This window comes from Molothrus ater, chromosome 6, assembly GCF_012460135.2.
Source record: "Molothrus ater isolate BHLD 08-10-18 breed brown headed cowbird chromosome 6, BPBGC_Mater_1.1, whole genome shotgun sequence".
NCBI classification, from domain to species: Eukaryota; Metazoa; Chordata; class Aves; order Passeriformes; family Icteridae; genus Molothrus; species Molothrus ater.
Window position 1 is genome coordinate 50,393,117 of NC_050483.2, and position 52,017 is coordinate 50,445,133.

The following is a 52,017-nucleotide window of genomic DNA, read 5'->3' on the forward strand; positions in this document are numbered from 1 at the left end:
CACATTCATCGCTGTTCTTTTCAATGTGCAGAGCTGGACAAAGGTTGGGTCGAGGTGTGCACTCAGCGTTGATGGCTGACTATCTTGATTGATGCAGTCGGCAAGGTGATAATCGCTTTTAGGTGGTTCCCAACAACTCGAGATACCGGTGATCATTGCCCTGGAAGCTTCTATTCTTACGTTATAGCATCAATCGTTATCTTAGCTTGTGTCCAGGAATTCGTTGTAATCTGAATAGACAGCTGCTCTTGGGCCGAGGTGGTCAGAGACATATGTTTGGATTTTTACAAATCTTTTATACCATACATTAATACATGAATTATCCCTATACCCTACCATATATGACATTTTCATTTACCATTTTCATTTCTTCTCGCAATACAGATCAGCGCTGCTGGGCAAAGTGCTGCGGATCGATGTGAACAACAACGACCGCGGGCCCCTGTACCGAATTCCCCCCGACAACCCCTTCGTCAGCGACCCCGCGGCGCGCCCCGAGGTCTACGCCTACGGCGTGAGGAACATGTGGCGCTGCTCCTTCGACAGGGGGGACCCTCACACCAAGGAAGGGAAGGGGAGGCTTTTCTGTGGAGATGTGGGGCAGAATAAATATGAAGAAGTTGACATCGTGGAGAAAGGGAAAAATTACGGCTGGAGGGCGAGGGAAGGGTTCAGCTGTTACGATAAGAAACTTTGCACCAATTCTTCCTTGGGTAAATAGATGCGCTCTCGTTTTTGCGGTATTCACATTCTCTGAACAGAGAGAGGCATAATTCTCTCTCCCAGGATTTTTCCCGGGGAAAGCAGTGAGAAGCACAGAGAGAGAAGAGAAAACAATTCTTATCTCTGCTTGCTGCTCCTGTTGTTTGGCACGTGTACAATGTGTTATGGAGATTGTTTAGCGAGAGGGATTTGTTAATTGGACACCAGTGATGGTTGTTTTTGATTGGCCAATTGAGTCAAAGCTGTGTTGTGACTGTCTGGAGACAGTCATGGGTTTTTCTTTAATATCTCTTTTGTATAGTTATAATATAGTATTAGTGCAATACAATATAGCTTAATAAAGCATTTGTTCAGCCTTCTGAAATCATAGAGTCAGAGCACATTATATACATTGGAGTCACCCTGAATCAATACATTTTTTAATTCCTGCCTTCAAAGCATGGCTGCTTGGTGGCAAGCACACCTTTTTGAGGTGTAAACCTCTGCTGTCCCTCTAGAAGGGAACTGGTTTGGGCATAAATACTGAAAGTACAAATGTTGCTGTTTCTGAGTTAGGAGGAAAGTGAAACATGCTAGCTGTTGTTTTTCTAGGTGATTGGTGTTGTTAGTGAAATTACTTTGTGATTCTGTGGTTTAGAAGGACAATTTCATCTTTGCCACATAAAATAAGCTTTTGTGCAGAAGCAAGAAAAATTTGGAGGAATTGTATTTTTCTCCATAACTCACCCTTATTTAAAAAAACAGAGAAAAACATTGACTGATCAACCCTTATGCATACTGCCTACTCTGCAGGTAACTGAATATATGGTGTATTTTCATTTCTTTTAGCTGTGCCACAAAGGAAAACCTCATTTTATTTTAATTTCTTTAAACTGTTCAAAACTGGATTGAGGGTGTTTGCTGGCTGGCTAAATTCCAGTGAACATGTGAAGTCAGAACATATTGAATTGCAAGGGCTTATGTGGACCATGTCTTGTGCTGGAACCTCTTCTCAGAGATCCAGGGGGGAGGTGGAGTGGGCTGACACTGATTTACATTAGCTGAGATTCTGATTCCTTTCTCTTCCAAGTGCTGTGTGTTGTTGTTTAATTCCTAATATTAACTCAGTTTAAATTCCTTCCTTTTATTAGCTTTGATATAAGTACAAGTGATTAACTATTTTTTTATAAAAATGTCAAGAGCAGGGAGCAGATTTTTTGCACTCCCTTTGCTGAAGCAGTTGTCAGAGAGCTCATTTATTGCTCTCCTGTGTGACAATACCCACATGAGCATTCAAGGCAGACACTTTACTGAGGTCCCCAGGGATTCAGAGCAATTTTTGATGACTTTAGAGACCCTTTGTTAGAACAGTGAAATGTCAGAGCCCCTTTAGAATGATAAGTACAGCGAAGTGTGGAAAACACCTGCTTTAGAGGAAATTCCCCTGGTGCAAATTCCTTGCTGGCAGAGCTGCTGGGTTTGCTACCTGCAGCATCTGCTACATGGGCAGGGAGAAAGGCCATGAGGATGAGGAGGAAAGGGTACCATGAGATACCTGTGAGTCAGGAGTTTCAAAGGAAAGGGGAGGAAGTATCTAATGAAGACCCTCAAAATCAGGACATCTGATTTTACTCCATTTTACATTTGTCTTATGTTTTAACTTACATTTCCCAGTGAATATGCCAGTACTACATCATTCATGCCTCTGCCATCCCATAAATATTTGATGGCCCTTTCAAGTTGCTTCTCCATCTCAGAGGAGCAGAAGCTATTTGTGCTGACATCTGACATATCTTTTCATCAGTGCCTGCAGTCTGGAGTCACCCATCTCTTTTTTTCCTTTCACCACTTAGACAAAGCTGCATTGGGCAAACATTTCCTGCATGGGTGCAGTGGCTCTAGGAGTGACCTGTGAATTTGCAGCTAAACCAGACAAGCTCTGTAGAAATGTGCCAGAAGCAGCACTAACAGAGATGGATTGTAGTGGGAGGAGAAGGGCTCAGGAGAATGCTGAAGTGTCTTGGTGAGGGGCAGGGCAATCAAATGTGATTCTGAAAAGGTGAAAATCAAACTAAATACAACTCCATTGGCAATTCATTTAAATAGAAGATGCACCAGGGAACCTGATTGTACTCTGCCAGTCTCACAACAATCTAGATAAAGAGCTATTCTGCAGCATGTGCAAAATAAGTCACAGATCTTTTCTGCCTTACAGATGATGTGCTTCCAATTTATGCATATCCACACAAAATGGGGAAGTCTGTTACAGGAGGCTACGTCTATCGAGGTTGTGAGTCTCCAAACCTGAATGGCCTATACATATTTGGTGATTTTATGAGTGGGTAAGTAAACACTTAGGGCACTCACAAAGTTGTACCCCCAGCCAAAATACCCCCCAAAATGGCCTGATAGTCCCTCAGCCCTCCCCTCTTGTTTTTTCATGAGCTTGTGCTGCCCTTGAAGGCAAGGGCTTGCAGTGTGTATCATACATTTGGGTTAATATTAAACAATCTTTCACTCAGAGAAACTGCAGTTCCTATTGCAGCTAGTGTGGGTAGGAAGAATTAAATATCCATTCAGGTGTCCATGCTAGCATTCATAAATCATCTGGGTCAGGCTGTAGAAGTGTTCTTTTGCCTTGCAGACGCCTGATGTCTTTGAAGGAGGATCATGCTACCGGAGAGTGGCAGTACAGTGAAATCTGCATGGGGACAGGACAAACGTGCATGTTCCCTGGGCTTATCAATAACTACTACCAATACATCATCTCCTTTGCTGAAGATGAAGCAGGTAATCTTTTAACTTTGTGTCACACTGAATGGCATGTTTCAGAACAAAACACCAGAGAAGGGATCAGAGAGGGCAGCAGGTTGTGGAGAGGCACAGCACAAATCTTTAAAGTGCCAATTCCCAGCACCTCCCAAATACCAAACCAAAGTTACAATGCTAATTTTGAGGTCTGAGTGCCATGCAGTGCCTGCAGTGGGAGATGGAGAGTCAGTTGCCTTGGGACTGAGTCTGGTGTGCTGGACATGCTGCTGCCCTTCCCTCTGGAGAATAGGGAGCAGAGGGGGGCAAGGAGAATAAAACAAACTTGGAAAAGAAACCTCATTCATCACAGTGCCATGCCAAGGGGAATGCAGGCCTGGGAGCCTGAGAAGCTGAGACCCAAGGGAGAGCAAGTCTATCCTCTTGTCTAGTCAAGAAGGCTGTGGGCATTATTAATGGGTACAGGGAAGCAGATGTCAAGAACAGCAATTATTTATCTGCTCACCTGGGCTGGGGTATTTGTACCTCTCAAGATGAAGCAGAACAAAAGTCTGTGTTATGCCTTGCATGAGGCATCAGCAAAAGAGTCTTTAAGTCTATATTTTATTAGTGCCAGCTGGGATTTTGCTTTGCATAGGACTGAAGGATCTCAGTAGAGCTTTGCTGTGTTTTCATGACTGCAGACATTTTGATTTCTGGAAGGGAGCTGCTGCTGTGATTTGAAGAGGAGGAAATAAAGAGTCCTGGGGTGCAAGCTGGTGGTGTCTGTACACTGTTTGTACAAGCACTGCAGAATGTGCAGCTCATGCAGCCCCTGGCTGGGGGCAGGCAGAGGATGAGCCCCACAATGTGTGCTTCATGTGTGAGCCAGCAGTGCAGGAGTTGTGCTCTGCCCTGCTCCAGGGAGGTCTTGGCTCGTGGTCACAAGCACCTGCTTCCAGAATGCCCCAGCTTTTGAACATCTGTTTTTTTCCTGCAGATTATGTCAAGTTTGGATGTTGCTCAAATCATATAAATGCAAATTTTTTCTTGTGAATGCAAATCCTCCAAGTTAAGTATTAGCTTGAAAGTTTGACTCTTTTTTTAGAGTTAAATTCAGTTTTCTTTAATGGTTAATATTCATAGAATTTACAGCTATTTCACAGTGCTGTAGTGAGAAGGATATCTTAACCTACAATCAAATAACTTAGTTCAAATCAGCTTTGTGCCAAGTGCAATATCAAGCTGTTGATTGCAACCCTTGCTCATGCACATGAGGATGACCTCCCTCATCCTGTGCTTGTCCACAGAGTCTGGACATAGCAGGGGTGAAATGCTGCCACCATTTTGCCCTACACTGTGCCTTGCATAAGCATGGTAGAGCTGAGTGGAGATTTGGGCTGCAGTCTTTTTTCAGAGGCAGTTAATTGCCTTGTGTTTGCTTTATAGTAATGGAAAGAAATCTGTTGATAACAGTGTGGTGAGGTTGCTTTATCTGCCGTGAACAGTCTTCTCTTGTACCTTTTTTGTGTACTAGGAATCTCATGTTTTACAAGTTTGCCACACAGTTTATTTTAGCAGGGTTTTCTTCACAGAAGCACTGAAGTTTTGGAGTTGTTGCTCTGATGGATGTTAATCTACCTGCTGCAGTGGGTGTGCAAATGTTGTGGGGAGATCTCTATTTATGGCTCATTGCAATTATAAAGCCATCAGCTCCATCCCTGGCCAGCAGAACCTGTCAGAGACACCCCAGGCACTCTGTCTGTGGGTCACATGTGTGTAGCCTGTGTGCTTCATGGCCTGAGCATCCAAACTCCTGCTGGTAACTTCCAGGAAAGAGGGGCAGGATGTAAAACACACATCCCCACAAAACTCAGTGCCAGCTGTTTCCCATCCCCATTTGGACCAAGGTTTCCTCTGGCCTGTCATTAATGAAGCTGACCAGAAAAATTAAGCCACCAGCCAGGAGTAGCCAAGGGTTTCTGCCCTGGGATGATCCAGGAGCTCAGCCCAGGGCAGCACAGGAGAGCAGGAAGGAGGATGGAGACTCAGCCTCAGCTGCCACCAACTGCCTACACATTCCTTTGCTCACACTGATCTCTCTGTTCCTTCCCCTCTTTCCTCTGGATTACCCATAGAACACCCAAAAAAATCTCCCTTACTCACTAAGCAAGTCCACAGAGCCTCTTTTTCTATTTTCTCTCATTTTTTAAATATTGCAAGTATATTTTTTCTCTCTGATCCTTTTTGTTGCACTTCTCAAGCACTTGAGCTCTCAAAATAGTGCCAGAAAGACTGTTTGTCCCAGTCTCCCCTGCACAACAGGAGAAGGATAGAAATGCAGTTAAGAGAAAATAAGTCAAATAAAGGGTTATGGACATTGTTTGGTTGAAGGTTGAGCCCTGCACATGTGACCTGACAGAGCTGTGATGAATCAAATGCCTTTTGTCTGATATGTCTCACCCTGTGAGTGTGCTAAAGAAAGCAAAAGCAAAATCTTGTTCTCCTGTAATTCACCCCAAACGAGCACTTCATCCAAATGAGCACAAGACAGTGAACTTTCTTAATTTCCTTTCCTTTCATTTCAACAAAAGTAATTCAGGGTTTACCTGTTTTACATTAGAGAAGTCAAAGGACACAGATCATAATGAGATGACAAGGAAGGTCTGGGCAGGTGAACCTGCAGCAGAAATTTGTCCAAATAGTAATTCATGACACTTTGTAAAAGCTGCCACTCACTAGGAGTATTCTATGCCAATGGACTGCAGATAAGCTCTCAGACCTGTGATGCAGAGTTAATGCCTTTGTGCTGTAAAGGACAGAAACTCCATGGACAGTTTTCATGGGTGTGTCTGGTTTTTTTATCTTTATCAGGGGAATTGTACTTCCTATCTACTGGTGTACCAAGTGCCACAGCTCCCAATGGAGTGGTGTACAAAGTGGTGGACACCTCCAGGTATGAGATGTTCTTGTTGCAAGGCCTGGTGATGGTGCAGTGAGTCCTGGCATGGATGGTGTGGATGTGATGGTGTGATGTGATGAATCATGTTGGCTGACTAATTAACTCTTCTCCCATGCTGGGCTCTTCTGGGGAATTCAGTCAAGGAACATCTGGAGCAACCCTTTGCAGGTCTGCTTTGCCTCTGCAGTCGTGGGGGTCTACATGCCTGGTGCCAAACTTTCATGGGGCTTGTTGGTGATATGTAGGTTTGGAGATTTCCTGAATGCTAAAGAAGTATTTTATGGGTGGCTTGTCTTTCTTTGGCAAAGTTTCTCTAGATTTCTGCCCAAAAGAAGGCACTTCTTCTCAAGGTGTTTTTTCTGAGTTCCTCTCCATCCTTTTTTCATCTCCCACAAGAGCCCTGTTCCCGCAGACCATGATAGCCAAAGCTGAATCAGCATGACCTGCAGTGCTTTCTTGGGCAAACCAGACATGAAAATCAAAAAGTACATTCTTCTTAATGTTTCAAAGGGCTATATGGATTGAACAGGAAAAAAGGACCATCATTACACCTCCTGGATTCCATCTGCCTGTATCTGAGACTGGGCAAGGCAGGGAAGAGCTGTGTTTTATGGGAAGACTTACAGCTGTTTTTTCCATCTTCCTGTTTTTAAAGTGTTACTATTATTGGCTGAACACCAAGCTACTTTCAGCCAGAGACGGAGAGTGAAATTTTTTATAGCTTTTCTTTTTAATGGATTAAATTTACAGCTTTAGCTAACTGAGGATTTTGAACCAAGCCACTTGTCTAGTTTTATGTTTTATGAAACCAGTCCCCAAAATTAAAAAGCCCCCAGATCTGTAATGTGTTTCCTCCAACTCTCCTCTGTCAGGAGCATTTTCCATTATCTAATGCAGCAGAAGAGTTCCTGTAAACTGTGTATGAAGGAGCTGCTATTACGCAACCTGTGCAGAAATAGAGAAAGCAGGAGTCAAACACCAGCTGTGAGTTTAACTTTTAAAAAAAGCTTCATTCATGTTCAGAGTACCAAAAAAAGTAATTGGAAAGTTCATAAAAGTAGGGAACATCCTTGTATAGACAGTGGAGAGAGAAGCTCTCTGCCTTCCACAGAAATGCAAATGCAAACAATCCCAATTGCCCAGGAGTTGTACTCTCCAAATGCAAACATCATGCATTTTAGAACCAATTAAAAAACCTCTGAAGAAGTCTGAGGATTACCAAGATGGCTGTCATAGGAAAAAGTGGTGATGAGCTGGATGTGGCTTCCCAGAAGTGAGATACATCTCTGTGGCAAACAAATTGTGTCAAGATAAAGCACTGTACTAAGACAAAGCCTCTGAGGAGACACTCAGAGTTCTTTTCTGAAACTAATGCATTTTTGGCACGACACTTGTTTGGGCTTTCTGTATGAATAATAGTGTGTTATTTTGCTTCCGTGAAAACAGTCTGAAATCTTGCATACACATGACCTTTGTGTCAGATGTTCAACATATACTATCTAGTTTTGTAATTTTTATTTTCATTTTGATTAATCTCTTTCTGTCGTGCTTGAACCTGCCAATGTTTTATTTCCTTAATGGCTTCAATAGTGTCAACTGAAAACACAGACAGAGGACTCCACTGCCTTGTGAATATTTGGACTTTCATCAATGGTGATCTGTGATTCTTTGGTTATGCTTTCTATTGTAAGAGATTAGTTGCATCATTTAAACAGACTTTTTTTTTCCCCCAATAAGAATTATGTTCTTAGAAAAACAATGGGAAGCAAAGTGAGCAAAGTGTTGCAATGCCAGAGGAAAGGAATTAATTGTGCAGTGTATGTGTCCCTTTCTTTCAAGGACAGCACCACCAGGAAAATGCCGAGTTGAGCCATCGCCAGTGAAAGTCAAAAGCAAGCGCATCCCATTTGTGCCAAAGGAGAGTGAGTGCAACTCTTGCTGTTTATTATTGGTTCAAGTTAGCTGGCAGTAGATACAAACTCCAGACCTGCACTATCTGTCCACATATGTGGAAACTACCCAGAACTTCACTCTTCAGGGTATCCTCAAAATTAAATCTTTCCAGGTGTTTTGGATCTGAGGAGTTGGTTCAAATAAGTAAGCCATACAGTATTTCCCCTTTCCTGGCCATGTGAAATTTCCTTTGTAGTTTCTGACCCTGTTCATTTTCCCTTTTTCATGCTACATTTTACACGTTTCATTACCACCAGCTTGGTTTCCCTGTAACTGTGCCTGTCCAGAGACCCTCTGCTCAATGGTGCTTTTCAGTGACAAGTGATTTTTTGCAGTAGCTTCATGTAGTGGAGAGGATATGATGGGTAAAGGGTTGAGAAGCAGCTCATAGAGCAAGATGAGAGCTGAGTCATTGTTAGTTGAAAGTGAGAAAATATGGGATGAGAAAATGCTCCCAAAAGAATCAGTGATCACACACTGAGGTGAACTTTTGGCTTACCCAAACCCTCCAGGACCTTTTGGTGCTTCATGCTGCATGAAGTATTGTACTGCTAAAGCTGGAATAGTCAGCAGAGCTGAATCTGCAGCAAGCCAAGTACTCTTTATGTGAGGTACAAAAACCTAAACACAATATTAGGATCTCAAAAGTAGACTAGGCAGTATCACTGTTCTTTTCCCCTGTGCTTTTAATTTACACATGTAGGTACCTAGGCAGCACCCCAACAAATTCCCTTCCAACTCAGCGTAGTCCATGAATTTTCATAGTCCATGAACAAAGCTAATGGTACTGCAGGAACTACAAAGTCAGGGTACTTTTATTTAATTTTTAATTACATTAATCACGTTACATTGCTTTTGAGTCACTAACAGTTCCTACAGCTTTGGCTTCAGGGAATAATGAGGGCACTCAGCACCTTGCAACACTGAGTCTTTAAGGTGGAACAAACTCTAAGGCTAATTATTGACTGCTGACATGCCTGAGCACTCAGTATCTTCAGAGATGTTCCCCTTTTTTAGCTGTGCAGGCAGCTTCCAAATATTTGTAACTTGATTCATGTTCAACCATTTTTGTCTGTTTCTGCTTATGCGTTATTCTCTACGCAAGTCCAAAGTTCAGGTATTTAAACTATACATATAACTAAATCTTTTGGGCTTGTTTACAAGGTAGCTTTTGTCATAAATTAAAACTTAGAAATGGTGGGAGAGATTCTACCTAGTGTGTCAAGAGCTACACTCTCTTTCTGGTGAAAAATAATCATGGCCATTTTGCTTCAGAAGCATGCAAACAAGGATGTGTAGCTGTAAATATTTATTGTTTTGGTTAGTATTTAGTCTGTTATTTAGTTTTTTATTTTGGTTAGTATTTAGTCTGAATGCAACAGAATCACCAGGGCATGTGCCTTGTATTAGCTATGAGTGCATTTTTTGGAAGTGTATTTAATAAAGAGTTTAATAGAGAGTATTATATAATGACAATTTGATCCAGTGAGGTGAAAAGCACTCCCAGGTGACCATTAGCTGTCATGCAGTCCTACACAGTATTCAATCAGTCCCAGAGGTTTCAAGTGCTTTGCCAGACCAGGCTCCAGCAAATGAGCTGTGCACAGGTAAGGCCTTCAAATCTGTTTCTTGCCTTGAGAACCGCAGCTTTCAAAGGAAGGAAATATTTTCATGTCATGAACACATTTCCTTTTTAAAGACCTTATTTGGAAAAACATGGACCCCTGTGAGGGTTTGTCTTTTGGGGACAATAGATACTAAGCACAAATAAGACAGTGATATTTTTCCTCCTCTCTGTACTACCAAGAAATGTTGAATGAGGATGCATAAATCTGGGATATAATTCAAAGTCATTATGTCTTTGCAAATGTCTGTGACACTGTTCCAGCTCTGTTGAATGTTATTCCATGAAATTCTGAATTGCTTCCTTCTGGCAAACTAAAACTTATTTTTAAGCTAAAAATGAAACACATGTGAATAAGTAAATCCAGTAACACCTGGAAACTGTGACAGCAAAGAATTTTCATCTCTTCAGAGTTCAAGGCTCTTTTATTTTTTTTTCTTTTTTTTCATAAGGAAGAACAAACCCAACCCCAAATCCTGTTTTATATGTTGTCCTGGCAACTCTGTTCCTCTTGCACATTCCAGTTGCCAGAGAGAATTGATTTTGAATGTTCCTGATTTCAGCTCCTCTGAATAAAGCATCTGGCCCAGTGGGGAGGCCACGCTCTCCTCTGGTAACGATCCAACCCCCAGTAATGAAGAGAAGAGCAGAAACAGAGCCTGTCTGTAAAATGCTTTCGGTGGCTCTTCACCGGGATGTGGTGTAGAGCTCCTCTCCTGACTGTGAAGCTCCAGCACCGACCCTTTAAGGGCCAGCCTGACATTTGCCAGGAAACCTCTTGGAGCTTCCTTTTTGGGAGAGACTCGGTTGGCATTGAGTCCTGCAGTCCTCTCTGCTAGCTAACACCAGCCGACATTTTCACTGAGGAAATATCGGGTCCCTAAGGGTGTCGTTGCTTCCCAACAGGACCAAGTAGACAAATTCCAAGAAATTAGTTGTACAAGTCAAAAGGAGTTTGGTATAGTTGGTTTCAAGCATTGCCCAGAGAGTGACAGACACGGTTCTCTGCCTTTTCCCCCGACAGAGTTTATTATGAAAACACCGCCACCACATCCCCGCCTGCAGACCACCACCGAGGCTCCGTGGGGAGGCGCCCCAGAGCCGCGGACCCCAGCGCCGCCACGGACCCGACCCGGGCTGGGCAGCCCAGCATCTCCCAGCGGCAGAGCCCCCGGGCCGGGGAAGGGGCCGGAGGAGGAGAAGGGGCAGCGCAGGAAGAAGAAGAAGAAGAAGCAGCGCCCCGGCAATGGCGCGGTGCGGCTGATGCGGCAGGGCCGGCGCGGGCGCGGCCGGGGCAGGCTGGAGGTGTTCATCGACGGCGAGTGGGGCACGGTGTGCGACGATGGCTGGAGCCTGCCCGCCGCCGCCGTGGTGTGCCGCCAGCTCGGCTTCCCCCACGCCGTGCGGGCCGCCAAGAAGGCGGAGTTCGGGGAAGGGAGCTCGCTCCGCATCCTCCTGGATGATGTGCAGTGCTCCGGGCAGGAGAGGACGCTGCTGGAGTGCTCCCACGCCGGGGTGGGCACGCACAACTGCAAGCACGAGGAGGATGCTGGCGTGGTGTGCAGCCGGGAGGAGGTGACAGACTGGTGACAACAGCCAGCTGAGGGACTTGGAGACATCCCTCCCTTGCCCAACCCTCTAAACCAGCTGCAGTATTGAGGAGGGTATGCCCTGCCATGGGGATGCTGTATCTGTTCTAAGTAATTTTACGTTTTCTTCGTGTTCGTCCCCACGCATTTGCCTCAGAGGAAAAAAAAAAAAGAAAAATGAAGCACTGAATTATGTTGGGGGCAGGGGCTGCATTTCTTTGAGGTTTTTTGTAGGAAGAAACCCCCAAGCATCAGCCTTTACAGACCAGAAAAGAGATGCGTCCTGTTGCCCTTTCCCATTTCAAAATACAGCATTCTTCAGCTGTGCATCACAATGTTTTGCCAAAAAATAAGTTCCCAAATGACTGTGTTTCACTCTTATGGAAGCATTTGCATTGTTTGCCTTGCTTTGCCACCTGCAGCTCTAAGCTGAGGTTTCTAAGGACGTGCCTTTCTAAATCTGTGCCTTTCTTTGCAAATTACAAAAGTATATATATTTTTTTAACCTTCCACTCACTAGTTTAAAGGAAAATTATTTTTCTGTAATGCTTTTTATTGGTATAAACCTATTGCTCATCAAGGATAAGCAAAATCAGGTGGTTTAGAAGAAACCATAGTGTACTGCATGGAGAATATTTCTGCAGTTTATATTAGCCTAAGTGAAAAGAACCCCTTTTACATGAACAGGATTGAAAATCTGTCCCTTTTTAGATGCACAGAATCATTATCCAGTTCTGAAGATATTTTTGTACATGTTTTTCCACTTTCCCAAACTTTATAACATGTACATGTTTTTCCATTCAGTTTTTCACAGGTGTGAATGACTAGACAAGAGGTAATGCACTGGGGCAATAATCCAGTAATATTTACCCCTTTTTAGAGGATATTAAAAAAAAAGCAAACAAAAGCAACCCTATTTTGTCTGAAATGTGTTTTTCACCTGAGTGGCAATGGGAGACACCTGTCTTATTAAAGAATTTGGCCTGGTTATTTGTTTTCCCTGCTGTAATCAGGATAGGTTTTGTCCTGCTGCTTACACAAGAACATGAGAAAGACAAAAAGATAAAAAAAATCTAAACCTCCTCAAATGTAAAATGACCAGTGTGTCTAGAAAAGTTCACAAGAAAAACCTTGTATCTAGAGACCTTACTGTGGATATTTAATTTAACCCAATTTCAAGTTGACAGTATCTTCTTAAGCCTAAAACATATATAGGGTAAATTAATCTGGTTTAAATATTTTTCCTGAATTTATCTTTCTGATAAATTCTCATTAAATTGTTTTTGGTATTAAAGAACACCTTCAACACACAGAACCAGATGATTAAAAAAAAGTATTTCCCCTTACTTCTTATGAAGTATAAAGGAAGAACAGATGCATAAAGTGCCTTTTGAGAAGTACTACTCTCATTTCATTTGAAAACCTACAAATGCCATCACACACCAGACTGTTATCAGGCCTTTCCCTTTGCAGTGAAGTTGTAAACTTATTTGTTTCAAGTGCAGAAATTCACTTCAAAGTGTTCAGGGAACAGAAGAGTCCTTTGTAAACTTTGTAAATTCTTCTGTTAAAAGAGTTGGGACCTACTGAGCTGGTGGAACTAGAGGGCTGGAAGAAAATGGAAGGTGAAGATACAATCATTCTTTTTCCAAATTCCTATTCCACTTCTTTTGGCTCCTTAGCCAAATTTCAGCTCCCTCTGTCTGAGACATTCTAAAGAGAACCTTGGTCATAGTTATACTTGAAAACTTCTAGGTAGAAAAAAAGACCTGCACAATAAAAGTTACCCTAAAGGAATTGAGGTGATTCCAGGATGTCTGCCACAGACAAATTAGGCAGGAATTTCACCAGCATTTCCTAACTATTAAGTATTCTTTTTCTAATTTAACTGTTAGTTACTCTGCACCTGCTTTAGTCCGTTTGAACATCCTGAGAACAAGCAGAGGCCAAGTACATCTTGGACATTGCTGGTGGGGATTTCCAGCACCCCTGGCTGGCAGGCAGGGTGACACACAGGCTCTGGTGGCAGCCAGGGGCACAGGGGAGCCAGCTCTGGGTGGGAGCAGCTGTGCCTGGCAGTGCTGGCACAGAGCCCTGCACCCCGTGTTTGCTGGTGAGGTGTTTGTGATGCTGCTACATGGGTGCTGCCAGCTCCACAGGCAAATATTTATTAGCAGAGAAAGAGACAAGACTTGTTAAGTAAAGGGGTTTTTTCCCTCTTATCCCTTCTCCCAGCCTGCACTGAGTGGGGAAGGTGTTCAAATAGGATTGAGCCAGCTCAGCACACGTGGCTGTGTGTGCATGTCTGTGCCTGCCAGCTCAGTGCACTGCTATGATCTGGCAAAGTATTTCTGACCATTGTGGTCCCTTCCAAGCTTAAAATATATCTGTTCTAACTCCTGGTATCTGTCAGTCTAGTTCACTGGTACTTAAATGATGAGCCTGTACTATTTAAAGCACACAAGTACACATGCATTTAAATACCTGCTATCTCATCTGTTGTTTAATAGGATTCTTAATGATATCATTTTTAAATAGCAGGATGTCACACCAAGTAAGCATTAGATAAACCAATAAGCCCTGCTGCTACACTTGAACATGACAGTATAACTCCTGGAGGCTAATTCAGGATAAATCTTAAACTAGCCCACAGTGCAACCAGACTTCCTCATGTACTTCCTTATGTGGCAGTCCCAAAGTTTTGTCTAGTAGCAATATCATTTATTGCCTTGACTCCTGATTCAACTCTGTGACTGAAACTAGAGCACCTGCATTTTTCCTTACATAGCTTTCCTTAAGTTAGCACACCTGCATCACATAGAGGACCCACCATATCCCTAAGGGAACAATGTAAACTCAACCTTTCCATGTCTTTTTCTCTACCTCCAAGGCAGGGTAGCTCTGCCCAGAACTCAGGATTTTTCACTTACATCCTTGTGGTGCCCAGCATCCAGCCTGAGCACTCACTGCCACGCTGTGTTGCAGTCTGCAGTATTGACATTATCTTCATTTGAACTTACCACACTCTTTCCAAGAAATCCAATAGATAAATCTTCCCAATCTATTGAGGAATAATCTTTAGAGCTTGCTGCTCAAGCAGTGGAGGGATAGTGAAATAGGTAGGGTGTTGTATCAGGGGCTCTCACTCAAATGCTGGCAAAACTCTCCTGGAGCTGAGCCCTGGCTGGAGAATGCCATGAAGATATCCTCCATGTCAGGGGAGTTTTGGCTCTGCCCAGGTCAGGCTGCAGGGTATGAACAGCATGAGGCACATGTATCACATTAAATAAGCAAAGAGAAATCCATTGACATTGAAATTGTACTGAAGACATGGCTCAAGTTCAGAAAGCTCAGTGGTGGCACTGTGGGTGGCACTGGCACAGGGTGCAAAGGTGAGCCTGGGGCCCCAGCTTCACGTGCTGCCATCGTGCTGCCATCGTGCTGCCATCGTGTTTGTCTTGCCTTTATCTCCCCTATCAGCCTCTCACCAGTTAGACCTTTGTGTTGGGCTTTATGACGGCCAAGGGGAAACAGCAGCTCTTGAATGCCTGCCCTGCCCCAGGGCCCAAAGCCAGCAAACCACTCCCAGGGCTGTGCCAGCTCAGCCTGCCTGTTTCACGAGTTAGCATTGATGCAGCTGTGGGGGGACAGTCCCCAGCACAAATCCATCCCTCCGTAGGAGAGCTCAGCCTCTTGCTGTTTGGGTGTGGTCAACATAGAAATTCAGAAGCACAGAGGACAAAAACAGTCATAAGTATCAATATCCAAGTCTGATTTTGTATTGGAAGCATGCCAGTAAGTCCTCTCTGAAGGTCAGCTTGGCATGCGAGATGCATTGGCCCCCTTAGATACTTTCAGACATAAAATCATATTTTTCTCTATGAAAAGAGATGTAAGCATCTTTTGATAACTACTAACTGTATTCCAAATGTAAAGCTTTAAGAAAACATAGGTTTTTTTCCTCTGTAAACCAACAAAACATGGAGCCCATTTGATGTGTGTTCATACCTTGCTGCCTTGTACATGACTTTCCCAAGGCTCTCATGTCTGGGGCACAGGTGCAGATATAGAGCTGCCTTGAGCAATGTTTCAACATTGTCAGAAAAGCAGCTATGATGGAAATGGCAATCATTCCTTTGCAATAATGTGGTAAATAGGGATGCTATTTTTAACCAAAAAAAAAAAAAAAGCTGTAATGTTCAGTCAGTTGTACAAGTATCACCTCAAGTAGTTTGTTCTCAGGGGCATTAGCTGTTGGCAATCACTAAATGCTTATACTGTTCCTGTTAGTAATAACATCTTGCCAGTCACTTGTCCACTCCATGCTGGAAATTTTTATTGACTAAGAATGATCAGAACCTCAGTATATAAGGGCTGGGGGACAACTGACTCAGGGTGAAAATCACTGCAAAGGTCTGTATTTGGCAATGCTGGGTAAGTAATACCTAATCCACTGCAGGTTTTGTTTTGACTCCTATACCCAGCTATATCAACCTGTGGCTAGAGGTCTGATTTTAGATCAGCTAATTTATCATTATTATCATTACTAACTTGTTATTAGAGTTTTCCTGTCCACATCTGCCGTGGTAAATTCTGAGTGACCAGGACACCCAGCTCTCTGGCTATTTGTGTGCTGCTGAAGGCATTTCCCAGCACAAGAGCTGCCTATGCTCTGCCTTCTCCTTGCTGTCCTCACTTACAACTTAAACAATGCTGCACTTTCAGAGAGAGAACAGAATGTTTTCAAACCTAGACAGCCATGCAACGCCATGCAAAAGAGAGCAGGAGTTCGGACCAACCCTATGTTTCACCAGCTTTTCAAATTCGCCTTGGAACTTCACCTGTTAACAGTTCCCAGTTCTCTGCTCTTGTGGTCGGCTCCCAGATCTCTCTCGCTCCTCGTCTTTTCCCGGGAATGTGCAGGTTGGCAGAATGTCCACGCGGTGGCAGTTCAGTCCCCAGCAGCAAGGGGACACGGGGGAAAGCTCAGCCCAGCTCAGCCCAGCCTTGCTCCTTCCTCCCAGCGCAGCGTGGGGCTGCCGGGCAGATCATAAACACAGGAGTGTCTTGGGATCATGTCCTTCACTCGGGGATATAGAAACACGTTAGAATACAAAGGGTTGTATTAAAGTTTGTTGGAACAAAAACAAAAGCTTTTATTGAAGTTCATCTTTAAAGCATGAAAAATAAGATATTTCTGCAGTGTATCCAGGCTGAATACTTAGGCGAGTTATCAGGATAATTATATTTACCTGAGATTGTGAGAGTGTACCTGATTTACTCGGGGATTAGAACTGTATCACATAGCCTCTCTTTCCCATAAAAATGTATAAAATACAAAATAGTTTATCACCTCCCAGTTAGCTGCTCACAGGTAAACAAGGTACAAGCAGGACTTTTTCACAGGAATTATTCTGAGACTGATTCCAAATGAAACAACTTACACATAGTTATGATCTATTCTTGAAGTATGCTGAAAAAACATTGATGACACTCTGAAAATCAATGTTTCATCAGGAAGTTCATTGAATGTCTTTAAAACCATGATTTCATCGGCTAGCTTTGGTTTTTAAACATCAGCTAGTTTTAGTTTTTAAACTTTGTCTGGGTGATGCTATTCTTGCTATCAGCTATATCTTTGCTAGTGATGGATACTCATACCATGTTATCATTATATGCAGTGCCTGCATATAATGATAAAAACTTGGTCTTGAACACTTCCAGGGATGTGGCATCCACAACTCCTCTGGACAACCTGTCCCAGTACCTCACTATCCTCATAGTAAAGAATTTATTCCTAATATCTAATCTAGATCTGCATTCTTTAAGTTCAAGGACATTTCCCCTTGTCATACCACTACACGCCCTTGTAACAAGCTCTTTTGCAGCCCCAGCAATAAGGTCTCTCCTGAACCTTCTTATTCTGTGGGCTGAACAGCTCTGACTGTCTCAGCCTTTCTTCATAGGAAAAGTGCTCCAGCTCTGTGAGCATCTTCGTGTGTTCCTCTGGACCACGTCCACATCCACATCCACATCTACACACGTGCACACACACAGACACACACACAGACACACACGCACACCCACCCCCCCCGCCACACACACACGCACCCACGCACGCACACACCGCACACACACCCGCACCCACGCACCCGCACACCCATCGACACACACCGTGCGCCTGTGTTTTACAAGCACCGCGCCCCAGCATAGGCCGCTGCCGCCGGGCTCTTTAAACAGGGCCGTCCCCGCCCGCCCCGAGGCCTGGCCCGGCCCGCCCGCCCTTTGCTTCTCGGGACGGGGGAGACTCTGTCAGCCGGCGGGGATGGAGGTGCTCTGGGCGGCGGGGGGGCTCCTGCTGGCGCTGGCCCTCCTGGCTTTCGTGCTGTACTGCTGCTACGTGCACTACATCCACGCCAAGTACGACTACATCCCCGGCGCGCCGCGGGAGAGGTAAGGGCCGGCCGGGCAGGCGCGGCGGCGGCGGGCAGGCTCGGTGGCTCCGCTGGCAGACCGGAGCCGTGAGGCGGCCTCAGAGCAGAAAATCGTCCCTCCAGCCGCTGTCCGTGCGAGGGCCGGGCAAGGGCAGCGGCAGCGGCGAGGGGTCACGCAGCCTGGGCACAGCGCTGGTGGGTGCCCGCTTCCCGGGCAGCGCCGGCACCGCCGGGGATCCCGCATCCTGCTCAGCAGCACGGCCTGGCCGGCCGGGGCTGCGTGTCCTGACCTACATGGCCGCAGCGGCACGAAGGGGCGCTTCAGAGCCGCCCGCAGGAGCTGCGCCATTGCTCCTGACCCTGCAGAGGGATCCGACAGCAGCGTCAGCCGCGCAGGAGGGACCGCACCGCCCCCGTCCCTCAGTGCGCCTGGAGCCACGCTGACCCTAACTCCAGCAGTCACCTTCCGTGCCCTCCTTCGTAAGCCGGGTGTTTAGCTTCTGCCAAAAATAAATAAAAATGTCGTAAGTGATAAGGGGTGATAAGAAAGCTGCCAGCAAGGCAGTGGCAGCGCTGTCACGAGGAGTCATAGCCCCTGCAGGAGTGTGTGAGCTCCCCACTTAACCTCACCTGTGGGTGCACATGTCCTCCCTACCATGCCACAGGAAGAGACACCAGCACTCGTACACAGCCTGACAGGGACACCACTCTCTCCTGCCCACCTCCAGGCTTCAGCCTCCTTGTATAATCAGGGTCAGACACCAAAAGTAGAAAGAGGATGATCTTGTCATACCTGAACCTGCTCATCCTTGGGTTCATTTTGAGGTGTGAAGTAACACCGTGGTGTGATGGCACACCAGAGGAGCCACAAGTGGTACCTTGTTTCCTGTGCTGCAGATAGAGCAGTTTCCAGAGCTAAAAAAGGAAACTTCTGTGTTGTGTTTCAGGCTTTCACATCTTTTTTGGGATACAATTACAAAGGAAAAGTCAAACAAGTGGAGGATTAAAAGTTTCTGTAGATGTTGAGTAACTTTGTAGAGTTCTTGTTATTTTAAATGCCTCCCAGTTCCAACAGTAATAAAATAAGAGCCTGTTTTTCCCCATAGTTTATTTATACTATAAAGGATGATAACATGGCTCTCTGTCTCTCAAATGGAAAACAGATCTTGAGTGCAGCTTGCTTCATTTAGAGAGGAGCTTGGCCAAATCTTCCCTCAGATTTATACAAAGCCAATGGGAATTCACCATTCACAGTTGAAAGAAGGAATTTATCTCTAAGTTTTTAATGCAGCTATATTTGAAGAGTTAACATTTTTTATTAATTTCTTCAATTTCAATATTAACCAGTAATTATCCTCCTCAGTATTTGAAATTATGCAGTTTGGGACAGAAAGAGATGATTCCTAATTTCCCTTAACAGAAATCCTTTGACAGAAATGAAGTTACACTTACCAGGGATAAGCATGTATTAAGGAGCATTTAATGCAAATATCTCTTTCATGTACAGCAAGGTAATAGCTGCAGTTAGGATTCACTCAGACAGGCAAAGAGCAAAGCAGTTCATGGGGTTTCCATCCAGACCCAAACATCTCCTACAATACAGCATAAGAAAAAGATCTCATCCTTCATCTCTGTGCTGGTCTTCCTGGCTGCATGTGAGCGCCAGCCTGTCTTTGGTGCCCAGTTCACCAGCTTGGTGAGGGCTGGGCATTGGCACAGCTCAGAGTTATTTTCATCTTCCCTTACAAGGAAAACATGAGCAACCAGGATTACAATCCATGCAAAACCCTATGCTGGCATCCTCATGACACTCTTAACCTTCATATTCTGCAGCTTTTTATTTGGACACCTGCCAATCATATGGAGAATGGTGAGGAAACAGGAGTTCACACCAGATGTCTTGCTGCGGTGGTAAGTTGAGGCACATCAATAACATTGAATGGGGTAGTCCTGTAGCACATATGGAGAAATCAAGGCACAAAGACCCTTACAGAATTACATAATTAGCATCATTGAGAAGGTTGGCAAAGGAGCTAGAGAGAGAGAGTATTGATCTTTCAGATCTGATTAGATATTAGAAAAAACTTTTTCACTGGAAGAATGGTTAGCCATCGGAATAAGGATAGTGGTGGAGTAACTTCATGAAAATGTTCAAGAGGCATTTGGATGTGGCACTTGAGGATATGGTTTAGGGGTGATTATGGTGGTGATAGGTTGATGGTTGGATCAGATGATCTTGAAGGACTCTTCCAACTTTGATTATTCTGTCCTGTGATTCTCTCTTAATGGCTTTATTGGCTGGGGACTGCAGTAGTTCCCACTGCAATGTGCTCTGGTCCTTCAAGGTTATTAGGTCTGAGCTGTTACGTGTTGGTAGTTTGTACCATAATTCTCTTTTTTAAATTTTCTCATCTTACAGGGCAGAGAAATATGGACCTGTTGTACGAATTAATGCCTTTCACAGAATCTCAGTATTGATTGTGTGTCCTGAAGGAGTGAAGGTACTGAAAAATAAAGCCAAATCAATGGTGGGGATAGGCCCATCCCTCCATAACAGGAGAGCTGGTGCCTGATGATCAGAGCAGCACAGAGCAGTCAATCCGTGCTTGGCTCTGGCTAGGTTAGGAGGATGAAGTGCTTGGCTCTCCAGGCTGTCCTGATTTTTTTTCCTTGATCAGTTAATTTATTTTGTTACTTTTATTTAAACAGCACATATAGCAAACATTTTCCATTTGTGAAAAGCAGGCTGTCTACAAGAGCTTAGTATCTCAAATGAATGGGGCACAAGAGACCAAATTTCTTTCTCTAAATCTTTGCAATTACAACAGAGTGAGATTTCAGGTCATTGGGCAAAAAAGTGCTAGAGGGATGCAAAGCAAGCTAGCAGCACAGGAACTGGGGAATCAGGGCATGCCAAATAATTAATCTACTCTTCAGACTATAGCTGCAGAAGAGGAGAGTAGATATGTGTGAGTGAAATTTTGTGTTTTGTCTGGGAAACAGATTGCACACAGTATTCACTGACCTGAGGTTTGATTTTAGGAGTTCTTGATGTCACCACAGCACCCAAAGGATCCGACAGTGTATGGTAGTCTCTTCAGCCTGTTTGGTGAGAGGTAGGCAAAACCCATCTGAAGCCACTGTGATCTGAAAATAAATGCAAGATTAATAATATCAAAGGCATGTCATTTTGACTCAGACCATTTACCTTAGTGTGGGGATTAATTTCTGATTCCAGACACACATAAGCAGCATGTACCTATTAAACTATATGTCAAGTCAAATGTCCTTCCAGTCAGGGAGAAGGATATGTTGGATTTTGTTTTACCTTGATCATGTATCCTTTTTCCCCCTGGGGATGTCCAGTTAGTCTCAGAGCAGTCTGCTAAAGACCATCATCAAAGTTCTCAGATTTTAGAGCACTGATTTTAGAGCACTCCATAAGGCATGGAAGTTTGCAACTTCTAAATTCAATTCCAAAAAAAGAGAATTTTTCTTTGTTAGTCTGAAGCTTTTAAAAATAAAATAATCCAGTTATAATATTTATTATTTACATAACAGGTGTAATGAACCAGCATCTTATTGGACTCAGCAGTCCACACCCACCTGGAGAAAAAAAATCTGTGTTTTGGTTGTCATCCACAGCGATGCAATGGTTGCATACTCAAAGGTGCTCCTTACACATGGAAAAATTGAAGAAAATAGATATGAAAGACTTACATTTGTGACTACATGGGGTTTAGCAGGCTCCTTTGCATAAACCTGCTCCCTTCCTTGTTTTCCTGTGTGCTAGGTTTCTAGGGAATAGCTTGGTAACTGTTTGCAACCATGAGCACTGGCACAAGCAGCGGAGGATAATGGACCCAGCTTTCAGCCGAAGGTAAGGCAAATACTTCTGGGACCTTCTAACTGTTACTTCTACTGTGTTGTCATGCTTCTCCCTGTCATTATTTGATATTTGGATGAAAAAGACCCCAACATTCAGTGCCAAAATCATATTTAACATAGAATCCAGCACTCCATTCCCATGCTAAGTATAATTTGACCAGACTTCCCACAGAGCAGTGACACCCATGAACTTAGCAACGGCAGAAAGGTCCCAAGGTTGTGTATCCTGGAGCATGGTTATGGCTGCCTTGTCCTGTTGGAAAAGAGAAGGCAGAGGGTTGGTCTGGTTTGATGCATTGTGTATAGGGTCCAAAGATAAAGTCTATGTGCAAAGGGCACAGGCCACTGCCCTTTGCCATGACACATGTTAATTACATGGCAGGGCAGAGCAGGACCGATGTAAGAAGAATGTAGCTCATTCTATAAGCTTGCTTTTTAATGCATTAAGGCAAATTAATTATAAATTTTAAAAAACTTGACTACTTTCTATGGAAAATAACAAAGGTTCTTTTGACTGAGCAAAGATCAGAGCCCCCATTACTCATCTTTATTGATTGTTCAGCTACCTGATTGGTCTGATGGAAACTTTTAATGAAAAAGCAGAGGAGCTGATGGAGAAGCTGGAGGAAAAGGCAGATGGAAAAACAGAGTTTAGCATGCTGTCAATGATGAGCCGGGTGACTATGGATGTCATTGGAAAGGTACCAGCTATCCCTTTCTTGTTTCCTCTCAACTGGCAGGAAGGGATGGAAGTGATGCCTACCAGCAGCAGGATGGGATCAGGAGCTGGAGGCAGGGAGAAAGACCTTTACCCAGCAGTGCCAGAAGACCTGCAGGACTAATAGTGCCACTTCCATTCAGTCCATGGGAAAGGGCAGGTAGGGAAGGGTATGCATAGTCTAGGTATGGCCTGCAGGATGGGGACACGTTGCAAAAGTCTTCAGTCTCATGCCTCCCACCCCTCCATACCAAAAGGGACACACCAGGGCTCTCCCATGGTTGGAGGTTGTATTATTTGCATTGCATGTCAGCAGGAAGGCTGCCTTATGCTGCCTTTTCCCTTTCTATGCAAGCCTGTTTGGGAGGAATGGAGAATAGTGGTAAATTATTAATCCACTCAAATAAGGAGAAAACATAATGTTGATATTGGCCGCCCCTCGCAGCCTCCTGCAAGGTAGGATCCAGCCTGAGATATTTTTAGGGGAAAAGGCAGTGCTGTGAGGCTATCCTGCTCTTTCACCCCCACCTCAGCAAGTTGCCCTTTTCTCTCCTGCTTTTTAGGCAGCCTTTGGGCTGGAATTGAATGCCCTGAGTGATGACCAGACACCTTTACCCAACGCTGTGACTAAGATCATGGAGGGACTGAACAAGGCCCGCGACCCCTTCATAAGGGTCTGTACTCCCCTCACTTCAGTCCCCTCTCCTCGCATTCAGCTGCTCCTCCTTGAGTTCATGGAGCTGTGTCCATATGTATCAGGGAAACAGTCATCTGTAGATCTTTCCCTCCAATGGGCATCAAGATAAAATTCATTACTGCTTTAAAAAACTCAGAAATTAATTTTGTTCCCCCCTGCATGTGTCTCCTTCTGATACAGTTTTATGCTCTTGTACCTATTAAAAATTGAGATTTTTGCCATTTGTCCATGAAGGATGGCAGCCTTCACTCAGAGTGGAAGAGCATTCTTGCTGTGAAAAAATTATATTTTCAACCCAAATTCATCTACCAAATTCACCTGCTAGGACATGATGGATGTAATATGAAATGTTTAAGTAAAGAATTATTCCAGTGTCTCATGAAAGCTGTAGTTCAGGCTTTTAGAGCTCCTGTTTTCCTTTTTGAGACCAGAGGTGAGATTCTGCATTGCATGCTGCAGTTTGGGAGGTGATGAATTTTGCTCACAGTGCCCAAAACATCAGCTCTGACTCTGATGAGACACGACATCAGCATGCACAGATTGAAATATTTCTTATTTCAGCCCAAACCCTTCATCCCCCAGGCATTCAGTTTGTTGCATGGAGAGCAAATGTTTCTGTGACAAGTGTCATTTAGTGCAAAACAAGGTGCTCACATGTAAAATAACACTGACATTATTTTTGCCAACAAAAGGAATAAAATGACAAAAGAAATTCTGTATTCAGTTCATGCCAGGAAAGCAGAAGATGCTAAAGGAGACCAGGGAGAGTGTGAGGCTGTTGAGACGTGTGGGGAAGCAGTGCATTGACCAGAGGAGAGCAGCCATCCAGAATGGGAAAGAAGCCTCAATGGATATTCTTACGCAGATACTGAAAGGAGATGGTAAGAGACACCTTGCTATCACTGTTTGAGTGAATTTCTCTGTGGTATTTTTTGCTGTGAAATTCAGGGAGGATTGTTTAGGGGATCTAAACTTGGATCTTCCTTTAAAGTTGTTTTCACACTGAAGATAGTGAGAGTTGCTTTGAAAATTCCCTGTTTCTTTGTTTTGGATCAAGTACTGGTCACGAGTCACCACTGAAATGCCCACTCAGCATCCTCTCTTGATGCCACCTCAGCCAATATGTGCCCAACAGGGCAGAGCATTCTGGCTGGTCCAACTGGGGCGCAGGGACATTTTCTGATTTAATTTGTTTTTCTATCTTAACAGCTCTGGAGGAGACTAGAGATGATGAAAACATTCTGGATAACTTTATGACTTTCTTTGTTGCAGGTTGGTAGCTATTTTAATGCTTGGGTATGTCATGTGGGAAGCTGTACTCATTCTTGAGCTGTCTACAAGGTTAAGATTAACATCCTTTTTAATCATAATTAACATCATTATTAACATCATCACTCCATGTGATGATGCTGCAACCAGGAATCTCTTGGTTGGAAGACCAAGTATTACACTGGCATAGGACCACCTGGGTGAGGTCTGAAGAGAATTCTTCATTTAACAGGCAAATGATATATTGTCCTCTTTCAGTGATACCAACACAGCAAATAATGCCAGGTTGCTGTTTTCCAGCCACAGCTTCCCACTCTCTGTTCCAGCCTCTGTCCTTCCACTGCCCACTGGGGTGCAAGGCTGTTCCTTAGGGGGTTCTGGCCCTTCTACCCAGATCCCACTAAACCACCCAGCTCCCACTAAACCCCACCAAAAACATCTTTTACATGTTCAATGTGTCTTTGCATCACCTCATCCACATGATTAAATGCCATTCTTGCCTAAGTAGAAGAAGGCACTGTCGAGCCAATCAGAAAATGAATGGGCTGAGTAATTATATGAGATAGTTGGGGTTTTTTTGCAGATCTTGCAGTTCAAGATGATTTAGGTTCACAAGAAGGTGTGGTCAAAATGCTGTTCTTTAGCAAGAAAGATGTTATTGTAGCAAACATCTTTGCAGAACTCTGTTTTCTGTAATGCTTAAAAATAGTACATATGTCTATCCATGAAAAAAAGGGAAAAGTGTCCACATCAGAGAGTCACAAAGTGGGTAAGGTTGGAAGGGTCTTCTGGTCCAAACTCCCTGCTCAAGCAGGGTCATCCTAACATGTAAAGCAGACCTTTCAAAGAAAGATGATAAGAAGCTCTGTTTTCCCTCAAAACCAGCAAATCCTTCCTTTTTGGCAGCACTGTGTGTCCCATAATACGACAAGGCAAATCTTGGACCTCACTGGCCCTCCTTTTAGGGAGCTCATGACCAGTAGGCGCTGCATGCAACCATTGCAGCTTTGCTTAGGCATGATGGGTCATATCTTTGCCAGCTATGTCCTTTTCTTGTCATTGTTGAAAGCTCTTTATGTAGACTTTACATACCTATTATTATTTCCTTTATTTTCTAGCATATTTAAAATAAAACATTTGGGGTTTGATGTTTAGAGCTTCCAATTCACAAACACTTTGTAGACCACCTTTGTATCATGTTATTATTTCATACTAACTTTTAAACTGGTTTTTGTTATCATTAGGTCATGAAACCAGTGCCAATCAGATGACATTTACAGTAATGGCACTGGGTCAGCATCCTGAAATACTGGAAAGGTATGTGTGCTCCAATTTTCAGACCCAGCTAGATGTTAATTTCACGGTGAACTTAATTGTAAGGTTATTAAAAAGATAGGATCATTAAATTCTAGCCTCCCTTCCAAAATAAACAGTTTCCTAGTACCATTATATCCAAAATGGTACAATGGATTATTTCAGTTTCACCTAGGTGATTTTTTTGAAGCCTTTATACATGCAGGTCCCAAATGCCCCCTGATTCAGCTGCCTTGTATGCACATTGCCTCATCCTGATATGAGGTAAAAGTTCAGGAAGCCTGGATGGGAATTGGTTGGCATTTTGCCTGAGGATGGGTGTTTAAATCCAACTCAGTGTCTGGAACGTAAAATAATGTGATTTATCAACTTGCCTCGCAAGAAACAGGCATTTGCATCTCACAAGTTTTAACTGACCTGCAGGGCTCAGGCTGAAGTGGATGAGGTTCTTGGTGCCAAGAGAGACGTTGACTATGAGGATCTTGGCAAGCTCACCTACTTATCCCAGGTACTGTAGGAGTGAGGTAAGGTACCAGGCAGAGCTGTTTGGTAGCACCTCTGACATGTCATGGAGGAGCCTCACACTTCTAAAATTTTAAAAACTATGCTAATATTTTATCCTGATAGTGTTTGTCCCCAGAGAGTCAGCCAGCAGGTAGCCTGACACATTTGCAGCAGCCCAGACTTATTGGGAAGATGCTCCTCAAATGTACAGATTCCTTCACTGCTTTCCTTAATTATTTCCAGTCTGGAAGCTAGACTAGAGTTGCATAATCCCTGTCTGTTTAAGGTGAAACAATTGCTGTAATTTTAAGAGAGGTGTGCAAATTTGAGCCCAACCTGTATATGAATCTTGGACACTTTCCTAATTCATTGCTTCATTTTTGTTTGATTATTGTTTAAGCATTTCCAGCTATGATCTCACCATATGCAATAAAGTGGGATTTGAGGATAGCCAAAAATAATGGCTTGGTTTTCTAGTGTCAATTTTTCATTATTCAATCTTGAAATCCTCTTCAGTCACTCAGGGGTGGTGGGGGAAAGAGTTTGGTCCTAAAAGAGGTCTTATGTATAAAAGTGCTGGTTGGCAATGAACTGCAAAGCCAGTGTTGGCTATTAGCCAGTGTTTGTGTTGCATTTCCTTTCTTCACAACATGGGGGACACCAGTAGCCCTCAGGAGAGGCTGAATCACAATCCTGGCAGCTGTTCTGCATAAATTGCCCTGTGATTTTAGTAGTCCACCATGATCCTTTTTGTTTTAAACTGCCCTGCTGAGGTGAGCAACAGTGTTTTACCATTTGGCATATCCCATCCCACAAATTACTGTGCATGGATAGCAGATAGATTTCATAGATCTATTTCTCATAAGGAAAAGGCGATTCTATGTGATTACAGAAAGCAGCAGGCTTCCTTAGGCTTCTCCAAACGCCATCACAATTATACCACTCCAATTAGGATGAGGTATCTAAGCCTTTGAGTTTTAAAACAGATCACATGAGAGCTCCTCAAAGCAAACAATTTATTTAACAGCACAATCTTGGATCTGTACAATCAAAATCAGTCACCCTTGCTCAGAGCCAGTCCATCACTGGAGTATCAGAGACTATGGGGCTCGTCTCCTGTTGTTCAGGCAATCCTGAATCCTTTGGTCCAGGCTTCTTTTCCATTAGTCCACTCGTGCATGCACACTGTTAATTGCATTTTCAGTGCGATGCTCATGTGCACTGTTAATTAGGTTCACTTTGATGAAATAAACCATTCTTACAGCTCACTGACACCAAAAGAAGTGGTCTTGTTCCATTTTTTTTCTCAACATTCCCTATTCATTTTCCTTTGCCAGGTTGTTTTTTGTCCTTTTGGGGCTCTGACCTGGCTCAGCTCCTCAAGCAGCAGAAGCAAAGGCAGAAGCAGACAAAGGCAGGACTGAGGCTGGGAAGGAGGCGGGGGCAATCACCCATCCTCATGGCAGCCAGTGCTGCTCATCAGGGGCAGGAGACTTCACTCTTAGATATTCCCTCTGAGTTTGCTTCCTAATACTTTTTCGCTTAGTTGTTCATCTAACTTGAGGTGTTAGATCTGTTCCAGGATCTCTTCTGGGTTTTGTGTCTTTTTCTCTCTATTTTACCAGGTGTAAGAAAGAACCAGGCCTGAAGGAGACTTAGCCATATACTTTGCCTACAGGAGTCCAAGGCAGATAGACCAGTATCTGTTTCAAAAGTCATAATTTCCCATTTAGCAGAAGTGAAAGGCCACAGGGAGGTAATTAATTTTACTTCTGCTTCCTGCAGTGTATAACTAACTGACCTCTTGTGCTTTTTGCTGCCCTAGGTTCTGAAGGAGTCGCTGCGGCTGTACCCGCCCGTCTCGGGGACGCTCCGCAGGCTGCAGAAGGATCACGTCATCAATGGCATCAGAATTCCTGCCAACACCACAGTCTTTGTGAGTCCCATCCACCTGCAGGAGCTGCCTCACTTAATCCAGATGTAACAGACCTGTGGATGAGAGGGTCAAAATCTTCCCTGGGCATATTTATACTTGCTTCTCTAAAATTTTGACCAAAATTGGGGTATGGATTAAGACTCTCAGTTGGGACTGGAGAGTGGAAGGCATTTATGGTTTTATACCTCTGACAGCAAAGATGCATTTTCAGTGTGTTGCTCCTGACTAGCAAAAATAAACTCTTTTTTGGCAGCTCAACACTTACGTGATGGGAAGGATGGAAAAGTTTTTCAAGGATCCACTTACTTTTGATCCAGATCGATTCAGCAAAGATGCACCTAAGTGAGCTTCTTTTTATTCCCATGTTATTAAATATGTATTAAGAAACCATTAAAGGAAGATATTTTAAGGGAAAGAAAAGTAGAATAAAATTATTTTTCCATTCCAGTATGAGTAAAACTAAACCATCCAAATGTAAATAGAGAGCAATAATGCACAGCTTTTGTTCAAGAATTCTTTAGACCACATGTTACCTTACAAAAAAAAAGACCAATGTTATTGTTATTAAATGTTGATATTGAGGTCAAAGCTTTGGGCCCAAACCAGGTTAAATATGTTGAATGCCTTAGTACATTGTAAGCATTTAATGCATGACAGCCCTGGTCCCAGGGTGCTTTAAATGTCTCCATATTAGACAGGGGAGAAAGGGCTGAGGGAGAGAAGATGCTGTTCAGCCACGTGGGCAGGCAGCCTAAGTCTAGTCAGTGGTCAGGAGTGCAATAGAAGGAACCAGTGAGTGACTAAACAGATGCAGAGATCAGCACCAGCTACTTCATGAGCCAGGAGTTTTCCTTCAGCCTAGAGTTAGTCTGGTCTCCTAAACCAAAGCATCCCCTCACTCACATGGTTCAGAGCTGCCCAAAGGAGCAATAATTGGGCAGATTGTGATGTCCTCATGACAGGCTGAAGAGCATTTAGAGTGTGCTTGACATTCAGCTTTGAAATAAGGCTGGCTTGCATCAAAACAGCTCTGGCAGCTGAGCCATGCAGTAAAGAAATGACAAGGAAAGGTGCTGCTGAGCTGTATTGCTGCTCTGAAGCAAAAAAGAGTTAGTTTGGAGACTGCTTTAACAAGTCCAATAGGTGAGGGGATATTTAGGTCATTTCCTTGCTGCTGTGATGAAATATTTGCTTGCTTCTTTACAACCAAGTTGTAAGAGTGACAGTTTTGAACATTTTTCTTTGCAGGCCGTATTACTGCTATTTTCCATTCTCTCTGGGACCCCGATCCTGCATCGGGCAGGTGTTTGCACAGGTGAGTAGAGGCCTGGAACAACACTTGGTTAGCAAGCACTGGGCCAGCTCAGGGTGTGCTGACCATGGGTGGTGGTGGGCACCAGAGGCCACACTGATGTGCACCGCCCCTCTTCTCCTCAGAGGGAAGATCTCCCTCCATTCCCATGACAGGCATGTCTCTCAAATGCTGTCACAGGAGCAGACATCCATGCAGCCAAGGTGTCTGCAGGGAGGAGCAGCAGGCTGCACTCCTTCCAAACTTTCCTGGGCCAGCCTGCTCAAATCCAAACCCCTTAGTGGGAATCACAGTCAACATTCCAGCCAAGGTCAAGCACATAGGGAATGTGCAGGGAGTCTTGGGGATCATCTCATGGCTGCCACTGACAGAATCAAGGCAGGGAAAACATCAGCTGGAGGAGGACACAATCCAGAACTGGCACAGAGAAGGTGAGGAAGGGGCGACATGGACAGAAGGAACAATTTAATGTGCGTGAGCGTGGCAGAGAGCATTTCAGGACAGCCAGAGGCCAGTGCTTTGGGTCTGTGCTGTGAGCTCATCTAAGCACCAGTGCTCAGAGTGCTTTAGTTTTACAGTTTGATTTCCAAAATGGGTTTAAGACATAAACAGAAAGACTGATCTTACTGCCTGTCAGTTGCCTTCAAATCCAGGACGTCCCAGGTTTCCTGGCCAACCAGCTGCATGAACAGAGTAACATTTAACTTTCAAATCTCTGTATTGACAAAGCAGTATAAGATAGTAGAGTGACTTTAAGCTGTATTTGCTGTCACTGACTTCTCTTTTCTTCTTAACAGATGGAAGTAAAAGTGGTGATGGCAAAGCTGCTGCAGAGGTTTGAAATACAGCTGGTGCCAGGGCAGAATTTTCAACTCATCGAGGCTGGAACCTTAAAGCCACTAGATGGAGTAATATGTAAATTAAAGCCAAGGAGCTCTGCAAGACGCTGCCAGGCATGACTGCTCAGGGAGGGGAGTGTGGCATGCTACTGGTAGTGTTTCTTCTGATTTTGGAAATCTTGGCACTAATCAAAGGTTAGATTTTGTAGACCCCTTTAGAGGACCACTAGATTGAAATTATTTCTAAACCTCCTTATAATTTACTGAAGAAAACCTAGCTCATGGTTTCCACTAAGCTTATATACAACACAACATGGTCTAAGTAAGCCCTTGTTTGGGGAGTTTCTTACTTACACAATAAAATCAGAAAAGAGTACAGCATAGATTTGGGCTGAATTTAGAAAGAGATGTTTGGAGATAGTCTCTTGATTAAAGCAATTTTTCTATCGCTGCTCCAAATGTGAATAACAATTGATAGGAATAATCTGAAAAAAACCTCAAAACATCAGAGTCTGAGGCCACTACTTTTTCCTCATGCTACTGCCTGATTTTTATTCAGTCTCTTCTGCTTTTCTTTTGATAGTATGCAAAGCATAGATTCCCTGTCCACACTGTAGAAAGGGACTATCCTGCTTCCTTCTACCCCTCCACACAGCCTGTGCTCATTCATCTGAGAACACTCTTCTTTGTGGTGAAAGAGTGTTGCTGTGTTTATTTTAACCTGGATTTTCCCCATATTGTTTGCCACAAAGCTACAGTAACACTTAGACCAGATGGTCTAGTAGGTACAGGAGGGCTGGAAAGAAGTGCCTGAACTAAATGCTGCTTAAAATGATCTTGCCACTGAAGAAATGTGTCTGCAATTTGAGCCAGAGACAGGAAGGTCCTGCATCCCCTTCTCCTGCAGATGTGCCTGAAGATGTGTCTGTGAACACTGCATGTAGGCTTGCAGGCAGGCCCTGCTAGGGAGAAAAAACTATCATTTGAAAATGCTGCCTTCCAGAAATGTGCATACCTAATAGGAGTTGGGCCTCCTCTATCATGAAATTAAGAGAATTAAAGGCATTTGATGCTGCCACTTTTGTTTCATATCTTTGTGAATTAAAAGAGTAAGAACACAGTCTGTACACTGTCAGGTTCCTGTGGTGGTTTCCATACTAGGAGGGCAACATCCCAGAGCTTTTCCTGACCTTGCTGCTGTTATGCACCATTTCATTCAGTGCAGCAGTGGGATAGCAGGCCCAGAAGGTTGATGCTGCTTTTGGTAATACAATCAACACCTCACAATGTAATAATACGACTTTCACCTGGGGTACCAGTACCTGTATTGCAAGGGAAAGTTTAATCTATCTATCAATAGACCAGCTCTTCAAGACCTTGTGCTGGAAATCTGATTATATCCTCCCAGACATTAATGAAAGCTCATTGGGAAGGCTGAGGACTCTTCAGCTGGACATGTGTTCCCAGCAGCTGATGCAGGATGTCCCATGCCAGGCAGGCTGGATGTGCTGGTGGCATAACAAATGCTTGAATCCTGGGAATATGTCAAAGGCAGGGCAGTGTCTTGGGACTGTGGGGAGTTGGGGGGAAGCTGTGACAGGAGTGGCATATGCTATGAACAGCACACAGACAGCTCAACAGACCCTGGCAAATTGGGCTGTGGAAATGTGAGATGCCACCACACCAGGGCTCTGCTCAGTGCCAGCAATGAACTAGCTCAGATCCATTAGTTACACACACCTAACTGCCTTCTGCCACCTCTGCAGTGAGGTCAGGCACCTCCAAGGAGGGCTCACAGGGTGTAAGCATGTTAAAATTCTGCAGTGAGTTCTGTCAGCCCTCACGTGCCCAAGACTGGAGCTTCCTGACTGCTTTGTGCTTACCCTCCTCAGAGGAACTCTCCCTGCTCTCTCTGCAAGCCCAAATGCCATCCAGCTCTTACAGGACCACTGGCCAAGGCCTTGCTCTTTTTCCTGCATCCAGGAGTGTCTCCTGTCAGGCTGATTTCCTCCCAGCAGATGGCAAGCACTCATTGCTGGTGCACCCAACTGCAGCAGCACTCCTCAGCCTTAAGTCTTAAGTCAGGCTCTCCTCATACTGGAGGAGATGGTGGCCTGTGGGGCCATGCAAATGCATTTCAGTGTTCTCATGGTTTTATCCTGCACCTCTAGCCAGGAGGTCATCCTTCATCTGACCAAAAAAACAAACAAAAAAAAAAAAACCAGCCCAAAAAACCCCCAAAAATACCTCACAAAAAAAAAAAAAACCAAAAAAACCCCAAAAAACCCAAACCAAAACAAGCAATCCAAAAAACCCCCAAAACAAGCAAGTTCAGGAAAGCTGCTTCCTAGTGCCCTATATGCCAACTGGGTGCTGGCATCAGCTTTGCTAAACCCTGTTGATAAACCTGGGACCTGAAGTGCCTAGGGAGACAGCTGTGCCTGCCATGAGCTGTAAAAACACCAGGGAGCTGCACTGCAGCTGTCTTGGACACCACAGAAAAGCACAGTTTTTCTTCCTGCTGGGGAAGAGAAACATAATTTCAGTTCTAGGGCAATCATTATTGCATCAAGCCCTTGGCTGGGGTTCCTGGCTGGTAAGGCAAAAAAGGAGAGCAAGGTCTGTCTCCTTAGTTCACTTGCTTGTAGGAAGGTGTCACACCTGTATCTGACTTTCTTCTTACACTTTTCCTGGCTCTTGGGCAATACAAAGAGAAATCTGGAAATGGCTGCTGGGGTGGTTTTTTCCCGGGTGCCACCCAGGCATGGCCACACACAGGCCAGTCAGGCCAGTGTTGCATGCCTGGAGGCTGGATGCAAGAAGCTTTCTCAGTTGACATGGGAGTGCAAAGCCAGGCTGCTCAGGCTGCCCCTGCACTCTGCAGGTAAGTGCCTGCCCTCCAGCAGCTCCTCTGGCTTTCACCCTGCCTCAGATGTGCACACTTGCAGCTGGACAGGAGCTGTCTGGAGGCAGACAGGAGCTCAGCTAGCAGGAGTCAGGGTAACTGCTGCCCTCAAAGGCAAGGGCACCAGTGATGACATGCATTCCCAAGAGTCTTTATTAGAGCTGTCTAAGGCTTCCTCCTGTTCTGAAGTGGCTGCTGCAGGTTTCTTTGATCCCTCTCCCAGACCTATAAACTCCTGGCCTCTCTCTTCTGGACTGATGCCCAGGACTTTCATGTATGTGCTCAGAGTGAAAACTTTCCCCCCAGGATTTCTCCCCAGGTTTTTTATGCTAACCCAAGAGCTTGATCCTTTCCCTTCTAGATCAGTGTCAGAGACAAGAAACAGGGAAGTGCTCATGCCTAGATCTCTTGGGATAGGAGGGAACTAGCTAGGGAAATTGTACCCAGAGGTGTCTGTCTGTCAGAAGGCAAACACTCAGTGTTGGCATGGGAAAATGGGATGCTTTCTCACTCCAGTTAGTCTGGAGCACAGGAGACTCCCAAATTTTCATCTACACTTCATGTACAGACTCATCATGTTTTGAGAAAGAAGCCCAGCTAGCATTAGTGCCAGGACATTTTTTCATGTGAGGAATCTCATTCCAGCCCTTACTGGAAGCCAGAAAAAGCTAAGAAGCATGGGATTCAATCACACTTATTGAAATTATAGCACAGTGTGATATTTTCTGAACAGTGGACAGCCTTCTGCTCCATCTATAGCCTGTAAAGGAATGAATGTAGATAAGAAAGTGTAAGATACTGGTGGGCCTAGGGGAGCACACAGGTTAACCAGGTGTGGATTTGCACTTGGAGGGGTTGTATGATGAGAGCTGCAACAGGAGGCCTTCCCTGGATTTAAGCAGCCTCTGCTGCTGAGACCATACAATGACAAAGCAGATATCTGCAGCATGTATCCATCTGCTCCACACAGAGCTCACATGCTATCAAAGGCAGTAAATTCAGGCAGAAATCTCCAAGGAACTAAAAGACTAAAAGCTAAAAGACACGCAAATGACCACATACTCCACTGCTACATCCTGCTGCAGCACTTTGCTGTGTTTCCCATTTCAGGTGTCAGCTATGTCAAGCTAGGCAACCTCTTGTGCCATAGTCTGCAAAAAGCCTTGCACAGCAGAGCCGTGGTCTTGGCAGGAATCCCTAAGTGCTACTGTAGAGCAAGTAAATAATCATATGTTGTTATTTTTTATGTATCTGTGAGTCTTCTCTAATAGGTTTTGTTGAGGACAGGCTGAAATTAGATAACAGTACACACAGCTGGCATCTATTCCCTTGGAAACACAGGTAAAAATGTATTTAATACCTCCCCAGTGACAATGAATATTCATTACTATGACACAGATGTATACTTGATTTGAAAATAAGAACAGTAATTAAAGAGCTATTAAGGTTAAAAAGCAACAAAGGAAATTCAGCTACTGAAAGAGCTGCTCTGGGATCAGCTTCTGACCTGTCTGTGCATGGGTAAGCACAGGAGGCCTGAGATTTTCCACTTGATTATTTTACATGTAGGCAGACCTTTTGTTTTGCTGTCCCTCCTCAAACTCTGCTATCTGGAAATGACCTGAGTTCAGAGTTCATTTCTCCTGCTCTCTTACTGAACAGCTGTGCTCTGCTGAGGTACTTTACTCTGTCTCATTGGCTGCTCCAGTTGTATTGAACCAACAAGAAGTGAAAGGGAAACTTTCTGCAGGCTTTTGGGAAGGAAGCTATTTAAAAGTAATCATTTATGTACATTATTTTTATTAAAATAGCCTTGGAGATCAGCAGTCATGATAGCTGGCTGACTTGCTGTAATCTCTGAAATCTCCATCCCACTGGCCATGACATTGAAGTTGAATTTCTCAGGGATGTTTCACAAAGGTTCCTTTGCAGGGGTGACTTGTGGCCGTGGCCCCAGCAGTGCAGACAGAGAGTTATAACTGAGCCAGGAGAGAGGTACTGGCACTGCTGTGCATGGAGGGGGGAAGATGCAGCAGATGTGCCCAAGGGCAGTGCAGCACTGCAGGACTGAGGCCCCACTGCTTGATCACAGCCAGGGCACACCCTGTGCAATCTCACCCTCTGTGTGCCCGTGTGTGACCTGCCAGAAGCTGCAGGCTCTCAGCAGGGCCGTGTCACAGGAACAGGGCAGCAGCATCTTCCAGCCCCATCTGTGCCATGCATCACCTGCTCCCTCTCTGGGGAGGGTCTAGTAGTTATGCCACTGAAAACATTGGGGCAGAAAATGAAGTAGACCAGGTGGAGAGGCAGACTATTATTTTAATTTCTAACTCGGTAGCATAAACATAAATAAAAAACTGAATCCACCCACTTGGCTGTTGTTTCGAGCTGCTCAGTGAGGAGAGTTAACTGCGTATTGCCTAAATTAGAAGCAGACAAACCGCATCTGCCTTTGCCCTAAGCTAACCTGACTGGCTTTCTGCAGCAGAGCCCGGTGCAGACACGTGTCCAAAACCAGTGACAGAGCCGCGGCAGGGACCTGTCCTGCTTCTCGCACCCGCGTCGGAAACTTTCCTGTCCCGCGCAGGTACACGTGTGCCACAGAAGGCAACCCTGAGCTGTGTCACCGCGCCGATCGATCTCATCGCGCCACAAGTGACAGATGTGTGTTTTCTGCCTGCATTGGCTGGCTTTGCTGGAGGACGGGTTCGGTTTGATTTTTTTTTCCCCTGGAAAAAATTCCAATTCCGTGCTCAGACAGTGTATTACTGATTCAACCTCATGGGGTTTATCCTTCTAATAAGAGAAAGTGCCAGTGTTTGCGCTTCTTAGAAACCGAACCTGAGAGTTTTAAGCGGCAGGGAGACGCGATATCCCAGTTCTCACTGATTTTAACCCGTCGTACATCCCTCGGCTGTAATCTGCGGTACCCTCTAGCAGGGCTGACGACATTCACGCCCGTGAAACCCGCGTGTTCTGCTATGAACAGCCGTCGCTGGAGCGTGGCCGGGTGTCTGCGGGGATGTGCCGCTCGCACCCGGCAGCTCCGGTTCCCACCCCGGGCCACCTCCTCTAGAACCGCTAAGGCTGCTCCACCGCCGCCTCCCCTCCCTGGGCGGTCCGTGCCGCCGCTGCCCCGTGCGCCCGCGGGGCCGGGCCGGGCCGGGCCGGGCCGGGCGGGCGGGGTGGGGGCGCCGGGGGCCCGACACGCCCCCTCGGTGGCGCTCGGCTTGCCGGCGCGGCGGAGCGCGGGCGGCAGAGCGGCAGAGCCGGGCGCGCAGCGGCGGGAGCCGGGCGGGCAGCCCCGCTCTCCATGGCGGCAGCGGCGGGGCGGGCGCGGCGCGGAGCTCGGCTGAGCGCGGCCGCGCTGCTGGCGCTGCCGGCCCTGGCGCTGCTGGCGCTGCTGGCGCTCCCGGCGCTGCCGGCCGGCCGCGGTGGCGGTGAGGCGCAGCCGGGCTTCTCGCCGCCGCTGCTGCTGCCGCCGGGCTTGCGGGAGGAGCTGCGGCAGAGGCGGCGCGACCTGCGGCGGCTGGAGGCGGTGGCGGGCGGCGGGGAGGCGGCGGCCGCGGCGGGGCTGGGCTGCGGCGACCTGAGCCGGGCCACGGCCGTCAGCGTGCTGGGCTGGGGCTTCACCAAGGTGGTGGCGCGGGCGGCGCTGGCGGGCGGAGGCACCGTGGCGCTCAAGTCGGTGCACGGGGCGGGCCGGGAGGTGCGGCGCTGCGTGCAGCGGTACGGGGCTCCTGCCGGCTGCCGCCGCCTGGCCGCCTACAAGCTGCTCAAGGAGGTGACGCTGCTGCAGCGCCTGCAGCACCCCGGCATCGTCAAGGTACGGCACGGCGGGGCGGGGGGATGCGGGAGGCGCTGCCACGGCGGGGCGGGGGAATCGCCGCCGGGGCTGAGCCGGTCCGCCCGTGGTGCCCGCGCTGTCCTCGGGCGGCCGAGATCTGCTGGCAGTGGCAGCGACATCGCCCCGACCGTGGCTTCTGCTCTCCCGCAGCTGCACGGCCAATGCTATGACAACAGCGGAGATGCTGAGCTACGGGTCACAGCCATGCTGGAGCTGGGATCCCCGCTGGAGATGATTCAGCTCCTGCAGACCCCCTGGGAAGAAAGATTTAAAGTAAGAAAACAAAGCAAAGGAGTTTTATCAGTCGCTTTTAGACCACAAACTGGGCAAACCGGCGAAGAGCCGGTGGTGACCGCTGGGACAAACGGGATTCTCCTGCTGACACTCTGTTTGATCCCGCAAATTGTCTGTAAATCGTTTCCTTTCATTCCTTTAAAATCACATTAACACAGCCCTAGCTTGGTGTCTCACGGTTAGTTTCTTTCTCCGTAGAGCGGTGTTAAAAGAACTTCATCTGGGAGGAGATAGGCACGAAATTCTACTCGGTGCTGGGGCGGTGGTTAATACCTTCGATTACGCGATAACGTTCATTTTGCCTTTATATTCCCTATACATATATATACATATATATACATATATATATGCAGAAGGGCTTTGGTCAGGATGCCCTTCGGCTACCCGAGTCTGACTTGGGAAAGCCACATCACCACGCTCCGAGTCTGTGGTTTGCTGTATGTTACCTGTTCCAGGCAACAAGCTGAGCAAGCTGACCCTCACCATGTGTTTATGTGGTGTTTCTGATTTTGGCCCTTTAGGAATTGTAGTAAAATCGCTACTAAATTGCTTTCGTCCTGCTGCAGGTGCTAGGATTGCAGCCCTTCTAGTGAGATCTGCCTCATCTCCTAGGCATCCTGCACGGGGACCCATATGCTCCCCAGGAATATGAATGACTTGAGACATGACACTTACTTTGGTTATAGCTTGTTTTACAGTTTGCCTCAAGGGCTCAGTTGGGGGTTCAATACTACTTGTTTGGGTGCCAGGAGGCAAAAAAAAAGCATCATGTAAAAAAGCAAGGGTATCTTAGTGTCAGCAAGAAACGCTTTAGGCAAAATAAAAGCACAACAAAAGTCCTAAAATAAAATTTCTGTCTGCATGTGGTCCTGAATGTTGAAGGGGAGCCGTGCCATCTGAGCCAGCGGGGGAGTGTGGCAACTGCTCGCTCAGCTGTAGGATGCAAAGCTGGGATTCTTATGATTGATTCCCTAAACAAGTTAAAATGGCATCAGAGCTTCCACAGTCATTTCTCTTGGCTTGGGGAGTTTTACTTTCTTCAATTCCATACTGGCTTCTACATAGCTTTCCTAGCACCTCATCTTCTTAAGCGTGCCAAAGTCTCCCATGACGCTGGATTAGCTGGTGGTAAAGTTTGGTATGGCGGCATTAGAGATTTTAACAATCTCTTGACTGCAGAAGACACTAACTCAGAATTTACCCTGGCACTGTCTAGTCCTGTTTCCTAATTAGGGTGTCTAAACATACGGGATTCCCTTGTTATGAGCCACATCAGATACCAGGGATGGTGCGAGCTGTTCCAAGGGAAAAATCCCTCGCGCCTGCACAGATCGCTATCGCCAGTGGCGAGGGGTGACGTGCGGCTGCCTGGCACACCCAGCTGAGGATGCACTTTGTCTGATGCCAGGGCTCCTGATACTGAATGAAAACTGCTGCAAAAAGCTGCTTGAGCAAAGTGCTGGTGCAGTATAAATGCACTTCTCTAGCTCTGTTTTTTTAAAAATAGTTTACCAAGCTTTCTGCTGGGTCAGGTATTGTCTGGCCTTTCACTGCTGCCAGAAAGTTGTCATAAAAGCAAAAAAGCTGGCAATTAATACATTGCAAGCCTTGACTAATTCTTCAGAAGCATGATTGTGTGCCCAAATTCATACTGCTGAGGGGTGCAGCAAGGCATGAATCTGGTATTAATGACCATGGAGCCTCAGTCTGTATTGAGCAGCATGGGGGAAGGGAGGGGAATCTATTAATTTTATACCAGACTGGGAAAAACTCTTCTGATTTCAACTGGCAAATCAATATAGCTCCTGAAACATGAAGACTGCTATTGTTTTCCTCACAGCTTTCTCCTCTAGCTCTTCTAACTGTAAATGTCTCTTTTTGTGTACACACATTTTTAAAAAATGTTGCTAAACTACTTACCAGTCAAATCCTGTGGCAATGTTGATAATAAATTTTGTAGCATACATATAATTACCTTTTAAGTTCTGTATGTGTTTTTTCTCTTTTAATTTAATTGAATGCCCTCCCCTTTGTTCTACTTCCAATTTAATAGCTGTTTTTCATCTGTTTTTTTCCATGCATATTCATCTTCTCTTTCTCAGATTTGCCTGAGTCTTGTGAAACTGCTGTTTTACTTGGCACATTCCCCCCTGGGTTCAATAGCCCTCTTGGATTTCCAGCCAAGGCAGTTTGTTATGGTGGATGGAAACCTAAAAGTGACAGACATGGATGATGCCAGCACCGAGGAGCTGTCTTGCAAGGAAGATAATGACTGCACAATAGACTTCCCTACCAAAAGTTTCCCTCTCAAGTGCTCCATGGCTGGGAAATGTGAAGGAATAAATGAAAAGAAGAATTTGTTCAATGCGTATCGGTATGTCCAGCTGCATGGGGGAAGATTTGGGGTGGCTGAGCTCATGCCCTGCCATGTAGCCTCTAGCACCTTGTTCTTCTTCCATGTGGTGATTCCCCTCACCTCTGTCAAAGGGTTGTTAAGAATCACTTTGAAGCAAGTTATTTTCCTTATAAGGCAGGAAAATAGTACAGTTGTTGTCTGGTGGGAATGAAGGCATCTTTCTTCTGCTGCTCCCTTTCCCCAACGCCCTCTAAAAACTTGCCCCAGAGCTTGCACCTGTAAATTTGCTGTTTGCCAAACAAACCCTGGTGCTTGACATCCACGGGCTGTGCTTGCTGAAAGCAGTGGCAGTGCAGGCTACCTGCCAAACCCCACCAGCTTTGAGTCCTGTTGTTGGGAACAGGCTGGCCAGTGCTTCCCTTCATCTCCAAATCTCTCTGTGGGCTCCTATGGGAGAGCAGGGGGCAGGTAAAGGCAAGGGGGTGAGGCTGCTGCAGCACTTCACGTGGGCCAACAGCTGAAAACTCACAGACTTTTGCTCACCACTGATGCTTGGCAGGTCACATCCTGGAGGGAAGCCTTGGCAGCTGGATATTTGCACAGAAGGACTTAGCAAGGGAGCCTGGATTTCCAGGATTCAGTGCTAAAGGGTAAATCCCTACATAGATTATTGCAGCCTTGCAGTTGCCCCTGTCTCTTGTGCACTTGTTCCCTAGGACAAGAATTTTGTGGAAGGGTCAGGAAATGAGTCATCCTGACTTTTCAGGGGCAATAAGGAGGTCAAACCTTTTCAGGGCAAGAGAAGGATCTTGTGTGAGTCTTCTTTTATACAGGTCTTTTTTTTTTTTTTTTTTGGTGGGAAATACATTTCTTAGTATACAAAAATGGCCCAGGGGAATGAGGGGAAGCTTTATTACATGAAGCTTTGCAAGGTAGATTTCATGCAGCAAGGACCAGGCTTTCAGCCCAACTCACAGGAACCATCTGAGGCACCAAGATGTGCTCAAACATAACTTTGTAACCAAAGCAGACTTACTAGCTGCATATGGATAATCAAGTCACGGGAAAATGTAGACAACTTAATCACCAGGGAAATGAAGGCACTGTATTCTAATCAGCCTTTGGGATTTTTTGCAGGTATTTTTTCACCTATCTTTTGCCACACTCTGCACCACCAGCTTTGCAGCCCCTTTTGAGTGATATTCTGAATGCAACAGGTACCAGCTAATATTTATAAACTTTTTTATTAGAAGTCTCCAAATGGTATTTTGTGGAATTGTTTATCTTTGTCATCTTTTTCCTTAAATGTAGGTGATTTACGATATGGAATAAATGAAACCCTGAGAGCTTTTGAAAAGGTTTTATATCTGTACAAGTCTGGGCTCTATCTTCAGAAAAGACCTCTTCTTTTAAAAGGTAGTTGATTTTGAATGCTCTAAGTAACTACTGAGGGAGCGAGGCGCTTGGTAACTGGTCAAATTCTGATCTCCCCTAGGTTTAGGTAGTTTATAGTCACTAGAAAAAGCACCAAAAGTGTCTTTTTTTGATCAGGCTTTTGCTGTTTTTTTCCCATGGAAGCTATGCATGGTTGTGCTGCTTTGCAAAGTAAAAGCAGTGCAGACAATCTGCATGGACATGTATTTGCACTGCTTCTAAATACTCTTCTCATAATGAACATCAGTGTTCTGGGATAGCAAACTGAGTAGCTTCTGTCTTGGGATATCCTTATCCTTTGGACCAACAGGTCAGTTTTCTGGGCTGATATTCAAACTTCCAATTTGACTGTGTGGCTTTTGTCTGCTGAGCACAGATTATGGAAACGTAGAGTGGGGAGGTGACAGCACCAAGATGAGTGTGGCAGGTTATCTGGAGCCTTCATGCCCTCTAAGTTCCTTTTCTCTGAAGATCTTTCTGTTGGACCTGTGGATGGATAAATGTGCCTTTATGAGGTTCATTCCTCTGAAAAGGACCCATTCAGTGGTAGAGATGAGGCTGATCAAAAGGAAGTTTCAAAAATCCAGTGGTTACTGTGGCTTGTGTTTTCCTGAGCATTCACATGAGGTGGTGGGTGATGGTGGCTTGCAGAAGGAAATCTCTTTACATGTGAAAGAACTATAATTTGCATTGTTATGAGCAAAGATATCTGGTCATTTGCATGGAAGGACCAGCAGCTTTAGCAGGAATTACTGGTATGTTCCAACAACACCTGTCTATTGGCTACGTACTGTGCCAAAATGATCACCATCCTAGAGGTGTGGGAAGGTGGGGAGAGACTCCTAGCAGTCAGTGAACAATAGCCTGAACAGCACCTGCTCAGGCTTGTCAGGTCTCTTTGTCAGGTCTTTTGTCAGGAGCAGGATCAGGCCTCCCTTTCCCCCAGTGGGGTTCCTCAGTCTCCTGTTTCTGTGGGTGGCACCGTGATGGGGGGTCAGTCTGTGCCCCATGTAGCTTGGTGCTGGATCTGTGACAAGCTTCTGCTCTTGAGGCTGGGGTGTGGGAGAGGCTGTTTGGAGGTTGGCTTCTGAGAGTGCACCTGGAGTGTTTTCCCAAACACCCTCTTTCTGTCCCCAGACTACATCTCCCTGAAGGGTTTCCGGACGGTGGAAGGAGAAGGCCACAAGTGCTGGCCCTCCTACAGCCACCTGGGCTGCCTGCTGTCCATCCACAGCGCCGAGGAGGCCGCTGCCATCTGTAACTCCCAGCTGCACTGTCAGAGCTTCATTGTCACCCAGCACAGGACCTGGACAGGTGAGCTTGGGCAGGTCTCGGGAGTGCTGCAGTTAATTGCAGCCCTGAGATATGTGAAAAGTCTCTGTTGCGGCCCGTGCGTTCGAAGCATGAGTCGGAGCTCTTCAGTTTTTGCTCTCAGAGTTGTTTATTGTATCTTATCTGTAAAAGTTTTTCTCCTGCCCAGCCAAGGTCCGCTCAGCAGGACAGCCAGTGGCACTCTGACTGCCCTTGGGGCGGTGTTGTTTCTTTGTAGTGCAAACTACATATAACATGTTTACAATCACTTTCCAATACCTATCACCTGTGTTAGACAGTGGGATTCTATTCTAAACCAATGCCAAAGTGCCAGCATCACAGCAGAAGATGGAGGAAGATGGAGGTAGAGAAGAAGAAGAAGAAAGACTAGACACGCCCAAGTCCTTCCATCTTGTTCCCAAAACCCCCACTCTAAAAATCCCAAAAATCCCAAAATCCCAGTGATAACTTTATTATTAAACTTCTGTGGCTTTCAGGTCTTCATACAAAGCTGGCAATTTGCTCCATGGGTCATAATCAAACCCACAGGTGTTCTGGGCTGTGTGCCAGGGTCTCTGAGCCCCCTGGCAGGGCTCCCAGCAAGTCTGGACACCCAGAGGGATGTCCTGAGTCCCGACAGGCAGGGTGACAGGGTGCTGCCACGTGGTGCTGCTACCTTCCTCCATAGTGCCTTGAGCCTACAGGCACATCTAAAAGCTGCCTTCCTTATCCTCAAGCTCAGATGGCTGCCACTGTGGGCATCCAGAAATCCCCTGAGTGTTTGTAAGGAGACACAAGAGCAATTATGTTCTCCCTCTGCACCTTTTTTCCTCTACAAATTTTGCTCAGGACTGCCAGGTATTGTTAAACACTTACTCATTTCTTGCAGAGATGGCTTCACTTTGCTGTTAGGCTAAACAATCCCTGTGGTAAGTATAGTTTGCAGAGCTGTGGGGATTTTAGAGATGAAAGAGGCTGTGTAAAAGAAGGTGGTTACTATTGTTATAATTAAAAGAATCATAGCTTACAAGTTGTTATCCCCTTTATCAAAACGAAAGCCCCAAGCCAAGGGATTTCCAGAATGTCCCTGTAATTAGCTCTGATTATAGCCTCTTACAGTTAGCATGTTTTCAGAATTATTTTAAATTATCTCATTTAGCTGACACTTCAAGCGTGGGCTAAATTGTTTCTTGAAGTAAAACACTAAATGAGGTAAATGAGTGTTTTCACTCACAATGATGCTGAAGGATCATGTTTTGTCAGTTCACATGACATTTTAAAAAACCCCCTAAACTATCAAAAATGCAGCTTTTCTGAGGGCTTGTCTGCAACTGGCATGTGCCAAACTAGTTACATAAGAGCGTTTACATGGATGCAACATAAATCTCTTTGAGCCACCAAGTTCCACACCAGCAATGGATTGTGTGAGTTGTGCCTAACACAGGACATCTGGCTTCCTCACAGGGCAGCTCTTAGTGCTCTGTGCAGTGCCTGCCTGGAAGGAATCCTGCTTGAAACCATGGTGAGGATGCAGGAGAAGCACTGGGACAGGGACCCTTTCTGCAGTGCCTTGCTAGGGTGCTGATCCCTGACATCCTGCACCATGCCTGAGGTTTTTAGTGCTTCCCTTCCTGACTTTTTTCTTCCTTGCAGTTTCATGGCTCATCTTTGCAGCCAAGGATGCCAGAACTGTGTGGCTGAAATGCCAAGTGCCTAAGTTTTCCAGCTGGATTAATGAGAGCTGTGGGAATGTGCTGGTCTCTCCTAAGGCTGCTTGGTAAAGCAAAGCAAGATGTAAAAGCCTCTGGGGTTGGAAGATGCATTCCTTGTGCACACTCTGAGCATCTGGAATTTACTGGGGGTGCAAAACACATCTATGGCAGGGCAGAGTGACCCTCCATTGAGCAAGCAGTGTGTTCCTGTGCCTTTTGCAATCAATAGCATGGGTCAAGGTGAACCTCTCTCCTCTATTAAACTTGCATTTTTATTTCCTTTCCAGGACGCCCACTCGCCTCATTCCAGAGTAGCTGGACTGATTTAGTACCGGATACTAACGCCGTGGTCTATATTAAACGTTCAGCTTCCTCAGGGGAAAGACTTTAAAGACAATGAGATCACATAAAATGATCCTGGGAGGAACAAACTGCTGGGCAGATTTCATCTGCTGGAAAGAATGACATGTTTTATTTTGCTTTGGCATGGGATCTCCTTGCCAGCTCAGATAGAGTCAAATGCTGCTGTCTCCTTGATCAAAGCTCAAATTTCTCTTTGCTGCTCCACTAGCTTCTTTTCTGTTCCCACACTGCTGTTCCACATAAATGGTCTCAGTTTTAGTCAGATGTTGCTAGACTGTGCAATACTTAGCTTTGCTGCTTTGGCCAGCTTGTCAGCCAAGAAATAGAAATAGCTGCAAGGGATCCGGCTTCGGTAGGCTTAGTTATTTCAGTCACCTCCAAAAATCTACAGATGATGCACTTTGGAGAAGGCAACAGCTCTTTCTGCAGCTACAAACGGGGTTTTCTTACTACTGCAAATGTAATAAGGACTGGATTTCAGTGATGAGGCCAAGGTTGCAGGGTTGGGATCTGTACCCAGAGGTTGATGATGGGGGTGGTCCTCCAAGGAGGGTCCTGATTCAGTTCCTTCCATGCAGGGGAGGGAAGTGGTGTACAGGTCAACACTGGACCCAAATATCTCTGTGTTTGGATGCAGGATTTGGGGTTGATCCTATATGATTTCTAATACCAGCTCCCATGTATCAACCTTGAAGGTTTTTCTCTGTTACTTTCCATGAAAGAGCGAGACATTCAAATTATTTATATGTAAGATGTGACTTTGTATGATAAAGAATGACTGTTTATTCTAAGCATGCTGTGAGAAGTTTATTGTTTTTTTTTTAATTGCCTAAGTCTTTACTGTAACCAAATGAAGAAATGCCAGTGTTTCCTACCTTCAGCTCACCTAGCATTGTTACCCACTCCTGAGGCCAGCCTGTGAGTGCTCCAAGCAGTCTATGAATGTTCCTGAGCCTCCTTGGACACATCGGTCCTGAAGGACACTGTGGCTGTACTTGCAGGCTTCTGAGCATAGAGGAGACAGTGGGGTCCCAAGAGCCTCCTGCAACTGCTCTTTGCTAAAACTGTAGATGTGGCCTCTGAAAAATAGCTGGGGTTAGTATAATTTCAGACTGAACGAGATGACAGTGTAATGTGCCACTGCTGGGAGTCCCTGGGAGCAGTGACTGTCCAGGACCTCTTCTGGAGGGAAAGCCTAAATCACCACTGACCTCATGCCTCCTAGGAAAGGTCCCTAGCTTTGTGCAGAGGAGCCACACTACAACAAACAGTGTGATGCCACATTGCTTTCTGCTTGTCTCACACGGGAAATTGCAGCTTTTGGGACACGGCAGGAACCGTGCAGCCATTTCTGCGTGGGACCTTGCGGCAGCTGGGGCATCCCTGCACTGAAGATGCTGCAGCTCTTGCCTGGAGTCGTGCTGTGTTTTTGATGGTCTCTCCTAGTGCAGGAGCCCATCTTTCAGCTCATTAGTACTTGATTAACCCACAGCAATGCCTTTGCATGGTGTCTTTCTCATGCACTGAACCCCTGCTGCTTACTCTGGGGCTGGGGGACTCGATGGTGATATCAATTAGTGAGAATTCCAAGTTAGCACAGCAAGAAGGCTCTTGTGATGACATTGCTGGAGGCTTTGTGACAGCAAGGCTTTTTAAATGGGCAGGGACAGACCCCTCTCTCCATTCCAGTGGGTCCTGTGGAAGTTGAAGGGAAGGTCCTGCCAGGGGGCTGCTATTGTTTGACACCGACCCAGTGAGCAGGGCTTCAGACACCTGCTGTGCTCTACACTAGCAAGAGGTAAAGGGGGTTTATTATTCCATGTCTCCCAGCCTCATGAGATACACAGCAGAAGTACTTCCCCCAAAGCAGGGCCATGCAAGGGCCAACCTGGGGTCGTTTCAGAGAGGAAGAAACAAAATGCAAAAGTTGAAGTGGTTCCAGTTTGTGTTAGAAAGACATTCCCATCTTAAAAATTTCTCCTGGTAAAAAGAACATTGTGTATTTCAGTCGTGTGATGCTTCTTTCACGTGGTGGGTTTCTCTGTCAAGTACTCATTGCAGGGGTGCTGCCAGTCACGTGCAGCCCCTCAGCAGATGGTGAAGTTGCAGGGAATGCCAGTGTCACTTGCATAAATGCAGCTTCCAGCATCAGACCTGCAGTTAGAGCCTGGCACAAGAGACCACTGATCATGTCCTGAAGGTTTTGAGCACACAGTGATTAACAAACAATAATATTAATAAAACAGTAAAGAAAAAGGGAAGCTAGGCTTTAAAGAATTACAGTGCTTGGTTTGCTGTTGCCATAGAAAGTAGCTTTTGTAGGACATTTAGACCACCCTGTGCAAAGCACATTCTTACAGCATGAACCCTTATTCATCTGGCTGCCACAAAGTAGCCAGGGCACAAGCATACCTTTATGACCAATGCTGTTCAGGTGCTAGACACTAAGAAATTGCCACATCTAAAGCTGTGTTTGACATGCATTTGAGGAAACAGTCACTGGGAAAAGCAATTCCCACTCTGCTTTTTCCCAGCTTCTTGCTGTTATTTTCTGCTGAGAAACTTTTACCAATGGTTGTGCCAGTTTAAAAGCATGTGGGATTTTTTCTCTGCTATTTTGCAGTGAGAAGCTTGTGACCCCCAAGTTTCAGACAGCTCACACATGGCTCAGTGCTGGGTCTGTGTGAAGCACCCAAGCTGTTCCCAGCCCTAAGGGGAGGCTACAGGAGGAAGCATCTTCTACAGAGCTTTTGGGCCCATGTGGCTGCTTTGTAGTGCACTGTCTTTAAGTCTCATCTCACTCAGTCAGCCTTTATTCATTCTACCCCTTCACTAAATTATAACTCAAGCAACTTCAGACTTTCAATGCCACTGAAAATTTCAGTTCATGCCTAAAAACTGTATTTCAGAAACTACAGTACCTAAAACCTCAGATATAAACATTTACTTCCCTTAAAACTCCCAGGTGCTGGAGTCCATTTGTCTCTCTATCACTGATCAGTATTTCAGTCACCATTGTGGAATTATGTAACAGAGGAAAGTGCTTGGAAGGAAACAGCAGGGGATCAATTGCAATGGAAACTATGTGTGCTGGAGGAATGATATTTACCTAAATGTGTCTATCACATCTTCCCAAAGGATGCTGCCTTTAGGAGAGAATGGACATGAAAATGTTTCCTCCATAGGTATTTTTTTTAGACAAAAACTTTCATACTCTTAATTAATTCTGTATTGTAATAACAGATGGTGCATTACTCATGTTCAGTATGTTTGCACAGACATTTACATGACCAGGGACTGCATGACAGATTGAAAAGCAGAGTGAGGGACACAGAGCCCAGTAATGAAAAATCAACTCTTGATGCATCAGGCAGGGTTCAAGTACCAATGAGTGTCATACCTCTATTTTGACATGGCATATTCTGCAAACTTTGATGCTCTAAACAACACTAAGATGAAATTTCAAATTAATTTAGGGAAAGAAAAGAGAAGTCTGTCACAGTCAGCTGGAGGCCCAAATGACACATCTGGATTAACACTGATTTCTGTGAGGACATCTATAAATTGGTGTACCAAGCACTGAATTTTGTGGCTGGAAGTCAGAGCACTTTGGTTCTGCTGGGTTGAAAGGGCTGGGTTTGGGCTCCAGTTTGAGTAATGAGTGAAGTGTAACTCCAGTATCCAGAATGGCCCCTCGTGGATTGGTAGGACTTCACAGTGGGCAATTCCTGCTAACTGTAGTACTTGGAGCAATCTTTCCCCTTGGTCCCACTGTCCCAGAGTATCAACGTGTCACCACCAGCAATGTGGAGATGGGAAAATTCACAGAAGAGAATTTTATGAGAAGTAACTGTGAGCCCCTCTGCCTCCTCTGCAGCATCTGCTTAGTTCAGGATGGTGGATTTTCCCTGAATTATAGTTCTTGGCTAATGGGAAAATGTATCAGGTTCCATCAAACAGGTCTGGGTGTACCAAGGATGGGTGATAGCTGAAGGGAACAGCTGTCAGACTCCTCTGCTTGGAATTCAGCTTCTGGCTCTGTGTGAGAGCTCCAGGCAAGGGCTTGTGCCTTCAGAGCCTCAGCCTGCCTAGCTGGCCAACCCAGATGGCAAAAGTTCTGGGGTTACTGGTAGAGAAGACTTCTTGGCATAGCTATGGAGGAGCTGGAGATGCTGGTAGTATTTTAAGAAATTCATATGCTGGGACTTTCTGGGCACAGGATGATGTCCCTTCAGTGCACCCACTGCCACAGCAGCCTCATCCTCACTGCTCCCAGGGACCACAACCACTGCTCTCCCCCAAGCCCAAATCTGTGCCTGAAGCCTGCACACTCAATGTCTCTGTCCTGTCATTCACTCCTGCTCCCCATGTGCCATCCCAGCACATCTACTTGTTAACCCCCTGTAGACCCACACCCTCAACACCCACACATGGCCCCACTGCCTCTTACAGCCAACACATGGAATCACAGAATCATTGAGGTTGGGAAAGACCTTTAAGGTCATCTTAAGCCCAGCTATTGACCCAGCACTGCCAGGTCCACTACTAAACCATGTCCCTATGTGTCACATGTGTTTTAACACTTCCAGGGACAGTGATTCCACCACTTCTCTGAGGAAGTAGTACCATATAGGGCTTATTTCTATTTTGAGAACCCTTATTTCTATTTGAGAGCCCTATTATTCTATTTGAGAGCCCTTATTTCTGTTCTGTCAGAGGTGAAATAGCCCTGTGTGCAGCAGGAGGCCACATCTGAAAGGTGTAACCACAAGATCAGCCTGCCTTTGATTTGTAACCTCTCTTTTCGTTTACCATCGATGGTTTCTAAATTAGCAAGTGCTAAATACAATGTAGTAATAACTTCCTGAAAAACAACCAACTTAAAGCTGTCCATTAAAATCACATTGCCTTAACTACATTGCATGTCACATGGTGCATCCCACCCTCCAAATCCAAGTCTAGACAAAGCTTAGGAAAATGCAAAGTCTGACGTTATGTTACATTTGTCAGCATTTATCCTCAAACCTCATCAAAATCAATAGGAGTCTCAAGTGGACTTTTTGGCTAAAGTCTGTTGTCCTACTTCCAGTACTGGAAATGTAAGATATTGCCTCAAAACTAAGCTAAAGACCAGCAACCCCCAAAATTACAAAACAAACACCCAAATTTTCAGATTCTTGTATCTTTAGCAAGTGAATTGTTTTTCTTTGCTGGGAAAAACTCTGCTGCAAATTCCCTCACTACTTCAGATGACAGATCAGAGAGCTCAGGTTTAGATTAAAAACTTGATAATGCAACCTAAGAACACAAGTTTATCATCACAACAGATAGATGGAGAGGTGCTTTATGAATGTCTTGGAAACACTGGAGCACAAAGGAAATTCTCTTGGACCTCCAGTGGAAAATGTCAAGAAATATTTTGGCACTGCTGCTCTGTCCTGTCCAGTGCTGTTCCTCATTCACTTGGGGAGGGAGTCATTTACTCCCACTCCTAATTAATCTTGTTTGTTTGCTCTGATTCTTTAAAAACACAAGAAACAAACCATTGTCCCTCCCAGTGGAGTTAATGCCATGGTTTGCATTTTTCTGGGCTTGACTCTTTCAGTTTGTCCAGCAAAACTGTTGTTACATAACTATATCAATTAACATTACCTCTGAAATGAAGCAGTGGCACCCACCTAAATTCACTTGAACCCCAGAGTTGTGTCAAAACCCACAGTTTTACTGGCACTGCTAAAGAGCAGGTTAAGATGTACTCTGGAAATTGCCTAATCATTGAAATTGATTTGTTTGTTTGCTTGTTATATGAAAACAACTAAAACCTCTATCAAGACCCTTATAAATCAGCAACATATTGTTTGATTCACCCACAGAACCTTTGGTAGAAGCTGCTTTCAGCATAGAATTATTAACTTTTCCTAAAAAAAGTAATGGTGTAATGTAACTGCATCTCATTAAAGAGTTTTAAATTTTATTTTAACAGAGTGTTTCATCTTTGAAAGAAAACTGTGAATCAGTGTTATTTTAACAGTGCTTCCTCCATCTTACTAAGACAACACAGAAGCATAAGGATTCAGTCTCCCATCCTCACCTTCTGTTTTTGTGCTGATAGAAGCTGTCATTTCATGCTAATGGAAAAGCCCATGTGCACATGCCAGTGATGCCTCCAGGGAGAGGGAGGATGGTCTGCAAAGCCTCACTGCAGGACCCTGCAGGATGTCACCAAGGCTGTCAAGGGAGCTGCCACCCTTAGGCAGAGGAGATGGACCCAGCACCCCCATGACAGCACCTCACAGCATTGCCCTGACTCTTCCCAGCAAGAGATAAGGCAGTGGCTGCAGGCAGTGACTGGGATCTGTCCATGGAGGAGTGGAGGCCCCTCATGGTGGGACTCAGCCCCCCCATGGCTGTCTCTGGCAGCGTGCATGGAAACAGAGCTCCTGCAGCCACAGAGCCAGGGGTGGGTGGGACTGGGACCAGCTCCCCGTGCTTTGACATCTTTTCAGCTCATGATCTGAAGGATCACTGTCCTAGGCCTGAATCTGATGGTGATGTGCTAAGAAAAGCATCAGCCAACATGTGCTGGAGCTTCTGTTTGAAATACAGATATCAGGAATTCTTTGTTTGGAGCCATTGTTTAGCAAAGCAGCTTCATTCCTGCTAGTCTGTAGATGAGCTATCTTGGGAAAGGGGAATTGTTCCCACGCCAGGAACCAAATCAAAGTTTTGCCTTCATGCTTAGAAGTGCAGTTTTACCTTGCCTGACCCTCCCACCCTGCAGAGGACCCCACGCTGGAGAGGCTGAGCTTTGCACGTTCATGCTCAGGAAAAGAATAGGGAGAACAAACAAAACACCCCACCCTCTTCCACTCATGTGAGATCAGAAGGAGAGTGTAGGCTAAGCCCAGAGGACTGGATTTATGGTTTCAGAAAAACCTAGTTATTAAAATGTTATGAAAGTTTTCCTCTCCTTCAAATGCATAAATATGCAGATGAAAGGAGCCATGTGATCTGGCCAGTGGCCATGCTGCTGCAGGCTCAGTCTAATTATCAGCTGCCAGCTCTGCTGCATTTTAAGTGGTGAACATGATTAAAGATACACAGACAATTGAAGAAAGTTAGATCAGTTCTTCAGGCCTGCTTCTATTTTATAACCACATGGCAGCTTGGCCTTGAGACTAAATCTGCCCTTAGATGCTGAGAGAGGAAAGTTCTGCTGATCAGACGGGTTTTTTCAACCACAAGCTCCACATGCTCTTGAATTCATCATTTTCATAGCAAGCTATTTGCCAAGTCAGACTGTTTC

General features: G+C 45.3%; 3 protein-coding genes across 3 annotated transcripts in view; all 3 read left to right on the forward strand.

Annotated features, from left to right (window-relative positions):
- Positions 1 to 12,494, forward strand: part of HHIPL1 (HHIP like 1) — a 21,541-nt gene extending 9,047 nt beyond the window's left edge. Inside the window, exons 4-9 of the mRNA XM_036384298.1 lie at positions 385 to 713; positions 2,918 to 3,044; positions 3,347 to 3,492; positions 6,325 to 6,406; positions 8,252 to 8,334; positions 11,014 to 12,494. Coding sequence (XP_036240191.1) covers positions 385 to 713; positions 2,918 to 3,044; positions 3,347 to 3,492; positions 6,325 to 6,406; positions 8,252 to 8,334; positions 11,014 to 11,579 — 1,333 coding nt within the window. The 3' untranslated portion in view covers positions 11,580 to 12,494. The remainder of the gene's footprint in view (positions 1 to 384; positions 714 to 2,917; positions 3,045 to 3,346; positions 3,493 to 6,324; positions 6,407 to 8,251; positions 8,335 to 11,013) is intronic.
- Positions 12,495 to 17,782: 5,288 nt separating this feature from the next.
- LOC118687571 (cholesterol 24-hydroxylase) lies at positions 17,783 to 31,609 on the forward strand. The gene is made up of 15 exons (XM_036384608.1): positions 17,783 to 18,031; positions 19,846 to 19,923; positions 20,432 to 20,513; positions 21,055 to 21,128; positions 21,806 to 21,892; positions 22,463 to 22,601; positions 23,182 to 23,292; positions 24,040 to 24,196; positions 24,525 to 24,587; positions 25,829 to 25,901; positions 26,322 to 26,406; positions 28,228 to 28,338; positions 28,592 to 28,680; positions 29,587 to 29,653; positions 30,448 to 31,609. Exons 1-15 carry the CDS (start codon positions 17,904 to 17,906, stop codon positions 30,607 to 30,609), a joined length of 1,506 nt encoding a protein of 501 aa, XP_036240501.1. The 5' UTR covers positions 17,783 to 17,903; the 3' UTR covers positions 30,610 to 31,609.
- A 5,098-nt stretch (positions 31,610 to 36,707) lies between these two features.
- On the forward strand, positions 36,708 to 45,502 carry LOC118687350 (extracellular tyrosine-protein kinase PKDCC-like). The gene is made up of 7 exons (XM_036384276.2): positions 36,708 to 37,220; positions 37,392 to 37,514; positions 39,638 to 39,909; positions 41,029 to 41,108; positions 41,203 to 41,307; positions 42,463 to 42,639; positions 44,636 to 45,502. The coding sequence occupies exons 1-7, from the start codon at positions 36,708 to 36,710 to the stop codon at positions 44,737 to 44,739; spliced, it is 1,374 nt and encodes a 457-aa protein (XP_036240169.1). The 3' UTR covers positions 44,740 to 45,502.
- The last annotated feature ends 6,515 nt before the right edge of the window (positions 45,503 to 52,017 follow it).

Coding starts and splice junctions, on each gene's coding strand:
- LOC118687350 (XM_036384276.2), top strand. CDS start 36,708: ATGGCGGCAGCGGCGGGGCGGGCGCGGCGCGGAGCTCGGCTGAGCGCG. Junction 41,109..41,202: donor TGATATTCTGAATGCAACAG/GTACCAGCTAAT, acceptor CCTTAAATGTAG/GTGATTTACGATATGGAATA. Junction 42,640..44,635: donor CCAGCACAGGACCTGGACAG/GTGAGCTTGGGC, acceptor TTTCCTTTCCAG/GACGCCCACTCGCCTCATTC.
- LOC118687571 (XM_036384608.1), top strand. CDS start 17,904: ATGGAGGTGCTCTGGGCGGCGGGGGGGCTCCTGCTGGCGCTGGCCCTC. Junction 22,602..23,181: donor CTATGGATGTCATTGGAAAG/GTACCAGCTATC, acceptor CCTGCTTTTTAG/GCAGCCTTTGGGCTGGAATT. Junction 24,588..25,828: donor TATGACTTTCTTTGTTGCAG/GTTGGTAGCTAT, acceptor TGTTATCATTAG/GTCATGAAACCAGTGCCAAT.